This window comes from Nicotiana tomentosiformis, chromosome 10 (assembly GCF_000390325.3).
Source record: "Nicotiana tomentosiformis chromosome 10, ASM39032v3, whole genome shotgun sequence".
Classification (NCBI taxonomy): domain Eukaryota; kingdom Viridiplantae; phylum Streptophyta; class Magnoliopsida; order Solanales; family Solanaceae; genus Nicotiana; species Nicotiana tomentosiformis.
In genome coordinates this window covers 49499135-49571223 of record NC_090821.1, presented here as the reverse complement: position 1 = coordinate 49571223, position 72089 = coordinate 49499135, and the positions used below count along the sequence as shown (strand labels likewise).

Below are 72089 nucleotides of genomic sequence, written 5' to 3'. Positions count from 1 at the left end.
ACCCGAGTCAAGACAGAGCTCGAATCAATATCGAGCTCGATTCAGTATCGAGCTTAAGTCAATATCGAGCCTATAGATAAGAGTCGTTACAGCCGCACTAAAGGGAGAATCTCGGCAGGAAAAAGGAAAAAGTTGATTTATCATGGTTCCTCACTATGTATTTTTAATTATATCTAAAGTAAGATCCTTCACTATAAGAGGGATGGCTATTATCTCTGTGAGGGGGCATTGAGACATTAAGACACCATAACTCAGATACTGTGTATATGCTCCATATTGAGAGATTATCATTTTGAGCTTTATACATTATTTTCATCTTGCTTACTCATAAATCATCCTCCCTTCAACCTTGTTTGTATTTTCATTCTTGATAGTCAATATTCGATATTTTCGCTTATACGATTTACGTCAAGTTATACCGCGTACCCTTTGAACTACGTATAAATTCAACTCTATCCGTTTTTCGGGTAAACAACTACATCTGGATAAAATATGTTAAAATGACAAAATTACTTTTTTGTCAAAGCCATTTTCAGCCTTTGGAAGTTAATTGAGTTCATGGTAGATACTAGATATTACCAATTCGTCTTTAACTCCTTATGATTTTTCTTTTATCATTTATGTATTTTTTTCTAGATATCCAAATTTAATTTCATTTAACAAAAAACCAAAATAGCTATGTTCAATTTCACATTAAAATCAGGTACTTTGATTACTAGGAATCATATTAACTCTGACGTAGTTAATTTTTTATAGTAAAAAGTTGATACTTCATAGTTACAGTAACATTTATGTGGACCTGACTCCATTTTAATCTGGCTAACATGTTCGACAGTTTTAATTGGATGAAATGCAGCGTGAAAGTGACTTTACTAAGTTATTGCTACGTTTTCTATTTTTGGGTGATTAATGGAGTCAACTTTGGTTTTAGTTTATTCCAAAAAACAAGATCGAGACGAGGTAAAAAAGTAGATTGGATATATCTGTGTACCTTTAAAGTAAGTTTAAAAATATAGATGGACGTACTTGATCTAGACTTAACTCTTTGCCCACGGATCCCCCCAAATTAAAGGTAAAGACCAAAATTAAGATGAGGAAGAAGAAAAAACATAACAAATATTTTGGGAGTATTTGTTTTAGTAAATTGAAGTATTACACCAGTTACTTAGTTTTTTTAGCAGATAAACAACAATTATATTATCCATTAAGAATTTATGTGATGAGATGTATAAGATCTCTCCATCTTTAACCAAAGATCTTGAATTCTAATTTTGAAAATATAAAAAATTCTGGTAAGGATGAGAGCATTTCCTGTTTTTTAATGAGTCGTACGCGACGCAAATCCAGATAATATTTTGTACGCAAATTTGGCACAAACTGTTTAACTAGAATTAGATTAAAATCTTACACCTGTTTTGACTCACTTCCGAAGTATTGTCAACAATTATAGGTCTCACAATTTTTTTACTAATAATTCTACCAACCTTTCGAGAAAAGATCAGACTTATTAGACTCGTGTTAATTGGACTGCATTAGTAATAAACGAATTCGATCACTTTGTTTTAGGTGTCAAAATTCATTCATAGTTTATATACTAAAAAGAAAATTTTCTGTGGAATTACTTGTAGATTACAGATCGTTAATGATATCACTTTTATGATTTACGAATTGACATCAACCACACATTGTCAAAAGAGACATTAAAAAAAAGAGAGGAGAATTTGGGAGGAAAAAAGATTTTATGAAAATAGGCAGAGCACGTGTACTTCGGATATTTGATATTAGTATTCCATGTAGGGCGAACTGGTAGGAACTATACAAACAAAATGTGATCTTCTTTTAAGTACTCCTTTAACATGATTATTCTCAATATTATAATTATTACTATCTTTTCGGCAAGAAAGATTGATCACACGCGGTAATCAAGTATGATTGAATAAGTTAAATTAGCCAACAAGATCTACTTTTATAAATTAGCCTACTAGCATTAAAATTTTAAGTTTTCATAAATTAAATTAATTTTAACGAGTTTTATGCAATAATAACATAAAAAATATTTATACAATTATATTTTTTATAAAATAAATGTAGGTAAATTTTTATAATAAACATAACAACCTGATAAAAAAAATATAAGTAGTACGTTATAATAATTAGTTCAATTATACATTTTAATATAACTTAAATCTGTAATTAATACCATACAACAACAACAACTACATCTTAGTTCAAAGTAAGTTAGGGGCAGCTATATGAATTCTCGCTGATTATGTTTTATATTGAAAATCATCTCAAGTCAATATTATACAAAATAAAAATAAAAATAGAAAACACACATATTTTTATACATTTTCTACTTAGATAACAATCTCTAATATGACTAAAAGACTCTTGGAAAGTATATGGATTGAACTAAACTCAAACTAACATTGTGAAGAAGACAAATACAGTCAAACCTCTCTACAACAATATCGTTTGTTCAGAAATTTTTTGACTTTTATAGTGAATGGGTGTTATACACCTATAACAGCATTGGCGTTTGAATATATTTTGGATGTTACAGACAAAAATTATCCAAAAATTAATTTTCTTTTCTTTTTTAATATTACATATAAAGGTAAAAAAATATTTAAATTCAAAATCTCGAAAGATATGGATATTTCACGAATTAAATGCTAAAAAAATCTAATACATTATTAAAAAAATTCATAACTAAACGTACAAATATTTAAATTCTAAGGCACACAATTAAATCTTTTAAGATTGATGGAAGAACTTCATAATTGTAGCTTGTTTCGTAGATTCCAGTCTCTTACTAGCGGTATAACGCTTGAATCGACGAAGATTTACATCCAAACTTTCAGCAAAAGAGTATCACGTGCAAATCTCTTCAAATAAAAAATTATGATGTGCATATCTTTAAAAAAATTGAATATATTACGTTTACATATTATTGGCATTTGTTCAATATAAAATATATCATGTGTAGATCTTCAAATAAAAAAGAATAATATGCATATCTTCAAAAAGTATAAATAAATCTTTTAAGTATATTTTGGCATTTTTCTAATGAAAAATATTTCATTAGAAAATTTTCAAAAAAACATAATAATAATGTTCATATTTTCATGGAACGTATTGTTATCTTTAAGATATATATTTCTATTATAAGTTTCATATTAAAGTTATAAAATATTTGATTAAAATATTTAGAATTATTATTAATAATAATCTTAGAAAATCTACATGGTTGTTATAGAGGGGTAATTTTAGAAAGAGCGTACTGTCATAAAGATAGTTGTTGTTATAGGCAGAAAGATGTTATAGAGAGGTAAAATATAACATAAAAAATCGGTTCTGAGAAAAATTAGACTTTTATAGTGAATGACTGTTATATATGGATGATGTTATAAAGAGATCTGACTATACATTACTCTTTTGAAAAGGCTACGTATGTTATTTAACACTCACCGATCAGGGTTGAGGTAGAGTAATAAGTACTCAATTATTTTTAATTAAAAATTTCGGGTTCGAGCCATGAGTATATTTTATTCCTTAATATAAAACTTTCTTATGCATATCTAGATTTAATCGAACCCCAATACGAATACAAGAACGAATTAAAAACATTTAACACTCTGGAATAAGAATATTATGTTTGGAATTTGAGTAACAAAGAAAATTTATAGTAGCCCTAAAGTCGAGGATGCTCAGAGTTCTGTAGGACCCGCTTTGAACATGGCACAGTTATTAATATTATGATTGATTAATATTTGTGATATTGGAAGTACTCTAAGGGACCTTTTAGCTTTTGGAGGAGCGTCGACATGATTTAACATTTTGAACTCTTCTACCATAGAAAAGTTGTTAAACAGTTTAGTGGAATGACAGTAGAATAAAATACTATACTATATATTGCCAAGGCTTTTTGGAATATTTGTGTTACTATAAATTAAAGTGACTTTTATCTCCTCAACCTTTGGACTTATCCTCTATACGATCATATAAAGATTATTCGTGAAATCGCTATTGTTTGCTCCTTCCTTTTTCATTTATATTGTAGGTTCATGATTTATGACTCGACTTGTCTCCATTTATTCATTTAGGCCTTGCACAAATTACATCAAGTTCAATTATTTTACACCGAAAGATTAAAAGTTATTTACATTTTGAGCGTACGTGTTTGTTCTAATTTTTTTACTATATTTGATTTTTTTATTTTTTTTGAAGGAAGGGCAAAATATTTACCATAATCGATTTTTCTTTTATGAAAATAAAAATATAATTCTTTCATATTTAACTAGTTCTTTTTCTTGGAGAAAAACGTTTTTTGTCTTCTATAAATTAAGGATCATTCTTTCTCGTTTAATATCATCCACAATATAGTCCTTAAGGGGTCGTTTGGTACGCGGGATAAGATGGTATAAAACGTGATACTAAATTTATACTATATTTGTTTGAAGGTATAAATTTATCCACTGTCAACCAAACATAGTATAAACTTAGTCTCAGACTTAATCTTGGATATCCCATCTTATCACACCTTATCTATCTATATTATTATAAAAGTACGAATAAATTATGCTAAATGTTGATTGACTAAAATTTCTTTGAAATATTGATCGACTATTATGCCCTTAAATATTTGTATAATTTAAGGATCTAATATAATAGAATTCTTTTTTGATTTAAACTGCACATATACCCGACCCTACAACATTGATCCTGCTTCACTAGATGCTCATGTGCCATGAATTGTCTCCAATTAAAGATTTACATCAATTTATATATATTTAACTAAAAAGCAAAATACTTTAGAATATTATTTTTAATGTAGTATGCGTGATGGCTGGTTTAAAAATTATTTAAAGTAACTAGAACACAACGATTGGATCGGCTCTGTGACAGAAGCAAAAATATGTTCATATAGAATGTGAAAATCAACTGGAACTTTCCAAAAAGTAGGATGTTTGTATAATATAAGGTATTGATTTTACCTTTGTGTATCGTTTAAAGATATTGAGTTTATGAACTTAAATTTTTTTTTCAAACTATCTATCTTTTTCATATTTACCTTATTCTAGATAATAAATATATTTTTTTAACAAAATAAATATTTGTATTGTTTAAGGTACTGATTTGCTGAGGAGTACGAATGTTATTTTTAGAGCATTGGAGTAATATAATTCTTTTAAATGTATTTATTCTTCATGTCCACGTAATTCTTGATTATTCTCGATAATACATATTTAAATAGTGGAGATTTATCCAAAAATTTTAAAATTATTTTAACTCAAACGATGTGGAATGAATTTCAAAATTATCCTATACCTCTTCGTAATTTTTGATAATATTTTGAAGTAAAAGGTGTGAACTCAACGCAATTATGTGATTCATGTGATTACCATATATTTTATTACTCTTATTATCACGATCCAAAATCCCACCACAGGCGTCGTGATGGCACCTAGTCTCTAAGACTAGGTAAGCTGATTTCAATTACATTTTGAAGCTATTTTTTTTTTTGAAACTAACAGCGAAAATAATTACAATATACAACCTCCATAGACTGGTAGTACTGAGTCACGAACTCTAACTGAATACATAGAATGATCACGAGGACCGAATATACAATACTGTTTGATAAAAATTAACAGTACAATGAAATGAAAAGACTCCAAGGGACTGCGACGACCAAGCAGCTCTACCTTGAATCCTTACGATCCCGCTTTAACTCTTCTCAAGTCCGATGTCTTCAATACCTGGCTCTGTACAAAAATATGCAGAAGTGTAGTATGAGTACACCACGGTCGGTACCCAGTAAGTATCAAGACTAACCTCAATGGAGTAGATACGAGGTACAATCAAGACACTCACTAGTCTAATAATCTGTGCAATATAATATACAAAATAATAGGAAACAAATAATAATAAGGGCAAGATAAAATAACCAGTGATATGCACAACAGACAACAAGAATATAATTAATATCACTCAACAATTAATAAACACAATTACACCCAATTAAATCAAGTCCTTCAAATAAATGTCTTTCACATATAATTCTTCCAGATAATTCTCTTTCAAATATAATTTTCTCAAATAATTATTTTTTAAATATAACTCTTTCAATAAATCTTTTCAAATATAATTTCCTCAAATAAATATCTTTCAAATACAATTCTTTCATATAATACTTTCTAAGTAAAAATCCTTCCAAAAAATATTTTGAATATAATTCTTTCAATTAAAAAGTCACCATGTGACACCTCATTTCATAATCATAAAAATACGGGTCTCGACCCTTTTTCATATTTTCACGATACCTCGTGGCCATAATTAAATCATTATATTTCCCCTGCACCTCGTGTCCTCATTTCATATCACAACTGCAAGGATAATTTACATGCCAAATATCCTCATTATTTACTCACGGCACCTCATGCCCATATTTTATTTTATAAACCGCCTGGCAATAGCCACATGCTTTTAATTTCAACATAAATCATATTGTTATCAATTTACCAACAACAAGACAAATTGCATAAGGTATAAAAGTAAACACAAGAAAATCACAACATCACATGAAAATTATCAACACTACAACCCCACATCATCACATATCGTCCCTGACAATAGCCACCCTTATCGCTCCTATTGCCACCCTTATCACTCATATAGCCACCCTTATCGCTCCGCCTAAACAATACCAATAACTACCCTTATCATTCCTATAGCTACCCTTATCGCTCTGCCCAGACAATATTCCAATAAATACAACAGTGAAATGCCACCCTTATAACCACATAATATCAACGGTGAAATGTCACCCTTATCTCCCCAAAATAACAACTCACACAACACAACAATTTACACGTGAAATTATCACAGCAACATAACAAAATCAATTCATATTACAATTTGCCCAATGGCCATAACTAAATTCCAAAGCTACAACCAAGTCAATTAATTTCACAACAAATAGCCAAAAGCTCCACACAATGTGTACAAAATCCAAAAACAATCAATAGAAATAGAAATTACTCAATATAAAGCAAAATCTTCATTAAATTTAATTTTTTAATAATTATATAAACACCTCTTCTTAAGCTCATTTAATTAATTATTTGCAGAGGGAAAATCTATAATGAAATTAAATTCCAATAATTATCAAACCAACAAATTTACGGAATTACATAATTAATCAAGTAACAATCACATCAAATTGTCATATAACAACAGATTCAACAACAACAAGAATTTAGGCATGATAATTAGATGATTAAATATATACCAACAGTTACCTAATTTACCACACAATATGCTCAGGACTTTAACTCAATAAAATTTACACATATAAGCCGAGTACGTACTCGTCACCTCGCGTACACGACTTTTTACATTTCACAAATGGCACATAAGACTCGATGCCTAAGGGGTAATTCCCCCACTCGAGGTTAAGCAAGACACTTACCTTTTTGAAGTTAGGCCGATATTCCAAAATAACCTTCTTGCTTGAATTGACCTCCGGACAGCTCAAATCTATCCAAATTAATTGTATAACTTCATTAAAATTCATCGAAAATAATTTCGGATAATAATACGTCGACTTAAAATTTTATTCCAAAAAAGTCAATAAAAGTCAACGCGGGACCCGCCTCTCGGAACCCGACATAATTTTTATAAAATTAGAACACCCATTCCGATACGAGTTCAACCATACCAATTTTATCGAATTCCAAAAATAAATCGACCTCCAAATCTTAAATTTAAACCAAGAGGGTTTTCTAAAATTTTCAACTCAATTCACTAATTTAGTGATAAAAACAACAATAGATTCATGTAATTTAACCAAAATCAAGTTAGGAATTCTTACCCCAATATTTTCCTTGAAAAACTCTCGAAAAATCGCCTCACCCCGAGCTTCCTTGGTCCAAGAATGGAAGAATGATACGAATTTAGACTTTATTCTGTTGTAGGGATTTGTTCTTCGCGTTCGCGAGACTCCCCTCGCGTTCGCGATGAACAAATTGTTCAAAAGTTATTTTCAAACTCTTCTGAGACAGCCTTTAGTATAATGGTCATAACCTTTTGTACAAAACTCCAAATAATGAATGGTTTAACTTTCTGAAAACTAGACTCCAAGGGATATAACTTTTATTTGTTGCTCATCTCCCAATTCCTTATAGATCACGAGATATAAGCTTCCAAAATCAGCCATATGCAACAGAGATTTCCAAACTCTTTTCGGATAGCCTATAGTATATCTACCATAACGTTTTGTACACAACTCCAAATGACAAATGGTTTACCTTTTGAAAATCTAGACACAAAAGGCTATAACTTTTATTTTTGGATTATCTCCAAATTCCTTATAGATTGTGAGATATGAGCCTCTAAAGTTAGACAACAAACAACGAAATTTCCTTTTTAGCGAACGCGAAGAACAAAGTCCTAACAGCAAAATCCTTTTTCGCAAACGCGAGAGGCTCCTCGAGAACGCGAAGAACAATACTAAAACCAGCAACATCAAAACACCCAAACTTGGTCCGGAACCATCCCGAATCAAACTCGAGGCCTCCGGGACCCCGTCCAATCGTACCAACCAGTCCCAATACATAGCACGAACCTGCTCGAGGCCTCAAATCACATCAGACAACATCAAACCCACGAATCATACCCCAATTCAAGCCTAATGAATTTTGAAATTTTAAATTCTATATCTTGTGCCGAAACACATCAAATCAATCTGGAATGACTTTAAATTTTGCACACAAGTCATAATTGATATAACGAAGCTATTCCAATTTTCATAATCGAATTTCGACCCCGATATCAAAAAGTCAACCCCCCGTCAAACTTTTCAAAAATTCATCTTTCGCCATTTCAAGTCAAATTCCTCTACAGACCTCCAAATAATTTTTCGGATACGCTCCCAAGTCCATAATCACCATACAGAGCTATTGACATCATCAAAATTCTATTCCGGAGTCGTCTTCACACAGTTTCGACTACGGTAAAAATTCTAAGACTTAAGCTTCCGTTTTGGGGACCAAGTATCCCAAATCACTCAGAATCATCCGGTAACTGAATTCAACCACGCACGCAAGTCAATACACATAATAAGAAGCTGCTCTGAGCCTTATGCCGCCAGACGGGGCTTAAATTTTTAAAAGGACAAGTCGGGTCGTTACACTTATATATATATTGAAAGAATTATGAAAAACTTCTCAACAATGTTATGCTATATGTTAAAAAAATCATCTTAATAGGTACCACATGTAATTATTTTTCTTGCATGGTTGTGACTATTATTTTTGTTATATTTGAGGAGCGGGATGATCATTTTGAGTGAAAAATATCTTTGCAATTTATTAAATAACCATGGAATATATAATGAATCCACGGCAAAATACAAAATTAATCACTTTTCCAAAAATAATTATATTAACTAGCCAAAAAGTATATAAATAGGTATACTATATATATAATATACATATATACAAAAAAATATTTATCTGCTATTATTTTTTAGAGTGGTTAAAATAAATATTTTTCTAAAATCTTTAATCATGTACCTGATTATCAAAACATGTGTATGATTAATAATTTACTGCTTTGAATACGATAAAGCGATAATAATTTTATTCGGGTTATATATGACATAATTTAAATTCGACATAACTTATAAATAATTTAGACAACCCTCACAAATATGTCAAAGTACAATAGTGAAAACGTAATACTTTTTGGAGGTGATTCAAAGAGGGACAACTATATATTACACTTTAAGCCAAAGTTATAGAAGGAAACATATACCAAAAACGACATCTATAAAGAAGTATTAGATATGATTCTACCTCATCGAATATTTATATACTATAAATAAGATACTTTCTAACTTAACTAAATTGATCATCTTTGTAGGTTAAGCCGATATCATTTTGAATTCAAGTATTCTGTTAATGTTATAACATTAATTTTTAGCATTTAAATGATTGTTGTATTTTTATCATGTTAATTACTTTATAATGATCATTTCATCTTGTAAGTAATTTGTTACTAAATTTAGTTAGTTGTTCTTTCACATAAAAGTTCTGACTAAAGATTTACGTGCAACGCACGCACATAATAACTAGTATTATATTAAAAACACGAAAGCTTTTAGCAAAATGTTGTTTTCCTTTTTACCCTTAAAAATATATTTTACATTGGACAAAATTATAATTCATACTAATTTTCTACTATTTAGAATTTTAAAATCAACTAAAATCTTATTTAGTAAGTATTCCCTTATTTGAACTAGAAAAAAGGTACTAATATTAGGATATTAAATCAATTAATTAATAACATAACTATAATACCTTATATAAATTATTTAATTACTTGAATTTATAAGACTAAATTATAATACATTCCATAAATGAAGGAAATTTAGATTTTCTTATAAAATATGAAATTCCATTACCATAAAACCTACTTGGACTATAGCACCGCACAAACGAAGCCAAACCTAGGAAGCGAGATTTATTTCCAGATAGTGAAATTCAATTAGTTCTTGTTCTATCTTTTGTTTCTTTTTTGCATGTGTTGGGTTTATTTATTCTAATTTTCAAGGTAATTGTGGGAGTATATGAACTTATATATATGACTATTTATTGCTTTGGTGAATGTCAATCACTTTAATGATATACCTAAAGAAAACAACTAGATTAATTTTACTGCAAGAGATACGGAAGCCTCAGTTATACCAAGGTAACTTTGATATTTATTTATTTATTTATTCATTCATTCTTTTAGAGTTTTTTCTGCGAAGATTCATGTACTATTTTAATCGTCTATTTCGTCTTGTGATTATAATTAATTTATTAAACTATTGTATTTGTGCTCTAAACTACTCATTGTTTGGTCCTTACTCTGTCATGATTTGAAATTATGTAGAGCATGAGCATATAAAAAAAAAAATAGGATTATTTCAGGAACTGAGATTGTTTATTCAAATATTTTTTAATTTTTTTACCATCTTGAAATACAATTAGATTTAGAATTTGATTTGAACTCTTGGGTATTTGGTCTTAGATGTGTTAAAATCTCAAGTATATATGCACTTTGTGATTATTGATGAGTAGGTTCTTTCCTCTACTTATTGTAGAGACTTATATATATATATATATATATATATATATATATATATATATATAGTTTTCATCAGTATAGTTCTTTTTCATGTAAATATATTTACAATTGTTACATTAGAAATACGGCATAAATTCAATGGATGATTCTAGCAATAGTTGCATAAGATGGTATTAGAAAGTAGCTAATTAACAGTGAGCTTTGTGAATTGGCTATTTATTTTGAGCGATGCCCATTTTTAATTAATTTGTTCAAATCCGACGATCCAAAATTAGATGATTTAAATCTACGATTAATTTATGTATAAAAATAATAGTATAATATACTATTTACAAATAGTATTTATTTGTTGTAATAATATAGATGAAACAAAGCTATTAAATTTTTATAATATACAAAAGAATTATTTTATTTTTAATGGTAATGAATTGTAAAACTGAAATGAATTTCAAGTCGAATAGACTGAGCGAGATGAATGAGAACTACTATGACAAAATTTTTACATTTATTAAGTTAGTTAAATAGGATCAACAATATCATTTTCGAAAACTTGTACTTTTTCTTTAATTTTTATTTTATAACTCAAACACATTTCTCATATAATTTTTATGTGATTTTTATAAGTTTATACTCATCGAGATGGGTACACACGCAATGCGCGTACTTTAAGACTAGTCTTATTAAAATAGTTTAGGGATTATAATTCTAGGACTATAATCCCGAGATAATTTAGTCATCGTACAAAACGACTCCTAAGGGCTTTAAGAGTCTTGTTTAGGGGGAGAAAATGTGAGACAAGTATTATGCTGTCACTTGTGTGTGCCTCTTTGTGAGATTATTTTCTCGATATTTTGTATTCTTCTTTATATAGTGTATTGCTTATATCCGTTTGTGGACATATGTCAATTGACCGAATCACGTTAAATATTTGTGTCACTTTTGATTTATTTCTTATTTGTTGTCTGATTTATCGTCGTTCCAGATTGTTGTGTATTAGATTTTGTATGACATGTGATAATTTTGATCTTAACATTGAGTAGATATAGCTAAACTTCAATGAAAATAACCATAACCATATTATTGCTAGACAAACATTTTTCTTACTTTTATTTCTCTTGAATCTTTTACATATTGTCTTTCTTTGTCTGAATCAATTTTCGTTGAGAATTCTACTTGGCATCTTTTTACATCATAGCTACAATAATCTTGATGGCGCATAACCTAAACTAACCTAGCTAGGCTTCTTTCAATATCATTTTTTAACTTTGTGAAAGAGCTAATAAATACATATCAGAGCATTTTTTTTTGTTTCTTATCCGGTGTTAGATACTCATATTGGGGTCCGACTAAATTCGGATTCGCGTCGGAATGTCACACATTGAGGGTAAAGCGCTCCCTAACAAAGACGACTTCATATTCAGGAACTCGAACTCGAGACATCTGATTAAGAATGAAGGAGTACTTACCACCCCACCACAACCCATGTCGGTGATCAGGTGCCCTTTCTTACTGGCAAATCCAAGTTGAGTTAAACCAAAAAGAAATATGTTGATGGCAAAGCCACAACAGGAAAATGCTTCCATATGTAGGGACAAAACTAAGATAGTACTACTTTGCTATATCTTTTCATGAATATATGAATATTGCTGTCTTCCAATACCTATACAGTTCAAGCATTTAATTAAGTTTCCAGCTTTTAACCTATGGTCTTTAGTCAACTGTTGTTAACCTACCAGCTAAATTTTTGTCATTTCAATTTATTGCACCTACACACTCTTACAATATTTCAGGGAGTATTAAAGGAGAAAAATCTTGGGGACATATTCCTTGAAAGAGCTTTAATGATTACTCCTATTTTGTATTCATTGCTCCATTTCCCAATACTTTTGGTAGAAATCATAATCAATGGCCTTAGATTTTCTTGTAGAAACTATAATCAATGGCCTTATGTGAAGTATATATTACTTGTGAATTTAATTTATATATACTATTAATGTAAAATTTACGTTATCATGTTATCTTATAGGTAATTGAAGGTAACTAGCCATAATCTCATTAAAACTGATAGCCTAGAAAATAAAGCTTGCAATCTCCCTAAAAAAAGGTTAAATTACATTAATTATGTAAAAATCTATTTACATTATCTGTGAATATAAGATTAAGAGGGCGTTTGGATTGACTTATTTCAAGTGTTTATTGGCTTTTAAGCACTTTTCTAATTTTTATGGTATTCGGCAATGATAAAAAGTGCTTAAAAGTACTACTTTTAGGCACGAAGGAAAAGCTTTTTCGTTTAAAGGAAGTTAAAGAAAGGTTGAAGAACAATAAAGAGAGTTTTAGAGAGTTTGACGAGTTATGGAGTATGAGTGAAGAAGGTTGATGCGTATAAGTAAATATTTAGGCGGCTAAATTCGTGGCCATGATTATCTCGATAACCGGCAAAAGCTATGCCGAATCGTGAGATGACACGTGTTCGGGGCATTAAATGCGGAGAGACGTGCGTCTAATCAACCGTCAGAAGCTTTTCAGAAGGAATCATAGTAGTTCTAGCCAAAAAGAGTGTTTCTACCAATTTTCTGATGATATAAAGTTATGTCATTGGAAAGCAGAGGGACTATCTATATACGGTAAAATACGTTATGATACGTGGCCGCTTAAGAGAATGACACGTGGAACTTAAGGCGGGGGATAGTTAGAACCGAAGGCAGTTATCCCGTTTGTCACCGGAAAGAACGACACTCATAAAGATGCAACAAATACTCTCTGACCGGTAGCATTTAATGGAGGATATTCCATTTCATTTAGTGCGCTGCCCATTACAAAGAATTTGTCATTTATGCTCACTATTACACCTTCATCAATGACCCTCATAATTGACATTAAAGAAGGGCATGATCCTAGGACCTTGTTCCCTAGGCGTAGCTATAAATAGTGAGCTCTGTTATCATTATAGAGGATACGACTTTTCTGGAAAATTTACGCTATAATCGATCAAAAGCTATACATAATTTTACTTTCTTGTTCTTTGTTTTCATCACTGTTGTGCCCGGAAGCTCTGCCCCCAGAATTACTGTTTTTCGTGATTTTACCTTCATTTTAAGGCTAAATATTGCGCATTATTTTAATTATTTTATTATTTCAGGATTAAATTAATTCAATTATCTAGAAATCACGTATAAATTCAACTGTAACGTTTTATGGGTAAACAGTTTGGCGTCCATCGTGGGGCCTAGACAACCGTGTAATTAAGTTGATCCTTGCCTCTTTTACTAACATGTTTTGATTATTTGTCTTAGAAAAAAATTATAAGAAATGACAGATAATGGTGTTAACAACACACATAATCATGAGGTTCAAGGAAACCAACCTCATCTCGAGGATTCAACCAGTGACACCCACAATGAGGGAAACGATGCTACGCCGGTCCACGACAGGCGGTACGCACGACATGTTCGGGAGGCAACTCCCAATGACGCTAAAGAGGAGCATGTTGTTGATGCGGTAAGAGTCCTACAAGAGTAACAAGCATTCATTCTAGGTCACCTCACACAGCACAATAAGGTTATGATGGAGCTGAAGCAGGCGTTATTGGAGGCTTCCAATAACGCGAATAGACGAGGTCCAGTTTCTCTTGGTGCTCCCGCAAATCAAACAATGCATAGGATTGACAACAACACCTCGAGGGGCGAGGTTGGTTCCGATGGGGCTGGGGGGAATGGATTTGGCCCCAGTAACGAAAACGATCCCTTCAAGAATGAACTCTTACGGTTTATGAGAGAAGTGAATGCCCGCATGGACCAAATCCTGGGCGCACCACCGGTGCTGAAATGTCCGGACTCAAAGAAGTATACTTAGTTACCGTACAAACCAAGCGCGGCAGCAGAATTAATCTCGAAGCGATTTAAAATGCCCGACGTGCCAAAGTATGATGGAACTTCAAACCCTTAAGAGCATATTACCACCTATACAACGATGGTGAAGGGGAATGATTTAGCTCTTCACGAGATTGAATCTATTTTACTGAAAAGTTTTGGAGAGACTCTCACGAGGGGAGCCTTGACGTGGTATTCACTGTTACCCAAGCATTCCATAGATTTCTTTGAGATGCTCGCAAATTCTTTTATTAAAGCTTATACCGGGGATAGAAAAGTGCAGGCCCGAAAGGCAGACATATTCAGAATTGCACAAGGAGAATTCGAGTTGCTGCGAGAGTTCGTTACCCGATTCCGAAAGGAGAGGATGTTGCTCCCGGCTGTTCCGGTTGAATGGGCGGCTGAAGCATTCACCAAGGGTCTGAATGCGAGAATTTTAGACGCTCATCGGCAAACAGATGGGAGAAAAGTAAAGAAAAATCAAAAGACAATTTCGACACGGACATACGGTCTTTGAGGGGCCAGTTTTTGCCCTACGAACCGACTGAAGGCTGTGATATCGGCTATGAGAAACATCAAAGAAGCACGGTTCTCGAAACCAATGATATCCGATACTAGCCATAGGGATCCCAACTTGTGGTGTGAATACCACGGGACGAATGGCCACTGGACTGGGGACTGCCGACATATCCGGGAAGAAGTGGCGACACTATTGAAGAATGGGCATCTCCGAGAATTCTTAAGTGACCGGGCCAAGAATAACTATGGTCGTAACCGAGATAACGCGAAACCCTAGAAAGCAGGAGAAGATCCCCCGCTCCAGACGATAAACATGATCTTCGGGGGAAACGAGATTAATGGGGTCACCTTCTTAGCAGTAAAAAAAATGAAAGTATCAATAACCCATAGCAAGAGACTTCGGGAAGTTGCTGAAGACGACATCACTTTCGCGGAGGAGGACGCAGACGGATTGTTGCTACCGCACAACGATGCATTGGTAATTTCTTTAAATGTGCTAGACATTAAAATCAAACGTGTATTAGTGGATCCAGGATGTTCGGCCAATATCATACAATAGAGAGTATTGGAGCAAGTTAAACTCACCGGAAGCATCATTCCGGCCACGAAACTCCTCGCCGGATTCAACATCGCGAGTGTGACAACCCGATGAGAGATTTTATTGCCCACGAACGCTGAATGAGTGATGAAAGCGACTCTTTTTGAAGTGGTGGATGGTGATGTGGAATATAATATTATTCTGGGAAGACCATGGTTGCACTAGATGAGAGCTGTACCATCAACATATCATCAGTTGCTGAAAATTCCAACGCCCAAAGGAATTAAACAGATAAGGGGCGACCAACCGGCGACAGGGGAGATGAATGCGATTTTGGTCTCCAGTAGCAAAGGGAAGGAGCACGCGGCATAGTAACTACAGGAAACAACGCCAGTTCCTGAATCGAATGAAGTTGGTCCGGGGGTAGAGGCGTCAGAATCTTATCAGGTGCCAAGGTATTTCCAGGTACCAGAAGAGACAGATGCAACAAAATCCACGACATAAGAGCTCAAGCAATTTGAATTATTTTAAAAGCTCTTAGAAAGGAAATTCCACTTGGGGACAGGACTGCTCCCCGAGCTCAGGTCTGGCTTTCTTAAATTTCTTAAATTTAATTCTGATTGTTTTACGTGGTCCCATGCGGACATGAACGGTATCCCTACGGAGGTAGCCGTACACAAGATAAGTTTGGATCCCAACATCCCTCCGGTAAGACAAAAGAAGCGCCCTATTACGGAGGCTAGGAATAAATTCGTCAAAGAAGAGGTAACTCGCTTACTTGATATCGGTTCGATGCGAGAGGTAAAGTATCCAGATTGGCTAGCTAATGTAGTAGTAGTTCCTAAGAAAAACAATAAATTTTGCATGTGTGTAGATTATAAGGACTTGAATAAGGTGTGCCAGAAAGACTCGTTCCCACTGCCAAACATCGATCAAATGATTGATGCGACGGCCGGGCACGAGTTAATGAGTTTCCTTGATGCTTATTATGGGTACAACCAACTTAAGATGAACCAGGAGGATCAGGAAAAGACTTCGTTTATAACAAATTTCAGCACATATTGCTATAATGTGATGCCATTCGGGTTGAAGAACGCCGGAGCCAGTTATCAGCGGCTCGTAAACAAGATGTTTGAAAAACAAATAGGGAAAACTATGGAAGTTTATATAGACGATATGCTCGTTAAGTCTTTGAATGCAGGTGACCACCTTAAGCATCTGCAAGAAACGTTTGACATCCTAAGGAAGCATAACATGAAGCTTAACTCCGAGAAGTGCACGTTCGAGGTCAGCTCCAGCAAGTTCCTCTGATTTCTGGTATCGCAAAGAGGGATTAAGGTAAACCCTGATAAGATCAAAGCCATCAAAGATGTTACACCCTATATTTTCGTATGTAAAAATGCGTCGTAAGCAAACTAATGTAGGACAAAAAATGAGATAATATTTAAAAGTATATAAAGTAAGTTAATCATGTTACCTCTGAGGTTACAAATATTGAAGATCATGAACAACAAGTACAAAGAGGGTTGGACAGTTCAGAAGCTAAAGCAATTAAATAAAACAATGTTTCATCGAAAGTCGACAAGTTGGGAATGTTATAACATGTACCTTTGGGGTGAGACTAGGGTGATTAACATGATAAAGAGATTATGTTATGATTTATATTAGTCGTATTACATCCGTGTGTTATGTTTTTAAGTCAAGCGAGTTGTGGAACAAAAGTCGATGAAAGTCATCACAAGTTACATTCATAAGTTTTACTGAAACTTTGGGTCAAATATAACTGCAATTTTCTCCCAATATACTTAGAGTTATGGTGTGTTCCACCCATCAAATTAAAGATCTATGAGTCTATTTTCCAACGCATTAAACCATTTGTCAATACGACATTGGAGTAGAGAGATATGTGCATTTTTGCGATACTGCGCAAGCTGCTAGGTGACAAGTAGGTGTGTCACCTACTTGCTTAAATGAAAGCCCAAAAATGGGCCATTTCGGGTCGTCCAAAGAGGCCTTTTAAGGGCCTATTTTCTTCATATATTAGACTTAAAATAGAGCATAATAACCAGACATAAGCTCTGCAAAGAATCCTCCCAAAAATTTCCCACAAACCCTAATTGATTTTCTCTCCCTTTCAAGTTCCAATTGGAGGTAAAACTTAGAGTTTGAAGAACCAAGATAGGAGCTGAGTTATCCAACAAATAAGGTGAGTTTACTGCTCTCTTTCATCCATTTTTTCTTCTATAAATTCATGGTAAGTCGTTCTATACTTGTAAGAACTCACGGGATGGTGATCGGAAGCCGTGAGTTCGAGTTATTCACTTGTAGCGGACTGTTTTGTGGACTGTTTTGTGTTGCTGTTGGGCTGCGTGTTTTATTACTATTTTGTGGAGTTTTGGAGGAGGAAGGGGGTTTATAAACACCATATAAATGTAGGGTGGTTGGCTGGTCGTTCGTCATAATATTTTCGGGTCGTTTGACACTACTACGGTGGTCGTTTTGTGTACGAAGAGATTGGGGTGTGTTGGGCTGTTTTGTAGTATTTGATGGTGTATATAGGGCTGGAAAATGATGTATATATGTTGTTATTGTTCTGTCCTTGTATTGTTGGTGTTATCTTGAAGTTGGAGGAAGGGCATATTATAGGGGAGATGCTGCCCGTTTTAATACAAAATAGGTTTGTCGTTCGTTGTGCGATAGTTGTACCTTTCGTAACTTAACGATAGTATTATTATCATTCTTGTAGATTAAGGTGCGAAGAGGTGAGTTCAACTTGGTGATTGAAAAGATTGTGATAAGGTATGTTAAGGCTAAGCCTTCCTTCATTTTGGCATGATCTCGTAGCTACATGTGTTAGTAATGAGACAAAAAGAGAAGTTCATATTCATGAATTTATTCACACTATTCTAGTCTCATAAGTTACAATATTATTCCTTATCGAGACTCTATATTCAATTTTAGTATTGTCTTCTTCCAGTCAAGAGAGCAGCAAGCCTATATATACAGTATTACAGTATTTTCATTACCATCGAGCTATAATCAATGGGCAGGCCCCTATTGGGCAACCTCTGATCAGATGGAAAGTTATATACCGAGCCTACTGTGGCCGAGCGCCTATGAGCGAGCCCAGCATGGTCGAGATACATAGCCTAGTATGGCCGAGCGCCTATAAGCAAGCCTACTATGGCAGAGCAGTTATATATACCGAGCCTTATAAGGCCGTACAATTATTTTACTTACTATATTGAAGGAGTTGAGTCAGTATCAGCAGGTAAGTATATCTCCAGATCATCTTTGACTCCCAGTTAATTTCAGTTATCATATTATCAGTTCAGTTTCAGATTTCAGTTATTTTATTGCCTTACATACTCGGTACATTATTTCGTACTGACGTCCCTTTTTTGGGGGCGCTGCATTTCATGCGTGCAGGTTCAGACAGACAGACGGGTAGACCTCCTCAGTAGGTGTTTTCCGAGTTCCGCCTGATCGGTAAGCTCCACGTCTTTCGGAGTTGCCAGGACTAGAGTTTTGTGTACATCTTATGTATATCTGTATATATGTTATGGGTAGGTCGGGGCCCTGTTCCGATCACAGTACATCTATCAGTAGAGGCTTGTAGGCATATCCTGTTGGTTAGTGCATTATGTTGGGTTTGTATAAATTGGTGGTTTGTCAGCTGTAGTAGCTATGACGGCCTTGTCGGCCTAGCTTTATATTGATATTTAGTTAGTGCTAGTTTCCATTCAGTTTTATATTTTGCTTTGCAAATTGTCTTGCAAGGTGGCCCCATGGCCAAAGTATGACATTATGTGTTCAGAGTCCCTTAGTCGCAATTTGGTACGCCAGGTTAGGTGAGGCACGGGGTGCTTGTCTCGCTCCTAGGTTCGGGGCGTGACAAACTTGGTATCAGAGCAGTTCTGTCCTAGGGAGTCTACAAGCCGTGTCTAGTAGGGTCTTGTTTATAGATGTGTTGTGCACCACATTATATAAGCAAGGAACTACAGGGCATTTAGGAGTTGGTTACACTTCTTTGAAATCTAAATCGTGCTATAGAACTGAGTTATAGGAAATTTGAATTAAACTTATGTGTTGGTGTTTGCATGCACAGATGACGGTGACTAGGAAGACTACGGCTAGCCAGAGGAGAGATACAGTAGTAGGTGAGGGGACCAACAGGGTACCCCCAGTAGATGGGGCCCAGTCTGAGGCTCAAGGGGAGACCCCTACTCAGCCATTACCGGCTCCTCCACCAACTACGGAGATTCCTAGGGAAACCGCACATCCAGTTCCCCCTCCACTTCCATCAGATCAGGACTTAAGGAGTGCGGTGCATTTGTTGACACAGTTGGTAGCTACCCAGCAACATGCTAGGGCATCAGCTAGTGCAGGAACTTCTGAGGGGTCTGGGAGTTCAAGGGTCCGAGAGTTTATTGCTTTGAGTCCCCCAGAGTTCACGGGGACAGATCAGAGGGAGGACCCGCAGGATTTCATAGATCAGCTTCACAGGATCTTTCGTGTTATGCATGCCACGGAGAAAGAGGCAGTTGAGCTAGCAGCTTTTCGACTCCGAGATATAGCCATCCTTTGGTATGAGGGATGGGAGAGGTCCAGGGGACGTGATACACCTCCAGCTATTTGGGAGAATTTTTCAGATGCTTTCCTTGACCAGTACTTACCGCGGGAGATCCGACAGGCTCGAGTCGATCAGTTTCTAGCCCTCAAGCAGGGTAATATGAGTGTTCGAGAGTATAGTCTCCGTTTTGACTCATTGGCCAGATATGCACCATCCATAGTTTCTACTATGCGGGACAGGATTCACAGGTTTATAGCAGGGTTAGCCCCAGAGTTAACCGAGGCATGTGCCACCGCTGCATTGCAGGATAGTATGGATATCTCCCGGATTCAGGCATTCGCCCAGAATATAGAAAGGGGTAGGCATCGGCAGCAGGGTACAGAGAGGGCTGAGCAAGGGCAACGTAAGAGGATGAGATTTCCCAGGTCTCAGGAGCAATCTCAGGGTAGTTATAGGACCCAGTACTTCGGACGGCCACCTAGGCCTCCGCCACCTCAGTTACAGGGTTACGGGTATGACCGCTATACTCAGTCAGGACCAGGTGAGAGCTCACGGGCGTCGGGTTTGCAGCGACAACGAGGTTCTGCGCAGACATGGTCATTTCCTCCGCGGTGTGACATCTGTGGTAGAGGACACTTGGGTCAATGCCGAGCAGGTTCTGATGCTTGTTATACATGTGGGCGTCCGGGGCATATGATGCGAGATTGCCCAAATAGAGATTCTGGGGGAATGGCACAACCAGCGAGTTCAGCAACAGGATCGTCTATGTCCGTGCATCCTTCAAGGCGTGAGTCTCAGTCTTCGGTTGGTAGAGGTCGAGGCAGAGGTAGAGGTTCCAGTTCAAGTGGTAATCAGAACCGTATCTATGCTTTAGCGGGTCGACAGGACCAGGAGTCTTCACCAGACGTTGTGACAGGTATATTAACCATTTGCTCTCACGATGCTTATGCTTTGATAGACCCAGGATCTACTTTATCGTATATTACCCCATTTGTCGCGAGGAAGTTTGGTATAGTGCCTGAAATACTAAGTGATCCTTTTGCAGGTATCTACACCGGTCGGAGAATCGATTATTGCTAGACGGGTTTACCGAGGTTGTACGGTGACAATTTGTAGTCGTCAGACCTCAGCTGACCTAGTTGAGCTAGAGATGATGGACTTTGATGCTATCATGGGCATGGACTGGTTGGCAGCTTGCTATGCCACAGTTGATTGCCGAGCAAAGGTAGCCAAATTTCATTTTCCGGGTGAGCCAGTCCTTGAATGGGTAGGTAATACACCAACACCCAGAGGTAGGTTTATTTCCTATCTGAAGGCGAGGAAAATGATCGCAAAAGGGTGCATTTATCATATTGTGCGAGTTAGAGATGCAGATGCTGAGATACCTACACTTCAGTCTATTCCCATAGTCAAAGAGTATGCAGATGTGTTTCCAGATGAGCTTCCAGGTATTCCTCCAGAGCGAGAGATTGATTTTAGCATCGATTTGCTTCCAGGAACTCAACCAATATCCGTCCCTCCGTATAGAATGGCACCTGCCGAATTGAAGGAGTTGAAGGAGCAGTTAAAAGATTTGCTGGAGAAAGGTTACATTAGGCCCAGTACCTCACCTTGGGGTGCACCGGTACTATTTGTGCGGAAGAAAGACGGCTCGCTGAGGATGTGTATCGATTATAGGCAGTTGAACAAGGTAACTATTAAGAATAAGTATCCACTTCCAAGGATCGATGACTTGTTTGATCAGTTGCAGGGAGCTAGATGCTTTTCCAAGATTGATTTGAGGTCGGGGTACCACCAGGTCAGAGTTCGGGAAAAAGATATTCCGAAGACAGCCTTCAGGACCCGATATGGCCACTTCGAGTTCCTTGTCATGTCCTTCGGGTTGACTAATGCACCCGCTGTATTTATGGACTTGATGAATAGCCTATTCCGGCCATTTTTAGATCTGTTCGTGATAGTATTTATTGATGATATTCTGGTTTATTCCCGTTCAGAGGATGAGCATGCGGACCACCTGCGAGCGGTACTCCAAACCCTCCGTGATCGTAAGTTGTATGCTAAGTTTTCTAAATGTGAGTTCTGGTTGAAGTCTGTAGCATTCTTGAGGCATATTGTATCAGATGAAGGGATAAAGGTGGACACTCAGAAGATTGAGGCCGTGAAATCTTGGCCTAGACCTACCACTCCGACAGAGGTTCGTAGCTTTCTAGGCTTAGCAGGATACTATCGGAGGTTCGTAGAGGGTTTTTCTTCCCTTTCGGCACCATTGACGAAGTTGACACAGAAAGAAACTAAGTTTCAATGGACAGAGGCTTGTGAGCGGAGTTTCCAAGAGCTTAAGAACAAGTTGACCTCAGCTCCAGTTCTAACACTTCCAGAGGGTCTAGAGGGTTATGCCGTGTATTGTGATGCATCAGGTGTCGGGTTAGGATGTGTCCTGATGCAACATGGGAAGGTAATTGCATATGCTTCAAGGCAGTTGAGGAAGCACGAGAGGAATTATCCGACCCACGACCTCGAGTTAGCTGCGGTTGTCCATGCACTTAAGATATGGCGGCATTATTTATATGGTGTTCATGTTGATATATTTACTGATCATAAAAGCCTACAATATATTTTCAAGCAGAAAGAGTTGAATTTGCGACAGAGGCGATGGCTTGAGTTATTGAAAGATTATGATGTTAACATTCTCTACCATCCAGGGAAAGCTAATGTTGTAGCAGATGCCTTAAGTCGCCGATCTATGGGTAGCTTAGCACATGTAGAGCCCGAGAAAAGACAATTAGCTAGAGATATTCATCAATTGGCTTCGTTGGGGGTTCGGTTAGTAGATTCTGAGGATGGTGGAGTTGTAATCCAAAACACTGCAAAATCATCCCTCATAGCTGAAGTCAAGGAAAGGCAGTACGAGGACCCAGAGTTGGTCGAGTTGAGAGAGCGAGTTCCGCAGCAGAAGAAGCCATTGTTAGAGCTCAAGGGAGATGGGGTTCTCAGATACAAGGGTCGTTTGTGTGTTCCAGATGTAGCAGGGCTACGAGACAGGATTATGTCAGAGGCACATTATTCATGGTATTCCATCCACCCTGGATCGACGAAGATGTATCATGACATTAAGGATATGTACTGGTGGAATGATATGAAGAAGAACATTGCTGAGTTTGTCGCCCAATGTACTAGTTGCCAGCAAGTGAAGGTAGAACACCAGAAGCCCGGAGGGCTAATGCAGACTATAGAGATCCCGACATGGAAATGGGAGGCGATAAACATGGACTTTATCATGGGTTTACCTCGTTCTAATCGTAAGTTCGATTCCATATGGGTGATAGTCGATAGGCTCACAAAATCAGCTCACTTCCTATCGGTCAGATCTACATATACAGCAGAAGATTATGCAAAGTTATATATTAAGGAGATAGTGTGGCTACACGGAGTACCAGTTTCTATTATATCTGACCGTGGGGCTCAGTTTACAGCACATTTTTGGAGGTCATTTCAGAGAGGTCTAGGGACTCAGGTGAATCTCAGCACATCTTTTCATCCACAGACTGATGGACAAGCCGAGCGCACAATTCAGACGCTCGAGGATATGTTACGAGTATGTGTGTTGGATTTTAAAAGAAGTTGGGATGAACATCTACCTCTTATCGAGTTTGCATATAATAACAGTTACCACTCCAGTATCCAGATGGCTCCGTACGAGGCTTTGTATGGGCGTAAGTGCAGATCTCCTATAGGGTGGTTTGATGTTGGAGAATCTGGGTTACATGGGCCAGACCTGGTTCAGCAGGCCATAGAGAAAGTAAAGGTTATCCGGGAGCGACTGTTGACAGCTCAGAGTCGTCAGAAGTCATATTTTGACGTGCGGCGACGAGACTTAGAGTTCAGGATTAATGACTGGGTATTCTTAAAGGTATCACCTATGAAGGGCGTGATGAGGTTTGGCAAGAAAGGAAAGCTTAGCCCACGGTATATTGGGCCTTATAGGATCATTCGGAGAGTGGGCCAACTAGCTTATGAGTTAGAGTTGCCCTCAGAATTGGAGTCTGTCCATCCGGTTTTTCACGTATCTATGCTACGGAAGTGCATTGGCGATCCTACCCGAGTGGTGCCCACGGATGATGTACAGATTACAGAGGACTTGTCATATGAGGAAATTCCAGTTGCCATCCTAGACCGACAAATCCGCAATCTACGAAATAAGGAGGTAGCTTCCGTAAAGGTTTTATGGAGGAGCAAGAATGTAGAAGAGATGACGTGGGAATCGGAGGAAGAAATGAAGTCTAAATACCCCCACCTATTTCAAAATGAAGATATGGTTCGAGATGGGACGCTACAACATAGCTCTATGTAGGCTAGCAGGTCATCAGGTAAGCTTTTATTTTTCACTTTCAATATTTATGATTTACGGTCGGTGAGGCAAATTGCTGCTATTTATAAAGATTGGCCATGTGTGGCATGCATAGTATGTTTCTGGCTACGTGCAGGTTGGTTTTAACCTAGTGTACGAAGGATACTCTGGAAAAAGTTTCCAAAGTCTCCAAGAGTAAACATTCGAGGACGAATGTTCCCAAGGGGGAGTGATGTTACACCCTATATTTTCGTATGTAAAAATGCGTCGTAAGCAAACTAATGTAGGACAAAAAAAATGAGATAATATTTAAAAGTATATAAAGTAAGTTAATCATGTTACCTCTGAGGTTACAAATATTGAAGATCATGAACAACAAGTACAAAGAGGGTTGGACAGTTCAGAAGCTAAAGCAATTAAATAAAACAATGTTTCATCGAAAGTCGACAAGTTGGGAATGTTATAACATGTACCTTTGGGGTGAGACTAGGGTGATTAACATGATAAAGAGATTATGTTATGATTTATATTAGTCATATTACATCCGTGTGTTATGTTTTTAAGTCAAGCGAGTTGTGGAACAAAAGTCGATGAAAGTCATCACAAGTTACATTCATAAGTTTTACTGAAACTTTGGGTCAAATGTAACTGCAATTTTCTCCCAATATACTTAGAGTTATGGTGTGTTCCACCCATCAAATTAAATATCTATGAGTCTATTTTCCAACGCATTAAACCATTTGTCAATACGACATCGTAGTAGAGAGATATGTGCATTTTTGCGATACTGCGCAAGCTGCTAGGTGACAAGTAGGTGTGTCACCTACTTGCTTAAATGAAAGCCCAAAAATGGGCCATTTCGGGTCGTCCAAAGAGGCCTTTTAAGGGCCTATTTTCTTCATATATTAGACTTAAAATAGAGCATAATAACCAGACATAAGCTCTGCAAAGAATCCTCCCAAATATTTCCCACAAACCCTAATTGATTTTCTCTCCCTTTCAAGTTCCAATTGGAGGTAAAACTTAGAGTTTGAAGAACCAAGATAGGAGCTGAGTTATCCAACAAATAAGGTGAGTTTACTGCTCTCTTTCATCCATTTTTTCTTCTGTAAATTCATGGTAAGTCGTTCTATACTTGTAAGAACTCACGGGATGGTGATCGGAAGCCGTGAGTTCGAGTTATTCACTTGTAGCGGACTGTTTTGTGGACTGTTTTGTGTTGCTGTTGGGCTGCGTGTTTTATTACTATTTTGTGGAGTTTTGGAGGAGGAAGGGGGTTTATAAACACCATATAAATGTAGGGTGGTTGGCTGATCGTTCGTCATAACATTTTCGGGTCGTTTGACACTACTACGGTGGTCGTTTTGTGTACGAAGAGATTGGGGTGTGTTGGGCTGTTTTGTAGTATTTGATGGTGTATATAGGGCTGGAAAATGATGTATATATGTTGTTATTGTTCTGTCCTTGTATTGTTGGTGTTATCTTGAAGTTGGAGGAAGGGCATATTATAGGGGAGATGCTGCCCGTTTTAATACAAAATAGGTTTGTCGTTCGTTGTGCGATAGTTGTACCTTTCGTAACTTAACGATAGTATTATTATCATTCTTGTAGATTAAGGTGCGAAGAGGTGAGTTCAACTTGGTGATTGAAAAGATTGTGATAAGGTATGTTAAGGCTAAGCCTTCCTTCATTTTGGCATGATCTCGTAGCTACATGTGTTAGTAATGAGACAAAAAGAGAAGTTCATATTCATGAATTTATTCACACTATTCTAGTCTCATAAGTTACAATATTATTCCTTATCGAGACTCTATATTCAATTTTAGTATTGTCTTCTTCCAGTCAAGAGAGCAGCAAGCCTATATATACAGTATTACAGTATTTTCATTACCATCGAGCTATAATCGATGGGCAGGCCCCTATTGGGCAACCTCTGATCAGATGGAAAGTTATATACCGAGCCTACTGTGGCCGAGCGCCTATGAGCGAGCCCAGCATGGTCGAGATACATAGCCTAGTATGGCCGAGCGCCTATAAGCGAGCCTACTATGGCAGAGCAGTTATATATACCGAGCCTTATAAGGCCGTACAATTATTTTACTTACTATATTGAAGGAGTTGAGTCAGTATCAGCAGGTAAGTATATCTCCAGATCATCTTTGACTCCCAGTTAATTTCAGTTATCATATTATCAGTTCAATTTCAGATTTCAGTTATTTTATTGCCTTACATACTCGGTACATTATTTCGTACTGACGTCCCTTTTTGGGGGCGCTGCATTTCATGCGTGCAGGTTCAGACAGACAGACAGGTAGACCTCCTCAGTAGGTGTTTTCCGAGTTCCGCCTGATCGGTAAGCTCCACGTCTTTCGGAGTTGCCAGGACTAGAGTTTTGTGTACATCTTATGTATATCTGTATATATGTTATGGGTAGGTCGGGGCCCTGTTCCGATCACAGTACATCTATCAGTAGAGGCTTGTAGGCATATCCTGTTGGTTAGTGCATTATGTTGGGTTTGTATAAATTGGTGGTTTGTCAGCTGTAGTAGCTATGACGGCCTTGTCGGCCTAGCTTTATATTGATATTTAGTTAGTGCTAGTTTCCATTCAGTTTTATATTTTGCTTCGCAAATTGTCTTGCAAGGTGGCCCCATGGCCAAAGTATGACATTATGTGTTCAGAGTCCCTTAGTCGCAATTTGGTACGCCAGGTTAGGTGAGGCACGGGGTGCTTGTCTCGCTCCTAGGTTCGGGGCGTGACAAAAGACATCCCGGACCAGCTGTCAAGCGTGAAAGAAGTCCAAAGGCTCACGGGGAGATTGGCCGCTTTGAGCAGGTTCATTTCCCGGTCATCAAAGAAATGCCACCGATTCTTCGCACTGCTAAAAATGAAAAACAACTTCGAATGGACCCCGGAGTGCCAGCATACTGTGAGAGATTTTAAAAGGTACTTATCAAGCCCTCTGTTACTTTTGAAACCAAAGGAAGGTAAAACACTGTTGGTCTACCTCGCAGTCTCGGAAGTAGCGGTAAGTGCAGTTTTTATCTTGAGGAATAAGGTACACAATTTCTGATTTATTACATTAGTAAAATTTTAATGGGAGCATAAAATCGCTACCCGCATTTGGAGAAGCTGGCCTTAGCTCTCATAATCGCCGCTCGAAAGCTGAGGCCCTACTTCCAATGTCACTCGATAGTTGTGGTGACCATATTTCCCCTACGGAACATCCTTCACAAACCCGAACTCTCGGATAGGTTGTCCAAATGGGCCGTCGAAATGAGTAAATTCTACATAGAATATAAACCAGGACTTTGATTAAGTCACAAGTCTTGGTTTACTTTGTGGCCGATTTCAGTCCGGGATTGCTGCCTATAGCAACCAAGGAGGCAGTAATGGTGTCAGAATCGATATCGGGAGTTTGGAACTTATTCACGGATGAAGCCTCCAACGTAAAAGAGTTCGGCCTTGGCATAATATTAACCACGCCTCCGGGAGAAACCCTAAGGCAAGCCATCAGAACGGTCCCTTTAACTAACAATGAAGCAGAGTATGAGGCTTTGATTGCAGAACTGGAACTGGAACGGGGACTAGATTTCGAGGTCATAGAAATCAAGTGGGACTCACAGCTGGTGGTAAATCAGGTCTACGGGATCTTCGAAACCAAAGAAGAGCGCATGCAATGATATATGGTGAAGGTCCAGGCTCTATTGGCTCAATTTTGGGAGTGGTCGATTACTCATATCCCGAGGGAAGAAAATGCAGAAGCGAATGCTCTGGCTAACCTCGGTTCATCAACAGAAATGAAAGGAGCAGAGTTCGGAATGGTAGTACAACTGATGCACTCGGTCCTAGATACAAATATCTACTAAGAGGTAAATACTACTAATTTGGTCTGGGATTGGAGGAATGAGATCATCGATTATCTCGAGCACGAAAAATTGCCCCAAGATTCCAAGGCATCCTAGGCACTGTGTGTCAAAGCAACATGGTATAACTTCAAAGAAGGCCAATTGTACAGAAAATCTTTCCAAGGCCCGCTGCCCGATGTTTGGGAGCATCCGAAGCCAATTACGTTATGCGAGAAGTCCACGAAGGGATATGCGAAAACCATTCGGGCGCGGATTTGTTAGTGCTAAAACTAGTAAGGGCGGGATATTATTGGCGTCACATGGAACAATATGCCAAAACTTTCGTATAAAAATGCGATAAGTGATAATGGTATGCACCGTTGGTACATTAACTGGTAGAACCACTACATTCAGTGCTATCTCCGTGGCTGTTCATGAAATGGGGGATGTACATCGTCGAACCACTGTCGCCGGCTCCCGGTAAGGTAAGATTTCTTTTGATTTTAACTGACTATTTTTTTAAGTGGGTGGAAGCAGGTCCTTATCAGAAGAATGGTTAACGCGAAGTGGTGGATTTCTTATGGGAAAACATAAACTGCAAGTTCGGAATACCAAAAGAAACAGCATGCGATAATGGGCTGCAATTTATCGACCCAAAGATCACAAAGTTCCTTGAAGATTTGAAATTAAAGAGAATCACATCTTTACCCTATCATCCGAGCGCAAATGGTCAAGTGGAGTCAACGAACAAAGTGATTATACAAAACATCAAGAAAAAGTTGGAAGTGACCAAAGATAAATGGCCTGAGGAACTACTCGAAGTTTTATGGGAATACCGAACGATGGCCAAATCAAGCATGGGGGAAACTCCTTTTTCCCTTGTGTATGTTGCAGAAGCCTTAATTCCGGTGGAAGTAGGGGAGCCTACCTTAAGGTATTTACAGTTAAGCAAAGAAGCGAACAACGAAGCAATGTTGTTCAACTTGGAGTTACTCGATGATCCCATGGACTTGGCACATATAAGGATGGCGGCACATACGCAGAGAATGGAAAGATATTACAATCGAAGAGCCAATCTTTGTTACTTTAAAGTAGGAGATTTGGTTCTTAGGAAAGTAACTCAGAACACCCAGGAACTCAGTGCAGGGAAGCTAGGTCCAACCTGGGAAGGCCTCTATCGGGTTTTAGCTGTCACCGGGAAAAGTTCATACGAGTTAGAGAATCAGAGTGGGGAAAAGTTGCTAAGAAACTGGGATGTGGCACACCTCAAGAGATATTATTGCTGACAAATATCGCCTGTACTGAAAGTATGTGCTGCACTCTTTTTCCCTTCGTCCAATTTTTTTCCCAATTGGATTTTTTGGCAAGGTTTTTAACAAGGCAACAACAGAAAGCATACTACGAAGAAAGTTTCAACGGCAGCAATAAGACCCTTAATAGCAAGGCACACAAGCGAAGAACCACTCCGGGGCGGTTAGATAATCTTTGGCTGGATAGCAAAGTTCCCACCAGGAAAATGAGTTTGCTATCCAGCAAAGGTTATTCGACCATTCACAAGTGCAAATCACTAGAGGATTGTTAGATAGTTTTTTGCTCGATAGCATAAATTCCTATGGGGAAGCAAAGTTTGTTACCGAGTAGAAGATTGTCTAGCAATTCATTAGTGGGATCCTCGAAGGTGCAAGATTCCTAATGTTCCAATTCGCATTCTTCATATTAGAACACTGGGGGGGGGGGGGGTATGATATGAGAATGCAGTAATAATGACTGCCACGTCAACCGGAGCACGAAAACTCGAAACATAATTGTGTCATCGAGACCGGGGACTGCGCGGCCAGCCCCGTACAAACAAGTTGTACTAATTAGCCACAAGAAATGGCAATTTTTCTTTAACATAATGAATGCTTATGTACTTTTTGAAAACGGTGTTTGACCAAAAAGTGTGGTTCTTGGCTCAAATAATTAAATCTATGTATTAAGAGGTTAAACCTAATTAACAATAATATTTCTAGATGCGAGTTATGAAAGCGTGATTAATATTGAACAGATATGGCAGAAAACTAATAATAGTGTATGACAATCATTCCAAATAACGTGAGTAATAAATGAGCATTAAATAGCAATGAACATTAACAAATGACATCTGGGTAAATAAAGAAATAATTCACCCAATCAAGGAGAAACTAGATATTATTCTTCCTGACAATGATGAATGGCAGACAAATCCTTGAATGTTCGAATTATTCTCGGATTTGGTGGGAAGTATGGAATAATGTAGACAAGAATCTTGATAAAAAGGTGTTATTTGTATCTTGGTAAGAGAGAGAAAATATTTTTATCAAAGTGTGTTCTTACAAATGAATATCACATGCCCTACATCATTGTCTCTTTTCCTATATATATGAGACATATCCCTAACAAACCATAATAGTACAAGTGCAGAGAATATCCACTAGAATATTCTCTTTAATATCCTATTTTGAAAACTAGTCGTTACAGCTCTTTTAACGGTACTCAACCTCGACCATTGTTGACATCTGACATCTCGACCACGAATCTTGCTGCTTCCTGGTCGACCTCGACTATCCCTTTCCTTAGTGCTATCTTTCTCTAAATATTCTAGGGCAGATTTTGACCTATACATTTAGTCCCTCCGCTTATTGACGCCGGTCTCAGACGACCTTAATAAGCAGATTTTGTTTGTCGTGGTCGAGAAGATTGGACGAGTGGGTTGGGTCGTGATGTTTGAGACTAGATGGCAACGTGAGAGCCACAACTCTTGGGGTTACATTGTTTCTGGATCAAAGTGACTTCATGACGTCATGCGTCATTATGGTGCATTTTCCCGATGCTTTGCATCGGTTGGCGTGTGTCTGTTGATTTGATCTACAGCTTCGATACCTATTCTAGGTAATGATGGTATAATTTCTTTGTTTCGGTGCCTGAATTCTTATAAATAGGGATGTGAGGGCATACACTCACGTTTTATAGATTTCCCATATCGAAACCTTGTGCCTTCTTCTTCTTCTTCTTCTTCTTATTCCATTGTTGTGTATCTTCTTTTCCTGCTCTAGCGATCCATGTTGCTTTTAACTTTTCGTTACTTGAATACCCTCTCTTTCTTCAGAACTATGGTTAACGTATCTTCTGGTCCAAGCGAGGGAAATAACCCGGTTTCCTTGGCGATGATTTTGCCTCCTCACGCGGAGGGCATCTCTATTGCCGTTGAGGATGAGAACTTCCCCACGGTGGAGGAGATAATTTCTCGTGGTGAGAAAGTCAGGTCTGATTTTACAAAGGCGCCTGAAGCTGAGCTCGAGTTCTCCTAGTCGGCGATGAAGGAGGCCGATTTATTAGAGATTAAGGCTAAATTTAACATCCCCCCTCACATCGAGTTGGTCCCTGCAGGACAGGATGTGGTGCAAGTCCACCGCCCTGGGTATTGTGCGTTCTACGCCTACCTCTTTTATGTTGGCTACATTCTTCCCCTTCTCCCCTTGGTGGAGGAGTTTTCACGTTTCTATGGCGTTTTCCCGGCTCAGCTCACACTGTATATCTACAAGCTCATTAGGATGCTTACTAAGTTTTCGGAATTGGCCAGGTTCGAGATCACGCTCCGGCATTTGATGCATCTCTTCGCCCCTACTTTCTATAGGGGGACAATGTTAGACCTTCTCCATCAATGGGGCAAGTGCCTGGTGGTAAAGATGGATGATAAGGTGAGCCAACAGTTCTGGCACAATGTTTTCTTCATCAGAACCGAGGACGTTGTGGCCAACACAGACGACTTCCCCGAAACTTGGAATTATACTCGTAAGTGTCTAACTTCTCTTCGTTGAGGCATTTGATTTACTTGCTTAGTCGTGATTTTTGATATCTTACTTATCTCTTATGCAGCCAAGACTACTCCCCCTCCTTTGGTCGGGGATATTTCTGATTCGGTCGATCGGCTCCTCCCTCATATTGCGGGAATTTGTGAGTGGCCAGGCTTTTTAAAGAAGTTTGGGCTTGCTCCCTCCTTAACCGGTGAGTCTTTTCATTTTGGCCTCTTAGTCGCTTACCATTTTATTGTTTGCTCTGGCTGGCCCTCTTTTCTTTTGCACTTTTTTTAATTCCAGCCCGAGGGCCTCGGAGAAGGCCGAGAGCTCCCCCACGTGCATTATGTAAGAGGAAACATGCTTCCTCTTTGTCGTCTGCACCCTCTACGACTGCGGCAAAGTCTGCTCGCTCTTTAGCTTCTGCCCCATCTACGACTACGGCTAGGTCTGCTCACTCTTCGATCCCACCTACTGCTACTTCGACATCAATCTCTTCTCCACCTGCGGATATTTCGATGGCGGAGCCTCCAGCTTCCCCTTTATACCATATTGTAGAAGAGGAGGAGGAATGATCACCAAGTGACGGGGTTTTTGTGTGCCCCATAAGAGGAGGTCAGTTGACGTTGGCGACGGGGCTGCCCGGGCCATAGATTCTGTGATGGATGATTTTACTCTCCGTGAGAAGGCGACCATAATTCTTGTAGGCGATGTCGAGCTGGCGTCTGTGGTTTCGAGATCAGTGGAAGCCGTAGAGAGTGTATCTCTTCCTACTACGACAATGGAAGTCGAAGGGCCGACCGCTAGGGTTTCTGATATATCGCTACAAGAGGGGCCATCGACCTCGCGGCTGACTGACGGTGCTTCTTCGCCAGCCGATGGGAGAGACAAAGGCGTTACCGAGGACGGCTATGAGATGAGCTCAGACCTCGACGCTGCAGAGCTGAGGATGATGGAAGAAGGATTTACTCAGCTCGAGGTGAGGTTGGAGGGGTCTATGCAGACCATTGCGATCCCTATGGATCGTGATCTGTTGAAGAACATAGAGAACATGGTCCCTGCCTTTGTTCCCCTTTGCTCCGACTTGGAGGGTGAAACCCTCAAGGTGCTGGATGATGTTACCTTATCGAGGAGCATAGCCGACCTCGTTATCAGGGTAAAGTTTTCAAGGCTTCTATTTCCATGTCTGTTATATTCAAAGTTTTGGGCTTCATTTTAGTGCATTGCCCTTGTCAGTGGAGGCGTTCTTATTTCTGTTTCTCTTTCTTTTTGTGACCGCTGACCATGATGTTGGAAATTGAAAGCACCTGAAGGAAGGAGAGGCGCAAGGCTATATTCACGAAGCTGCAATGCAAATACTTCGATTATCGTGGCAAATACCGGGAGATCCGCAGGCGGTTTGGTGAGGGTGACAATTTGCAGGCCCTTCGGGATGAGTTGAAGCAAAAGGATGACGAGCTGGTGAAGCTCATCGAGAAGTGCAGTTTCCTTGAGGGGACGTTGAGAAGCAAAGAAGAAGAGCTCGAGGTCAGCAGGGCCGTGGAGGTCCAATGCGGCGACCTCCAGACGCATGTGGTCGAGTTGCGCAGGCAATTGGAGGAGTGTCGCCTGCAGACGGAGGTTCTTCATGGCGAGATCACTGAGAAATAGAACGAGCTAGATATGGCATAGTTCGCTCAGTCGTAGGCTTCGAGGAAGACGGAGGCCCTTGAGGTGGTGATCCGGACTCTCCGTTCTGAGTGGGAGAATGACTTGGAAATGACAAGGCTAAAAGAAGAGCGGCTTGATCAGAGGATCGAAGAGTTGGAGAAAGATACTTCTGACCTCTATGACCGAGTTGTTGCTCTTGAGGTAGAGAAGGCCCAATTACTGGCGCAACCATCCTCTTCCCATACCTCAGACTTTCTAGTGTTCCTCTAGAGTGGTACGAGGAGTGGATTCATGTCGAGGCCTAGCTAGACGTGTTTTTAGATTTGCATACGGCGGGATCTGTGTCTGGGGCCGCCCTTAAAGATGCTCGTGTTAAGGCTCGTGAAGCTCGAGTCACTTGCGGGTATGACACTGCTACGCCAGAGGCTGGCGAGGACAAGGGGGACGAAGGTGTAGATCGGCTTAAGAAGAATGCCTGGTATGACGCTGCATATCCTGAGGGCGAAGGCGAGGGTGTTGAAGGTCAAGATGGCGACTTGTTGAGGGCCAAGTCTACGAGGATGTTGCAGACCGTGATGGAGGTGGCCAGTAGTTTTCTTTTTTTACTCTTTGTTTATTTTTGTGTATAGCTGGTGGCGTCTTCATGAGCCTTTGTGAAAAATATTCTAAGTATGAAATGCCAACTTCGATATTTGCATCTGATTCTCTTCTTGTGGTTTGTATTTGTATGTTTTTTAATTCTGTCTTAGTTGCCTTGATTTTCTAGCCGTAATCACTTAGTTCGAACAAGGTCGAATATATCCTAAGTTTAATTATGGCTGAGGGCCAGTAGGTGTTAGTTCGAACAAGGTCGAACGTAACCTTCGTTTAATTATGGCCGAGGGCCGGTAGGTGTTAATTCGAACAAGGTCGAATTAAAACCTAAGTTTGATTATGGCCGAGGGCCAGTAGGTGTTAGTTCATTCAAGGTCGAACACAACCTTAGTTTAGTTATGGCCGAGGGCCGGTAGGTGTTAACTCGAAAGAGGTCAAACATAACCTGTGTTTAACTATGGTCAAGGGCCGGTAGGTGTTAGTTCGAACAAGGTCGAACATAACCTATATTTAATTATGGTTGAGGGACGGTAGGTGTTAGTTCGAACAAGGTCAAACATAACCTATGATTAATTATGGCCGAGGGCCGATAGGCATTAGTTATAATAAGGTCGAACATAACCTATATTTAATTATGGCCGAGGGCCGGTAGGTGTTGATTCGAACAAGGTCGAACATAACCTACGCTTAATTATGGCCGAAGGCCGGTAGGTGTTAGTTAGAACAAGTTCGAACATAACCTATGTTTAGAAAGATATGCCTCTGGGTGCGGAGTTTGTCGACATCGTAAACTTTAAGCATTGTTACCTTGGTTGTACACTTGGAGAAATAGAAACAAACTTCATCCATTGCTGCTTTGTTCATACACTTAGAGAAATTTACAAATTTTCGGGAATTGGCTGGCGTTCCATTCCCAGTCCCAGTTTATCTAGTCCCTTCATTGGTCAACCTGGAGAGTGCTTGAGAGGTCGAGCAATGAACTAGCCGTCCCGTGCCTCCGTCTTTACATGCTTCGACTTGAAGTGTTCCTTTCGTCGCCTCGTTAAAAACCTTCTTGAGAAAACCCAATTGGGACAAAACTCAAGTGAGGAAAAAACGAGTACGACTTGGGGGGCGCTTTATCTCTTAAAAGCTGAAGTACTTGAGGTGGGTAATATTCCAGTTGTTTGGTAGTAGATTTCCTTCCATTATTTCTAGTTGGAATGACGCTTTGTTTTTTGTTGCCATGATTTTGTATGGGCCGTCCCAATTTGTTCCTAGTTTGCCTTCCCATGGGTCTTTGCTTGCTTGTGTTTTAGCTTTAAGCACGTTATCCCCGACTTTGAGCGGCCTGACCTTTGCCTTCTTATTGTAATAACGTTCTGCTTGTTGTTTTTGGGCGCTTATCCTTATGTAGGCCATGTCTCTTCGCTCTTCAGCTTTGTCGAGCTCCTGCCTTCTACTTTCATCGTTCCTTGGTCCGCTTTAGTGGGAGTATCTTAGGCTGGGCTCCCCGACCTCGACTGGTATTACTGCATCTGTCCCATAGACTAAAGAGTAGGGCGTCTCTCCTGTGCTTATCTTCAGCGTTATTCGGTAAGCCCACAATACTTCTGGTAATATTTTCAACCACAGCCCCTTGGCGTCATCACGTTTTTTCTTCATGATGTTCAACATAGATTTGTTGGAGGATTCTGCTTGCCCATTGCCCGCGGGGTGTTATGGCGTCGAAAGTATTCTTTTGATATGCCACTTCTCAAAACATTCAGCGACCTTGTTTCTCGCGAATTGGGCTCCGTTATCACAGCTGATCTCTTTGAGGAGGCCGAACCGGCATACGATATTTTTCCATATAAAGGCGATTACTTCCTGTTCACGTATTTGGGCGAATGCTCCTGCTTCTTCCCACTTAGAGAAATAGTGAGTTAAAACCAGAAGGAATCGTACATTACCTCGCCCTGTCTAGAGGGGCCCCATGATGTCCATTCCTCATTTGATGAAAATCCAAGGTGAGGTGACCGAGTGGAGGTGTTCACCTGCTTGGTGAATCATTGGGGCGTACTTTTGGCATTGCTCGCATTTTTTCAAGAAGTCCGTGACCTCTTTTTTACATGGTGGGCCAATAATACCCTGCCCATATGAGGCATCTGACCAAAGCCCGATTGCCAGAATGAGCTCCACAATGGCCTTTGTGGACCTCTTCAAGGACGCACTACGTCAGATTTGGGCTCAAGCATTTCGCTAAAGGGCCACCGTACGTTCTCTTATACAGATCGTTGTGGATGATGCTGTACCTAGCCGCTTACATTCTCAATTTCTTGGCCTCTTTTTTATTATCTGGGAGTACATCGTCCTGCAAGTATGTAACAATACGGTTGCGCCAGTCCCAAGTCAAGCTTATGATTCTTACCTCGATTTGGTCTAGCGACGAGTTGAGAAGGTGGACCACACTTCTGTCTCCGGTTGTAATATTTTTGGTGGCTGCGGCTAGTTTGGCGAGACTGTCCACCTCGACGTTCTGTGCTCGTGGGATCTGGTCGAGTTGACATTCGTCGAACTCGGTCAGCAATTTGCAGATTTTGGTCTGATATTTCTGTAACCTTTGTTCCTTGATTTGGGAAGTCCCTGTGACTTGGTTGACTACGAGTTGAGAATCGAAGCGTAGTCTTAACAGTTTCGCCCCATACTTGAGTGCTAGCCTGAACCCTACAATTACGGCCTCATACTCGACCTCGTTGTTAGTCATATCTGGTCACCTTATGGACTGGCGAATTACTTCGCCGATTGGGACTTCGAGTATGAGTCCCATTCCAGATCCTAACGCGTTAGACGTGCCGTCAATATACAGGACCCAGAGGTCCTGTGTTTGGGGAGAAGTGTGGGCATCTTCTCTTTCAACTTCGGGCATTACCTTTGCGCTGAATTCGACGACGAAGTCAGCGAGGACTTGTGATTTTATCGCTGTTCATGGCTGATATGTGATATCGTGCTCGCTTAGTTCGATGGCCCATTTGGACAACCTTCTCGACAACTCGGGTTTATGCAAAATGCTCCTTAGGGGGAAAGTCATGACAACCGAGATGGGGTGGCACTGGAAATACGATCTAAGGTTTCGCGAAGTTTTGATTAAGGCCAGGGCCAGTTTTTCGAGGTGAGGGTACCTCGTCTAGGCGTCGACTAATGTTTTGCTAATGTAATAGATGGGAGACTGCGTACCTTTATTTTCTCGAACCATGACTGCACTCACAGCTACTTCGGATACAGCGAGATAAACGAGGAGACGTTCCCCTAGTTCCAGCTTTGAAAGCAGTGGTGGTGATGACAGATATGCTTTAAACTCTTTCAGGGCCTGAACGCACTCAGAAGTCCATTGGAGGGCATTATCTTTCTTGAGTACACCGAAGAATCTATGACACCTATCCGATGATCGTGAAATGAATCTTGATAGGGCGCTAATACGGCCAGTCAACCTCTGAACCTGTTTTTTGGTGGTAAATTGTTTTGGTATGCCCTCGATGGCTTTGATTTAATCAGGTTTGACATCGATTCCTCGCTGTGATACCAGGAAACCCAAAACTTTTCCTGAGGCCACGTCGAACGCACACTTTTTGGGGTTTCAGTTTCATTCAATATCGTCTGAGTATGTCGAAGGTCTCTCTCAAATGGTCGATGTGATCTTCTTTGCTTTTAGACTTGACTAGCATGTTGTCTCTGTCACGCCCCAATCTCGGGGAGCGCGACCGGTGCTCAACCGAGTGAACCCGGTCGAGCAAGCCTATTAAACCTTTCCTACCCGACTCATTCATAATCCAAAAAGGGATCGCATCACCATTTGTAAAATAGGGGAGAGATCAGTTATATAAATATATAAACGTTGCTAGTTCATTTATCATTATATACATTATGCCATAGTTGAGTTTTCAAAATACAACTCAATCCAACGACCACCCCAACATACATACATGACCCACATAAACGTCTACAGAGCCTCTAAGAGTACAAAAGAGCAACATGACAATGCCGACAACAAGGCCTCGGCTATACCTCAAAATATGAAAACTTATACAAAAGAAGGACAACATGACCCCTGGGAGAAATGGGGCTCACCAAGACTGCTGTGGGGAGAGAAAGAGAGCACTACCTATCTACGATCGGCACTATCTGCGATAGAACCACCTACATCCATTCAAAGATGTAGCACCCCCGGCAAAACGGATGTTAGTACTGTCGAATAGTACTAGTATGTAAGGCAAACACAAATCTTAGTAGAATGAACATTGAAACCAAGAGAAGACAGTCATAATAATCAATAAGAGTTTCATAGAAATACAAAGAAAACACCAAGTAAGGGTCGCATAGTTTCCAATTCAATCTTTCCATTTTTTTAGATTAATAATCTTAAGTGCCATGTCCATAACTCACAATGCCACCGTATTTTTTTTTTACACGGAGTCCAGTCTTGGCCCGACCGGCTAAGCCATCTCAAGTGAGACATATCCATATCTATAATGTAAATCAATAATTCCTACACAAATGCCACCATGTCTACAGCATGACGTCCGATCTCGGCCCGATCGGCTAAGCCATTTCACTTGAGACATAACCTCTTTCAATTGTTCACTCAATTCACATTTCTTTCCCATCTTTCGTTATATGGCACAAACAACCTCATTTATTAAGTAGTTCTTGGCACTTGGGAATATTTTACAATTCAAGTCTTTTTTCCTTTTTATCCTTTCAAATAGCATCATCATTCATGTCGATAAGTACCATCACATAAGGCATTGCACACATAAGGGAAGGAGCTTGGAAACAACGTAATTACGTTCTCAAATAGCATGATGACATGGTAACCATCTAAAACAATTAGGGAAAATGAATCTTTCAATCCAATACACTAAGGCAAACAATTCTAGTATGATCAAGTTAGAACTTACACCCATTATTCGGACACCAGGAGTTCGATTTTAGGAAGAAGAGAGTTAGCCATACATACCTCAATTGCGCTTCTTTAGACTCTACAATTATCCGGAACCCTTAGCAACCACAATCTATTTTAGCAATATACGAATTGAACCCAAAATTAGGAAAACGTTCATGGTTCTAGCTCACTTCCCCCCCCCATTCTTTATCATACATGCATGCAAGATAAACCACCCTTATACCCATGAAGTATCACACTAGTACCCCATTATAGCTATGTTTGAAATTAAGAGCTGGGGTGATGAAGTCTTACCCTTTTGGATGAAGAATTGGTGCTCTACTTGAATATTTCCAAAGCTTCAAGTGATGATTGAAGATCAATTTGATAAAAACTTAGGCCCTCCCTTTTGAACCCTCTCTCTCTCACTCTAGAAATATCAGAAAATGAGCTCAAAATAGACCTAAGGGTTTTTTAATATAATGGGGGTCGGGTTTTAAATTAAGAGAAATGGTGCCCCGACACAGGTCTGCGGTTGCATATGCGACCGCATAATGGTTATGCGGTCCGCAAAGTGACCGCAGAAATGGTCCTCAGGGGCCTAAACGTTCGGCTCAGGTATGCGACCAGTATTCGATTCGCATACTTGTTCTGCGGTCGCATAATGCACCGCAGAACTCCCTCCGTAGAAACCCAAGAGAAATTACGCGACCGATATGCGGTCCGCATATCGATTATGCGGTCCGTAGGGTAGGCTATATTTTCCTCTAAGTCTGTAGGGTACTGTTCAGTCCAAAAAGTCCAAACCGCAGCGAGCTTGCTCGCCGCGAAGAATTTCTAATATAATAACACAGGAATCTAACATGGCACCACGAAACCCCGAGTTTTTGATTAAAATTTTTACGGTTCTTTACATCCTCCCCCACTTAAGATCATTCGTTCTCGAATGAGGACCAAGGTTCACTTAACGCAGTTTCAATCATGCCACATACCATCAGCACCAAATTTGCCTAACTTCCTAACTTTCTGAAAATTTCGCCAGCGTTTCCATTGTAATTAGGCCTATCCACCAACCGAAGCCTCATGGGGGACATATAGCTAAAAGAAGTGTCTTTATATTAGCCGAACAAGTGATACAAACTTTAGGGGAAACAACTTTATAGAACTATTACATGGCTATTCAAACAAATGAGGGTATTTTCTTTCATTTCATTCTCGGCTTCCCAAGTAGCTTATTCGACTTGTTGGTTTCGCCATAACACCTTCACAGATGCAATTTCTTTGTTTCTCAATTTTTGGACCCGCCTATCAAGAATAGCAACCGGAATTTCTTCATATGACAATTCTTCACTAACCTCGATGGTCTCAACCGGTACAATAACGGACGGATCTCCAACTAATTTCTTCAACATGGACACATGGAATACCGGGTGTACTAATGACATCTTAGGTGGTAGTTCAAGCTTGTACGCCACCTGACCTATCCTTTGAATGATTCTATACGGTCCGACATATCTTGGGCTTAATTTCCCTTTCTTTCCAAACTGTATGATCCCCTTCATGGGAGATACCTTCAAGAACATCCAATCATCTTCTTTGAACTCTAAGTCTCTGCGACGAACATCCGAGTAGGATTTTTGATGACTCTGAGCAGTTTCCAACCGCTCGTTTATGATCTTAACCTTTTCCATAGCCTGATGCACAAGGTCTGGTCCTATTAGTTCATCTTCTCCAACCTCTTACCACCCAATCGGTGACCTACATCTTCTACTATACAAGGTCTCAAACGGCGCCATCTGAATACTAGCATGGAAGTTGTTGTTATAAGCAAATTCTATGAACGGTAAATGATCATCCCAGCTACCCTTGAAGTCAAGTACACACGCACGCAACATGTCCTCAAGTGTCTGAATAGTCCGCTCTGCTTGTCCGTCAGTCTGTGGATGGAAAGCCATGCTAAAATTAGCTGTGAATTGGGCCCCTCGATCGGAAATGATGGAAACTGGAGTGCTATGAAGCCTGACTATTTCCTTGATATACAATTGAGCATATTGTTCCACAGTGTTGGTGGATTTAACTGGTAACAAGTGTGCTGATTTCATGAGTCGATCCACGATCACCCAAATTGAGTCAAACTTACGCGGAGTGCGCGACAACCCTAACACAAAATCCATATTGATCATTTCCCATTTCCACATTGGAATTTCTATACTATGTGCTAACCCAACGGGCCTTTGATGCTCGGCCATCACTTGTTGACAGTTTGAATATTTTGCCACAAAGTCCAGCACACCCCTCTTCATGTCATTCCACCAGTAAGCTTCCTTGAGATCATGATCATCTTTGTAGAACCTAGGTGCACGAAATATCTAGAAGTATGAGCTTCTTCCATGATTCTTTCCCGAAGACCATCTATATTTGGAACACATTGTCGTCCTCGGTACCGTAATGTACCGTCATCCATGCCAAGAGAAAAAGTCATAGTCTTATGTTTATGAATCCCTTCCTTCAGCTGCACCAACACTGGATCACTATATTGTTTCTCCTTGACCTCCATCACAAGCGATAATTCTGCCCCATTCTGCACAATCATTCCCCCTTCACTAGAGTCCGTAAGACGAACTCCCAAACCGGCCAACTGGTGAACCTCCCGGGCCAAGGGCCTTTGACATGCCTCAAAGTGAGCCAAACTACCCATATATTTCCGACTAAGAGCATCCGCCACCACATTAGCTTTCCCCGGATGATACAAAATCTCGATGTCATAATCTTTGAGCAACTCAAGTCACCTTCTCTGCCTTAAGTTCAATTCCTTCTTCTTGAAAATGTATTGAAGACTTTTGTGGTCCGTGAATACATCTACATGGACTCCATACAAATAATGACTCCAAACTTTTAATGCAAAAACCACCGCCGTAAACTCTAAGTCATGAGCTGGATAGTTCTTTTCATGATTCTTAAGTTGCCTTGAAGCATATTCTATAACTTTACCATGTTGCATTAATACACACCCAAGACCGATCCTTAAAGCATTTCAATACACAACAAACCCCTCGGTACCCTCTGGCAGGGTCAATATCGGTGCTGGGGTCAATCTTGATTTCAATTCCTGGAAGCTCCTTTCATAAGTATCGGACCACTGCAACTTAACCGCCTTCTGTGTCAATTTAGTCAATGGTAAGGCAAGTGTGGGGAACCCCTCCACGGATCTCCTATAATGCCAGGCCAAACCCAAGAAACTATGAATCTCTGTTGGAGTAGTAGATCTAGGCCAATCCTTCACCGCTGCAATCTTTTGAGGATAAACCTTAATTCCTTCTCCGGAGACGACATGACCTAGGAATGTAACAGATTCAAGCCAAAATTCACATTTCGAGAACTTTGCATACAATTGATGTTGATGAAGAGTTTGCAGAACTGCCCTGAGGTGGTCAGCGTGATCCTCTCGACTTCATGAATATACAAGGATGTCGTCAATGAATACTATCACAAAATAGTCAAGCAACGGCATGAAGACTCGATTCATAAGTTCCATGAAAGCTGCCAGGGCATTTGTTAGCCCGAAAGACATTATCAAAAATTCAAAGTGCCCATACCGGGTTCTGAAAGCCGTTTTCAGAATATCCTGCTCCCTTACCTTCAATTGATGGTACCCGAACCGCAAATCAATTTTAGAGAAGAACTTAGCACCTTGCAATTGATCAAACAAATCATCTATCCTTAGCAATGGGTATTTATTTTTGATTGTGACCTTGTTGAGCTGCCGGTAGTCAATACACATCCGCAGCAATCCATCTTTATTTAGAACCGGTGTGCCCCAAGGAGACACACTCGGTCGGATGAAACCTTTCTCTAGCAAATCACTTAGTTGTTCATTTAGCTCTTTTAACTCTGTTGGCACCATTCTATAATGTGGAATGGATATAGGCTACATGGCTGGCATCACATCAATCCCAAAATCAATCTCCCTATCTGGAGGAATTCCAGGGAGCTCATCCGAAAAGACATCGGGGAATTCATTCACAATTGGTAGGGATTCAAGGGTAGGCACCTCAGCAGTGATGTTCGTCACTCGAACCAAATGATAAATATACCCCTTCCTGATCATCTTTGTGGCCTTAAGGTAAGAAATAAACCTACCTTTTGGCGTAACATTATTCCCCTCCCACTCAACAGTTGGCTCGTTAGGAAACTCAAGCCTCATAATTCTGGTCCAACAGTCAAGTTTGGCAAAACATGAATAGAGCCAATCTATTCCCATTATTACATCAAAATCAATCATCCCTAGTTCAATAAGATCGGCCATGGTATCCCGACCATGCACCGTGACAACATAATCCCTATAAGTCCGTGCGGCCATAATAGACTCGCCAATTGGGGTAGATACAGAGAACGACTCATGAAGCTGTTCCGGTTCTATCCCGAAGCTCGTAGCAACATAAGGAGTAACATAGGACAAAGAAGATCCGGGATCAATAAGGGCATACACATCATGAGATTGAACGGTCAATATACATGTGACGACATCTGGGGAAGCCTCTGCACTCTGTAGACTACTCATAGCATAGAATTGGCTGGGTCCTTCCGAACTCTGTGCACCACCCCTAGTTGTACCACGCCCTGCAGGTTCTGAAGAGCCTCGAGCTGGAGGGTGTACTAAAGATGTGGCAGCTGTAGGACTGGATGACTGAGCTGTGTCCCTGCCTTCACCCTGATGGGATGCACGACACTCCCTCTGAATATGGCCTCTCATTCCACATCCGTAACATACTGGCATGTCCAGGTAGCAGACTCCCGAATGTATCCTCCCACACTTAGTTCATGGGGCCCTCTGCTGCTCCTGGAATCTCCCTCCTGATCGGCCCTGATGGTGGGACCCCCTGCTGCCCTGACCGGGCCTAAAGTGAGTCCCCTACTACTAACCGTGCCCTGATGGCGGGGTACTAGCTGAAGACTTAGCATAAGACTGGGATGGCCCCGATGATCCCCCCTGAAAAGCTGATCTCCCACCTCCGGATGAATCCCCAAGGTTGCCCGCTGATCGGGCTCTACTACTACTTTCCCGTTCCATCCTGAGCTTTAACTTTCGAGCATCCGTAGCTTGGGCAAATGCCACCATCCTTCCATAGTTTATGTTAGAATTTAGAGCAGCTGTGGCAGCCTCATTAATAACTAAAGGGCTAAGGCCCTGCACAAATCGACGCACTCTTGCCTCCATAGTCGGCATCATATGAACAACATACTTCGACATGCACACGAACTCCATGTGATACTCCTTCACATTCCTACTACCTTTTTTAAGGGTCTCAAACTCTACAGCACAGTCTGCCTTAGTCTCAGCAGGCAAGAAATGGTCTATGAAGGAATCCACGAACTCACTCCATCTCGCCGGAGGGCTCCCCTCCGCACGGGAGTCCTCCCACATCTCAAACCAGGAATATGCCACCCCTTTCAAATTATAGGAGGCCAACTCTACTCCCTCCGTCTTAGTAGCACATATAACTCGGAGAGTCTTATGCATCTCATCAATGAAATCCTGAGGATCTGCCCTAGATCAGTACCTATGAACACTAGAGGGTCTAACTGAAGGAACCTGTTTACCCTGGAACCGGAAGAATCTCCTTGCAAGCTAAATGAGGTGGGTACAACATTTGACCTTTGAGCCTAGGAAGCTACTAACTGAGTCAGCATCTGAATAGCTCCTCTAAGATCCCCATCAGAATTACTGGGTCCTGGAGCTGGGGCTGGAGGTGGAACATGTATAGCGGCGGGAGGGATTGTGGCACCCTCCGTAGGTATAGGAACTGGGGTAGTCTGTTCTGGAGTAGACGCATCAGGTAGTGTGATAGTAGGGGGACTATCCTCACCCGCATTATCAAGTAGGGGATCAACAACCACTCCGGGTGTGGCATTGGCTTCTTGGCCAATTCTCGCTCTCTTCTTAGGTGCCATTTACTGAAAGTTAGAACAATGCACGAGTTAGAGGGGATCAACCTCACATCCCGCTCTATCGCACGATATAGAACAACAATGAAGGGTATTATTCCTAAATGTCCAAGTAGCCCCCTAATTATAGATGTGGTCGACAACACACCGATAAGAAGGGCTCTACTAGACACGGCTCCGGGACATCCTAGGACACTTTAAAACCTTAGGCTCTGATACCAAGTTTGTCACGCCCCAACCTCGGGGAGCGCGGCCGGCGCTCAACCGAGTGAACCCGGTCGAGCAAGCCTATTAAACCTTTCCTACCCGACTCATTCATAATTCAAAAAGGGATCGCATCATCTTTTGTAAAATAGGGGAGAGATCAGTTATATAAATATATAAACTTTGCTAGTTCATTTATCATTATATACATTATGCCATAGTTGAGTTTCCAAAATACAACTCGATCCAACGACCACCCCAACATACATACATGACCCACATAAACGTCTACGTAGCCTCTAAGATTACAAAAGAGCAACATGACAATGCCGGCAACAAGGCCCCGGCTATACCTCAAAATATGAAAACTTATACAAAAGAAGGACTACATGACCCCTGGGAGAAATGGGGCTCACCAGGACTGCTGTGGGAGAGAGAAAGAGAGCACCACCTATCTGCGATCGGCACTATCTGCGATGGAACCACCTATATCCATTCAAATATGTAGCGCCCCCGGCAAAAGGGACGTTAGTACTGTCGAATAGTACTAGTATGTAAGGCAAACACCAATCTTAGTAGAATGAACAGTGAAACCAAGAGAAGACATTCATAATAATCAATAAGAGATTCATAGAAATACAAAGAAAACACCAAGTAAGGGTCACATAGTTCAATCAGTCCAAAAAGTCCGAACCGCGGTGATCAAGCTCGCCGCGAAGAATTTCTACTATAATAACGCAGGAATCTAACTTGGTACCACGAAACCCCTAGTTTTTGGTTAAAAGTTTTACGGGTCCTTACAGTCTATATAGACTTCTATTGTTTTGCCGGGCTGGTCTTTGAATAGCCTCGTCACCAACCTTTGGTAAGTTGCCCCTGCGTTTTTCAGCCTGAAGGGCATGACCCTGTAGTAGTATGTCCTATGATGGGTGATGAATGTGGTACTTTCCTGATCTTCTTCTTCCATGAGGATTTGATTATAGCTTGAATAGGCATCCAAGAAGCTCAGTAATTCGTGCACGGCCATTGCGTCGATGCGTTGGTAGATATGGGGTAATGGAAACAAATCCTTGGGGCAAGCTTTGTTCAAATTTTTGCCATTCTTCTTTTTCGCCATTACTATGTTGGCGACCCACTTGGGGGGGGGGGGTACTTCGACCCCCATATTGTAGCCATTTTCCAATAGTCTTTCCACCTCTTCACGTACCGCGTCATTAATCGCGGAGTTGAACTACGCCCGACCTGCCTCAATGGGGGGTGGAATGGGTCGACATTCAGCTTGTGCGTGGCGATTTCCTTCGGGATACCCATCATATTCGCATGGACGAAAGCAAAGAAATCTGCATTAGTAGTTAAGAATTGACGAAATTTACCTAGTTCCTGAAGTTTGCAGCCGATATAAGCTTTTTTGTTGTGATTATATTGTCTAATTGAATGGGGTCGAGGTCTTCTATGGTCGATTTCGCAGCTTCGTCCATATCAGGGTCTCTGATGATGTGTTCGCTATCGTCATATATCGACCTCGCACAGTTGATTGCTATGCCTCTTTTTCTTTGTCTTTCATTTATTGAATGACCGTGCAGTCTAGGGCGATTCCTCTTGTATGCTGAATATTCCCCATGGAGTCGGAAATTTGACGACCCGGTATAAGCTGGAGGGGATGGCCCTCATGGTGTGTATCCATGGTCGCCTTATTATAGCGTTGTATGTTGTATCTTGGTCCATGATCTGGAACATGGTTTCCAGAGTGATGCCACCGGCCAGAACATGGAGTGTGATTTCGCCAGATGTTTACTCGACTGCATTGTTAAAACAAGTTAGCGTGATGTAACGCGACACTATCTTATCTTCGAGTTTTATTTGTGCAAGTACTCGAGGGTGGATAATGCATGCGCTGCTCCCATCGTCTACCATAATGAGTCTCACATCGGTATCTAAAATTCGTAAAGTAATAACAATGGCATCATAGTGAGGTAAAACAAAACCGTTGGTATCTGACTTATTGAAGATGATACTTTCTTCGAGTTCGTCATAGCATTCACAGGTGATTGACCATTTGAGCTTGTGGGTAGTAGTGAACTTTACGCTGTTGATGGAAGCTTTGTCGCCGCCACCGATGATCATGTGGACGGTGGGGGTTGGTAATGGCGGTTTTGATGGTCCTTGATGTTGTTCACGTCCTCTGTCAATGTTGGTCCTTCCTCGGTCGCTCAACAACTCTTTGAGGTGTCCCTATCGTAACATGTTTATGAACTCCTACCTTAAGGCGATGCAATCTTTGTTTTTGTGCCCTCGTTCTTGATGGAACTCGCAAGGGGCGTCCAATTTTCTGGTACTTGGGTCTGATCTCATCTTTTGTGGCCACTTCACCTTTTGTCCGAGCTTCTCCAACACATAGACTATTTCTATAGGTGACACACAAAAGTTGTGAGCGGATAATAAAGGAGGCGTACCTCTTTTGTTCTGGTGAGTACCTATCCTTGATCTGGGTGGGCCTTCTTCATGGCGGGAAGAGGGCGCAACAGCCGCTCTGAGGTCAGTCGATGAGTTGGTACATTGAAGTCGTCCTCGTCTGCTCGGACCTCGGCACAATATGCGTTGTGTATTTCATCCTAAATGGTTGGGGGATACTTCATCAGTCGACTCAATAGCTTTCTAGTCACCCCTTGAACCGTCCCTACTCAGCCCCCGTTCTGGAAGGCTGCGACTACCATCCCTTCTGACACATTCGACAATGTCATCCTTACTCGGTTGAAACGGGCGAGGAAGTCCCTCAGTCCCTCTCCCGGAGACTGCTTAGTAGAAAATATATCGTTCATTATTGCCTCGGTTTTCTTGGCCCTAACATGGGCCGTTTCGAACTTGTCGGCCATCTCTTTGAAAGTTTCAATGAAGCGCGTAGGTAGTTGGGAATACCATGTCAATGCTCCTCCTGTGAGGGTTTCACCAAATTTCTTCAACAAAATGGAGGGTACTTGTTCTTTGGCGTGATCATTTCCTTTCACGGCGGTGACGTAGTGAGTCACATGATCTTCAGGGTCAGTCGTGCCATCATATATTCTTAGGTAGGGGTCATTTTGAAGGTTTTTGATATGACATGTGGGGCTGCATCATCACTGTATGGCTGCTCGACGAACTGGCCGACGTCTCTCTTCGGCAACAGTTTGGGTCCTATATTTTATCGACGCTTTCCTAGTGTTCTTTCATTTGATCTCGTAGCACCTTGTTCTCGTTATCCATTTCCTCCATCCTTTTCGAAATGGCTGCAAGAGCTTTGTCACCTGCATTATCATTGATGTTGTGAGTAATACATGTCGTTGGAGGCGGAGGGAGTTGGTTACACTGCTCGTCCACCTGCTTTTCAGTGCAAATCCTTGCATTTTCTACAGTCACATCCCTGACGGGCTTGTTGAGGATGCCAGTTAGCACGTCAGTTAGCCATGCTTAGTGGAGCTTTTTTACAGCTGGGGGCGTCTCTTCCCCCACAGATGAGGAGGCTCCCTTACCCAGGGATTTTGTGATGTTCCAATGAGGGGGTGGTGACCCATCTCGCCTAGGGGAGGCATTGGGCATTGCGCCTTTGTCTTCTGTTTCACAACTTTCGTTGATGACATTCATGAGGTTAGTTGGGAGGTCATTGATTATCCTCGCCCTTTCTTCCCAGTTACCAGCTATGTTGGGATTTGTGCAAACAAAGAAAGGAGATCTTGTTCTTGCTTCCCCTTTTTTTTTTACGTTTGTGATCCGTGTCAGTGATAGATCAAGAAGAAAAACATTTAACTAGGAAATCCCCATAGACGACGCCAAATTATTTGACCAAAAAGTGTGGTTCTTGGCTCAAATAATTAAATCTATGTATTAAGGGGTTAAACCTAATTAATAATAATATTTCTAGATGCGATTTATGAAAGCGTGATTAATGTTGAACAGATCTGGCAGAAAAATAATAATGGTGTGTGACAATCATTCCAAATAACGTGAGTAATAAATGAGCATTAAATAGCAATGAACATTTATAAATGACATTTGGGTAAATAAAAAAATAATTCACCCAATAAAGGAGAAGCTAGATATTATTTTTCCTGACAATGATGAGTGGCATACCAATCCTTGAATATTCGAATTATCCTCGAATCTGGCGGGAAGTATGGAATAACGTGAACAAGAATCTAGATAAAAAGGTGTTGTTTGTATCTTGGTAAGAGAGAGAGAATCTTTTTATCAAAGTGTGTTCTTACAAATAAATATCACACGCCCTACATCATTGTCTCTTTTCCTATATATATATATATATATATATATATATATATATATATATGAGACATATCCCTAAAAAATCCTAATAGTGTAAGTGCAGAGAATATCCACTAGAATATTCTCTTTAATATCCTATTTTGAAAACTAGCCGTTACAGCTCTGTTAACGGTACTCGATCTCGGTCATTGATGACATCTCGACCACGAATCTCGTTGCTTCCTAGTTGTCCTCGACTATCCCTTTCCTTAGTGCAATCTTGCCCTAAATATTCTATGGCAGATTTTGACCTATACAAACGGAAGAAATAAAATAAAGTCCTTTTATTTTTCATCTTGTTTCTTGTCTAATCGATGAATTAATTTTATCATTTGAAAGTTAAATAAGTACTTCAAATGCTCGTACCGTAATGAACATGAGACATACTCTTCAAGAGCACAGTAAACATAAGAGGGCCCTCTCTTATAAAAACCTTCACGTTAAAGGGTTGATTTCAGAAGAACTTATGCCCGGAATCAAAATACTTTCGGGGAAAAATACACCCAAGGCTTTACGTAATAAGACACAAATAGTAAAACTTGCGATAAATACTTAGTCAAAAAAAGAGAGAGAGTGCAAAACTTGCATAAACTTTCAAACGAAAGAAGACTTAAACAATACTTGAACAAAAAGATGTCTTTATTTACAATAACGTGCCAACGTGGCACGAATACAAAAATTGGAGAAAAAGAAAAGCTAAACTGCTGCATCTCCGGAACTCGGAGGAAGAGAAGTGTTTGCACCCTAGGGGAAGTGGGTAGATCCGCCGATGGCTCAACATTTTGGCCTTCAACATCTTTACCTTCCATTTCCTCTCCAGTTCCTGAAGTTTCAGAACCGGAACCAGAAGAACCGGAAGCATCAGGCTCTGTCAGGAGACCATTTTTAGTAGCTAACTCAAGCTCATGGGCCTTAGCAATTTCAACATCAATGTCAATGATACCAGCTTTGGCCTCTTCCTCAGGCTGTACATAACGTAAGTTTTCTCAACAATGAGGGAAGCTGCTCGGTGCTTAAGTTCTTCTTTGAGTTGGGTTACCTCGGTAGAAAGGTTTTCTCGGGTGGATCTAACAGATCCGAGGCTAATATCTGGGTCACAGACAGTTGAACTAAAGCGCCTATTATGCTCAATAGTCTTCTTATACCTCTCTTCCAGCTGAGCATGTTTCACCCCCGGAGCAACAAGCTCTTCAGTTTTGGAGTTCAAGCCTGCCTCTAAGTTGGTCAATCTTTAAGCGGAGGCAGCCTCGCAGTCGGTTGTAGCAAGAACGACATTATGTACTTCAGCTCTAGCTTCGTCAAATTTAACCCTCAGCGGGCCAATCTCTTAGCTAAGTGTTACCACTTCTTGCTCGCTTTACTGCAAACGAGTCTCCAATACAACGGCCTCAACAACTTTGGCTTCCAATTGTGAGAGGCGAATGTCAGTTTGGTCCCGCTCGGCCAGAAGCTGATCCCGTGCGGAGGTAAGTTCTTCCTCTCCCCGAATCAACTTTAGGAGGCCTTTGGAAGCAAGAAAGTTGACTTACAAATCAAGAAAGGCCAACTCAGGATATGTTTAGGCAAAATAGAAGAAATAACAAAGGAAGTAAAGAATGTACCGCTGCAGCGTTGTGCATGGCGTTGTTCAACAAGTATTCTCCCTAGAGAGCCTGTATCTTTTTCCAATCTTTATCTAAAGCCAAAGGCTTCAGATAATTAGCAAGTTCCACCGGCCGGGATAGCAAGTTGCATCCGGTGGAGACTGAGAGAGTAACGTTCCTCCTCCTTTGCGGATCTTTAGAGGGGGTAACATAATTTGTCCCAAATTCCCATGAACAGGGGACTGGGGAAGAGTAACATCCTCTTCTCAGACAGATGCGGCCGGTGAGGATGATGTAGCAGTTGTTGATGGAAGAGCTGGTGAAGAAGGAGATGAAGCTGATGGCGATGAAGGGTGAGAAGAAGCTGTGACAAACACAGTGCTAGCTATTGGTTGCTCGCCAACCGAAGAAAGCAGGGACCCAGTACTCAGCCCCATAATAACGAGCACAACAAGTGCCGAGATATCATCCTCAGTTGGTGTATCTAACTCAACAGGTTGAGCATTCTGTTGAGTTGGTGAGGATCATCGCCTTATATGTAGAGAAGCTTCCCCATCACTAGCTTCTCCATCATTGTCGATCATCACGGTGTCTATGACCGAGCCGGGAGGAATGCTAGTCACCACAACTTCCGGAGATGACTTGGGGGAAACAATCTTTGCCCTCTTATTCTTTTCCTTGACCGCGGAGGAGCATCTTCTTTTTGGTTGCTTGTCCTTCGGCCGGGGACACCGTGAAGAAACACTTGTACCCGAAGCAGGCTCGGAGACACCTATTCGAGTAAGCACCTCCTGAAGCAGCCTCACCACGTCAGCAGGATTAGCCAAAACATCCCCATCGGAGATGACAACCGAGCCCGCAGGTAGACCTAATTTTAGAAAAAAAGAGGAGAAAGGATCAATCAATTTCCTCGCGTTTAAAACGAGACGAGTTTAAGTTACCATGATTTTTGGCCTTCCACCCGTATTTGAGGGTCAGTTCTTTCCATGTGCGAGTTTCGGGCATAGTAATGTCCAATATTTTCTGGACCCACTGGGCCAAGCCTTCAACCCTAGGTGGAACCCATCGAGTTGCTGAAATAGGCGAAAGGAAGAGGATCAGTATGGATATGAAGGAATTCCTGATAAAAGAAATATTGAACAAGGAGCTTACGAGTGCGGTTCCATGAATCTAGAAAGGATGAAGTCGTTGCCGGAGTGATATCACTGGTGGCAACTGCAATGAACCATTTCATCCACCCACGGTCGTAGTCGTCATCCATGCTAGATCATAGAGCATAGTGGTTGCATTTGCTGAAATTTATCATTTCCCCGCGGAAGACTTTGGGGGAATAAGGATTCATCACATGAGCTAAGGATAGATCCTCTTCCGTCTCTAGGCACAAACGCCGAAGGCAAGCAATCGTCCTCCACACAGAAGGACTTACTTGTGTCAAACACACTTGGTAGCGGAGGCAAAACTCCGTAATAACGGAGTCAAGCTCTCCACTCAAAGAAAATGCACCCAAAGTAAAGGGATACGTGTAAAAATATGTAAAACCCTCCCTGGGTAGGGTTACTCGCTCTGTTAGATCAGGATAAACAATGTCCAAATCTTGGCAGCGACAATCTTCCTTCACAACAGAAGTACTAGAAGGACGGATAGAAGAAGGGTATCTGCCAACGGCCCACGTGCGAGGGTTAGCTGAAGAAAATTTCTCTTCAAAGTCTTTTGTTGTAACAAGACTTCTAAGGATGATGGTGCCCACTGTTGGAGGAGCAGCGTCCTCGGCTTTGCTTTTGCCCTTTGAAGAGCTGGTGTTCTTTGAAGAAGAAGCCATTATATGTTATGGATGAAGGAAAAGCTTTTTCGTCTGAAGGAAGTTAAATAAAGGTTGAAGAACAATAAAGAGAGTTTTAGAGAGTTTGACGAGTTGTGGAGTATGAATGAAGAAGGTTGATGCGTATAAGTAAAGGTTTAGGCGGCTAAATTCATGGCCATGATTACCTCGATAACCGGCAAAAACTATGCTGAATCGTGGGATGACGCGTGTTCGGGGCATTTAATACGGAGGGACGTGCGTTTAATCAACCGTCAGAAGCTTTTCAGAAGGAATCTAGTAGTTCCCACAAAAAAAAGTATTTCTACCAACTTCCCGATGATACAAAGTTATGTCACCGAAAAGCAGGGGGGCTATCTGTATACGGTAAAATACGTTATGATACGTGGCCGCTTAAGAGAATGACACATGGAACTTAAGGCGGGGGATAGTTAGAACCGAAAAAAGTTATCTCGTTTGTCACCGGAAAGAACGACATTCGTAAAGATGCAACAAATACCCTCCGACTGGTAGCATTTAATGAAGGATATTTCATAACATTTAGTGCGCTGCCCGTTATAGAGAATTTGTCATTTATGCTCACCGTTATACCTTCATCAATGTCCCTCATAATTGACATTAAAGAAGGACATGATCCTAGGACCTTGTTCCTTACGCTTAGATATAAATAGTGAGCTCTGTTATCATTGTAGAGGACACGACTTTTCTGGAAAATTTACGCTATAATCGGTCAAAAGCTTTATATAATTTTACTTTTTTGTTTCTTGTTTTCATTACTGTTATGCCCGGAAGCTCTGCCCCCAAAATTACTGTTTTTTCGTGATTTTACCTTCATTTCAAGGCTAAGTATTGTGCATTTCTTTAATTATTTTATTATTTCAGGATCAAATTAATTTACTTGTCTAGAAATTACATATAAATTTAACTATACCGTTTTACGGGTAAACAACTATCAAGTTTAACAGTACATTTCTAGAGAGGCCATCATTTGCCTCCCAGTCCTGAAATTGGTGATTAATTTTGAGTTCCTGTCTCAAGCAAGTTCATCTCATACCAAATAGAATACTTAAAGTAGAAAGAAATTGAATATTTACATTATACTCCAAATAGAATTACAAATTAGATATCTAAATTTTGGAATGTTATTTAGGTAGTCGGCCAATCTATCTATTGTTGTCCATTTTATTGTAAACGCCTTGTAACAATAACAACAACAACAACAACAACAACAACAACAACAACAACAACAATTCAGTATAATCCCACTAGTGGGGTTTGAGAAGTGTAGTTTGTACGCAGACCTTACCCCTACCCTAGGGTAGAGAGGCTGTTTTCGATAGACCCTCGGCTCCCTCCCTCCAAAACTCCCCACCTTGCTCTTGGGGTGACTCGTACTCACAACCTCTTGGTTGGAAGTAGAAGGTGCTCACCACTAGAGTAACCCGCTCTAGTAGTTTTGCTTTTTATTTTTTTAATTACTGGGTGTGTTTGGAAGGAACGGTTTTCCATAAAAAATAAGTGATTTTTTTTACTTATTTTCTAGTTTTCTAGTATTTGATCACTAAGTAAATAATTACCTCAATTATATTTATATATAATCTAAACAAACACTATGAGGGACGAGGGGTTGGGATGGCGGTCAGGATCTGAGTGTTTGGGTCGAGGGCAGGGGGTGGGTAGGGGGTCGTGGGTCGGGGAGGGCAGAGGTTTGGGTTGTAGTAATGGGCTTGGGGTGCGGGTGGGCTGGTGCAGGAAGGGGTAGGTGCAGGGGGCATGTAGGGTAGGGGCGGGGAAAGATTAAATAGAACAATAGATTTATGTATACATCAAACAATGAAAGAAGACATGACAATATATGCCCAAAGGAAACATAGTTGATATATATGCCCCTCTTGCTGGAAACACAGTAGGAGTAATATATAGAGGACAACCTGGACTCCATAATTAACACATCCTTATATTTATGGGTTTTTTTATATGCTTGATCCTTTTTTTATCTATTATTTTAAAAAATAGGATCATTTATTGTTTATTCCATAAAGAGCACTTTTTTTTTAATTATTAGCATATTATAAAAATTAAACTTAATATTTAATAAGTTAACTGACTCACTAATCATATGAAGTACTTTTTTTGTCCATCTCCATTCTCTTTTTCCAATATTCATCTTCTTCACTCTATTTTTGAAAATCTGATGCATATGTGAATGCAACCTAAATTCAAGATATATTGATTTATACGTCTTTTATACTTTGTATATTAAGTATTACTTTAATTTAAAATATATTTTTATGTATATAATTATTGTATATTTATTTGTGAAGTGCCATCTTATTTTAAGATGTATTTTTAATGTATATTTCAAATATATTTTATATGTCAAATGCCATTTTAATTCAAGATGTATTTATTTATGTATATTTTCTTGTATATTTATATGGCATCTTAATTAAATTTAAGATATATTTTTTATGTATATTTCACATGTCTAAGTGTCATTTTAATTGAACATGTATTGTTTATGTATATTGTTTGTATATTTTATATGTTTTAATTCAACGTATATTTTTTATATATACGTTTTGTATATATTAACATATATTATTATCGAAGTAAGATCTTTATGTTAAGAAAGGAAGAAAGAAGGAAGACAAAAACTTAATAAAGATAATTAAAAAGAAAACGAATGGAACAAATTTAGAAAATATATTGGCTTCGGCAGAAAACAAAATTAAGAATATGAAGAAAAAGAAGGAAAGTTAATAAATAAAGAGAAAAAAGGGCATGATTTTTGTACAAAGAATTATTGACTTTCCATTCAAATTGCTTATGTTTAGGGATTAATAATTAATATTCCTATTTTAATGAAACTGTGTGCAATAAATATAAATATTTTCCTGCCACAGCTGTAGTATTGAGTTTCCTGCTAAGAATTTATTATATTTCTTTTAAACCGTGACAGTTATGTAAAGTTCCCTACATTTATATACATAGTCCTGTGCATTTCAGACTTGGAGACACACTCCCCATCTACTCCGGGACAGATGCAGCATTTGTGGCATCGAATTCATCTGAATTAGGTACTTCGTTACGTAATATAAATTTATATGGAAAATTTATTAAAATTGTAATATATAATAAATTTAAATTTATATTTTTAAAAATACAATATGTTCAATTTTAAAAATCATAAAAGTTTTAACTAATAAAGTTTAAATCTCGTTTTGTCTTTGCATCTATTTAGCCATTTCTACTTTCTGACAAGTCACAAGAGTTGTAATCCAGTGCGAGTCCCAACCCCACACCCTCCTTCTCTTCTTGTTGTTCATTTAATTTGTTTAGACTTTTCAACTTTTGATACTGAAGTTATTATCTGGAGTTCAGACAAAGGTTTGAAAAATAACCTAGTAGGTGTTTGGCCATAAATTTCAAATATTTTTTACTTAGTTTGGAATTTATAAAGTTGGAGTTGAAGATGAAATTATCTTTGGTTATTTTTTTTTTTTTTGCAAAAGAGAGAAGAGAGCACCTTATTTGGAAATTATTAAGATGAAGCAAGGTTCTTTATCATAAGTGCTGTGATTTTACTTTATTGAACCGAAAGTATTTTGGAAACAACATCTCTATATTCATAAAATAAGGGCAAACACTACATATAAACTACCATTTCTAAATCCCACTTATGGAAACAAGTTTGGAGCATTTCCAATTTTGGAATCCAACTCCAAGTTGGATTTAAAATTTTATAACCAAACATTAATTTTGAAATAAAGTGAAATTTTATTCCAGAAAAAAAAGTGAATAAAATTCACGGCCAAACGGATCGTTGATCTCTTGTCAAAGGTCAAGAGTTCAGTCCTATGTGAAATTTGAAATTTTAAAGAAAAAGTATATTTTCGAAATATTTAGCAAAACAATTGTACGAATATTTTGATTGATTTTAATTAAATTATTAAATCGTGTGTACCGAGTCAGTAGTATTCACTGTCATCGGTGTTTGACTATGTGATATTCGGCTTAAAGTATGCATATTTTTATGTATATTGCCTCACATTGTGCTCATGTCTCGTAGATTTCAGATGTTTAATATAATGATTTGTGCTAATTTATGGTATTTCTATGTGTAAGAATTATTCGGATGCAATTTGGGACGAAAGTGTGCGAATTTGAGCGAAAATGAGAAGAAAATGCACAAGTGCACATTTGAGCGCCACATGTAGCGTGGGGCACTACATGTGGCCCAGTTTCCAGAAGTGCAGAATTTCCAGCGCCAGGGCTAGCACCCCACGCTACCCTGGACGCTGGTGACGGGGACTTGTCCTATTTTGTCCGGGACTTGTTTATTTCGGCCCTACACACCCTCCTCCCCCCCCCCCAACTTGTATAAAAGGAGTCCTAAATATATTTTTGAGTGGGAGAACGTTTTTGAGAATAACTTTTGACAAAGGGAGGACGTTTTTGAGAGAAAAATACAAGCACAGAGCCGCCGAGGAGGCCGAAATTCATCGGATTTCATCTTTTCTTCCACCAAACTTAGTAATTTTTATGTTTCTTCGTATGATTTGTTGTTTGGCTACCATGTCGATGTGGAGCTAAACTTCATGTTCTAGGGTTGTGGTTCTTTCATGACTATTGTTATTCGGATATTGATTTTGCCTTTTTGATTTATCATATTGGTTTATCTATTCAATCTCGCGCTTAATTGATTTATCATCAGTTGAATACTATCTACGAATCTAGAATTAAACTCGAAAGTAGGAATTCTAGATTGCACATAGGATTGAGTAGAGTAAGTTCTTGAACCTGGGTATCAGAAAACGAATTCGCAGTTAGGATAGACATATACCTAATTGCCTTGCTTGGTTGATTTACAGGAATTATAAATGCGTTCTTGTTAGTTCTAATTCCATAGACATATAGGTGTTAGGTTAGCTTGAATAGGCGAGTAAGAACTCGACAGATTCTTATGAGCAATATTAACACTATTAACTAATAAACTAGATAAATTAGTTAGTCAATTCAATTGAAGAATACAATAGGAATGTTTGATAGCCCACAACCCTACATGGTTTTCATCACATTGATAATATAAAACTCCTCTCTTCCTCTTTTTAAAGTTCATTAGTTATTTTCTTTTTATTTTAATTAGTTTAGAATCAATTACTTCTAGGTTTAATTCTTGTTTAGATAATTAGGATAGTCTAATTTAGTTAATAGTTAGTCACAAGTCTTTATGAGGTCGACATCCGATTTTTAGTTACTTTATTACTTGACGACCGCGTATACTTGCGTGTGCGTTTGACCGCAACACTATAAACCTAAAATTAAAATAAAATACTCTAGAGAACATGCGATGGGAGAGAGCATTGTTGCCCATTCTCAGGATTATATATCGGAATGTGCTTTCTGATGGACTACGTATTTGTGTTGATATATATAAGAAATAATTACATTTTAAATTAATAGATGTAACTGATTTTCTTATTTATACATTTATAAAATAATTGATTCTTGTGCAGGGGCCAGGATATAGCAGGGACCATGCAAATGCTACAATTTTGTCACATAGCAATGACCGCTAATTACTTATAAAATGGAAAATGGAAAAAAATATATGTCATTTTCAATATTGTTATGTTTTGCTTAACTTCACTTTTCTTTTCTTTTTTAATTTCCAATAATTTCCCTATTTTAGTTGTCGAGATTATTTTTTTCTGGTTTCAAGTTCCTCAGTAATTTCCTTTTAAATTAAGAAGACGAGACTTCAGTTCGAGCAAGTGAGGCTATCAATTTTATGATTTATTAAAAATATAATATTAATTTAGTTATATGATTCTTTTCACGAAACATCAGTGTAATCCGAAAATAATTGAATAAAAATTATTTCTTAATTTAAATTATAACTAATAATAAAAGATCATTTTCTCGTTGGAGTGAGACTTATTTTGAAAGAAGAGCAATCTTAACTTTTAATTTTGGAGTTGAGGATTCTGGTATATGTTGTTATCTACCCCTTTGATTTATGAAATTACTTTTCCAATATAACAAAGGGACCCAATATATATTTATTAACTAACTTTTTTGAATTTGGTCGGTGGAGTGGATTGGGAGAGGGACACATGCAATTTTATTCACTTTCTCATTGCCATTACACCAAACTCTAACCCCATAGCTTAGACTATTTTAAAAAACAATTAATGGTATACTCTAATTCTTATAACAAGGCTTTCTAAATTCAAGCTTTCAAGATTCTTTTTAGTTTATTCAATTTTTATTTGTCAAATGTAAAGTTAGGTATTCAATCCACTAGCTTTTCGAATAGTGTTTAATTAACCTAGTTAGACTTGTTATTATAATTCATATATAATGATAAAAACATATTATAATAAATAATCATCAGATAAAATTAATTTACAAGGTTTAAACTACAGGATTTGACCTAATTTTGTTTTTAGAACGTGAAAATTAAATGTGTGTTAAAACTTATTACCATTTATTAATATATGAACCTTTAAATTGTGAAGGGAGAAATATTAAACAAATATAAAAGAATTTTGGTGCTTTTTACCTGCCAATAAGTCTAATTGAGCTATAATTCGAGATATACACGTAAGAGTAATAATTTTTGGCTTACATTTTTTGAAATAAAAAATGACCATCATAGATATAGAGAAAAGAAAGAAAAAAGAAAACAAAAATAAATAAATAACGAGAAGTACAATCCACTTGTGTCAATATCCTATTGATGCATCAGATCACTCCTCGCAATCATTCACTGAAATATCCAACTTTCTCATCACTAATAATTATACACTGACTCTCAAAAAAAAATATATGAAGAGAGTAAATTGTTGAACTCGAAGGACAAAAAAGGTTTCTTACTATTTTCTTTACAAAGTGGCTAATCGAATTGATAGTCTAAAACCTAGAGCTATACATGACATATAATATTGTGTTAGAAATCATTGCATAATAAGGAAAATCTCTGTCCCACTTCAAAGATACAAAGAATCATCACATGCCATCCAATTTATATTGTTTTACTATTTCAATATTATCTATTAGGTTGGAGATATTCACGAAACAAAATGACGTAAATAATGTGTCTTTCTTACGAATATCCTGCGCTCTCTTAAGAGCAACATGGTGAAATAATGAAATAAAATTTGGTGTGGCACAATTGATTAAGCTCCCATTTGGCCATAATTTTGTTTTTCAAAGATATTTTGTAAATATTGTTTATTTATAAAAAGTGAACTGTTTTTGGGCAGTTTTTAAAGATAAAATTTTCAAGTTCCAAAAAGTGATTTAGATTCGCTTATCAAGTTTTTTATTCACAAAAATTCAACTTCTTTTCAAGTAAAATATATGTCAAAACACAATTTCAACTTTTAATAATTATTTTCCATCTCAACTTTAATTTTTTTTTTTTCAAGTTTCAAGCAAATATATATTCAAACGATAGCTAAAACTTTAGAAAAACGACATGAGGAATTTATACATCTAAATCTTAATTGTGTCACGTAAAGTTAAAGCGACCAAAGTCAATGCGATCCGCACAAGGTTAGCTCACCTAGTGAGCTCCCTCTATTTATCTTCTACGGTTGATGTAAACAATTCAAAATTTTGGTATTTGGTTTTCGATATTTTAATATTTGGTATGTTATTTGGTTTAAGTTTTTTAAAAAATTAGGTATTAGGTATGGTTTTTGGTATTTAAAAATATAATACTGAAATATTGATACCGTATCGAAATATATACTAAGTTACATAAACATATATTATTGATTATAACGTACTAAGTTACATAATATTTTTCTTTGGCATTCATGATGCGGTTGATGCTAAAACCCACAAACTTCTTTAGAAAAATAAAGAAACAAGTTAGTCTGCAGATTCTGACTCTTATTCTTCCGGTTGCCAAGCAGGATAACATAATATTTTTATGATTTTAGAGGTCGTTTTCTAGCTGGTTAGGACAAAAGTTATCTATGTATTGGGGCAACATAATTTATACAATGTTTGGTAGCCATTAATTATTTTGTACAAAATTCAGCATAACTAATACCATGTTTGGTTGTCATTTTACAATTCTACATAAATAATACATGTATAAGTTATGAGTCAATCTGTGTATTATTTTATGCAGGGTAGAAGATGAAATAACTAATACATGTATTAATAATACATGGATAAAATATTGAAATGACAGATTTACCTTTATCACTTTACACATAAAGGCTTCCTTTGATAGATTGATCTGTATCAAACCTTTTGGAGAGCAAGCATAGAGATACTGATGCCTAAGTAATTATCTCTAATACAACAAATCAAATATTCAAAAAAATAACCATGTGTAACTAATTCATGTATAACTAATACTTGCATAACTAATCATTGCATTACTTATTCCTGCATAACTAATACATGTATAACTAATACCTGCATAACTCTAACCGGCAACCAAATGAGCCCTTAGGTGTTTCTTACTAGTGTATTGATGTTGCATCTATTGGATTAGCTGTATTCTCTAAATTTAATAATTATCTCTAAGCAAGTAATAAGACATTTTCAATAATCAAATTTATTCCTTTATGAACCTTCTCTCTCTCTCTCTCTCTCTCTCTCTCTCTCTCTCTCTCTCTCTCTCTCTCTCTCTCTCTATGGATTAATACTTGTTAATTTTGGACAAAGATTTTATCAATGTTAATATTCAAACCGAACAAATAAAATTTACCGTACCAAATAAACCGAAACTGAAACCGAAAGGAGAAAAGGCGAACCATAAAGATTTGAATTAGTTACGGTATTAATATTGCATTTTAAGAAATCGAATATGAAAAATACCGAACCGAAATATCTAATTACCGTACCGTACCGACCGACAAACATCCCTGCCCCAAAGTAACATAGCATTTCTTTCCTCTTCCCCTGATATAATAAAACATTCCCCCACAATATTTCATTTAGGCTGCACGACATGTCTTTCCCTTTTTTTTCAAAATCTTTTTCATTCTTTATCTTTTTAAAGAGCGAATAAATCAACGAATATATATATATATATATATATATATATATATATATCATTAGTTATACAAATGTTGGGTTTTTTCTAAAGAGTGTGAATGGGAAATGAAAGAGGCACCTCTTAGATTGCACCTCTTCATCTTACTCTTTCATTGTCTATAAATTTAGAGACTTGGCTTCATTTTTACACATAGAAAATCCGAAAATTTCTCCCCTCTTTTCTACATTGTTGCATTATTTTTCAAATAAATATAAGTGTCAAGTATGATTTGCTCCATATGTTAAGTTCGCTGAAGTTCTGTGATTTATAGTACCGCTATCACAGAATAGTTATTCCGTTCTATCCTGGGAATAATTAATCCATAACCTTGGGCAACAGTGAGGGGATTAAATTTCTTAAGGACACACAATCAACTTATGGGCTCAAAATTATTTTATGTTTTGTTTATTGAACTAACGTTCTTCTTTCTCTGATTTTCTGATTTTGAACACAGATTACCAAGTTGGTTGGAAGTAGAAGGTGCTCACCACTAGAGCAGCCCGCTCTAGTAGTTTTGCTTTTTATTTTTTTAATTACTTGGTGTGTTTGGAAGGAACGGTTTTTCATAAAAAATAAGTGATTTTTTTTACTTATTTTCTAGTATTTGATCAATAAGTAAATAATTACCTCAATTATATTTATATATAATCTAAACAAACACTATGAGGGACGAGGGGTGTGTGGGCGAGGGGTTGGGATGGCGGTCGGGATCTGAGTGTTTGGGTCGAGGGCAGGGGGTGGGTAGGGCGTCGTGGGTCGGGGAGGGCAGAGGTTTGGGTTGTAGTAATGGGCTTGGGGTGCGGGTGGGCTGGCGCAGGAGGGGGGTAGGTGCAGGGGGCGTGCAGCATAGGGGCGGGGAAAGATTAAATAGAACAATAGATTTATGTATACATCAAACAATGAAAGAAGACATGACAATATATCCCCAATGCCCAAATGAAAGAGGCACCTCTTGGATTGCACCTTTTCATCTCACCCTTTTATTGTCTATAAATTTAGAGATTTGGCTTCATTTTACACATAGAAACTCCGAAAATTTCTCCCCTCCTTTTTACATTGTTGTATTATTTTCCAAATAAATATAAGTGTCAAGTGTGATTTGCTCCATTTGTTGAGTTTGCTGAAGTTCTATGATTTGTAGTGCCGCTATCACAGAATAGTTATTCCGTTCTATCCTGGGAATAATTAATCCATAACCTTGGGCAACAGTGAGGGGATTAAATTTCTTAAGGACACACAATCAACTTATGGGCTCAAAATTATTTTATGTTTTGTTTATTGAACTAACGTTCTTCTTTCTCTGATTTTCTGATTTTGAACACAGATTACCAAGTTGGTTGGAAGTAGAAGGTGCTCACCACTAGAGCAACCCGCTCGAGTAGTTTTGCTTTTTTATTTTTTTAATTACTGGGTGTGTTTGGAAGGAACGGTTTTTCATAAAAAATAAGTGATTTTTTTACTTATTTTCTAGTATTTGATCAGTAAGTAAATAATTACCTCAATTATATTTATATATAATCTAAACAAACAGTATGAGGGACGAGGGGTGTGTGGGCGAGGGGTTGGGATTGCGGTCGGGATCTGAGTGTTTGGGTCGAGGGCAAGGGGTGGGTAGGGGGTCGTGGGTCGGGGAGGGCAGAGGTTTGGGTTGTAGTAATGGGCTTGGGGTGCGGGTGGGCTGGCGCAGGAGCGGGGTAGGTGCAGGGGGCGTGCAGGGTAGGGGCGGGGAAAGATTAAATAGAACAATGGATTTATGTATACATCAAACAATGAAAGAAGACATGACAATATATACCCAATGCACAAATGAAAGAGGCACCACTTGGATTGTACCTCTTCATCTCACCCTTTCATTGTCTATAAATTTAGAGACTTAGCTTCATTTTTACACATAGAAAATCCGAAAATTTCTCCCCTCTTTTCTACATTGTTGCATTATTTTTCAAATAAATATAAGCGTCAAGTGTGATTTGCTCCATTTGTTGAGTTCACTGAAGTTCTGTGATTTGTAGTACCGCTATCATAGAATAGTTATTCCGTTCTATCCTGAGAATAATTAATCCATAACCTTGGGCAACAGTGAGGGGATTAAATTTCTTAAGGACACACAATCAACTTATGGGCTCAAAATTATTTTATGTTTTGTTTATTGAACTAACATTCTTCTTTCTCTGATTTTCTGATTTTGAACACAGATTACCAAGGAATTTAATATTTTTATTATTTATTTTCTGTGTTCGTCTTTGCATCTCTTCGTTGGAGACTAAACGAAAAAGATGGTTATGTATGAAGATGTGTCATTTCTTTAATAGAGAAACATTGTTGAAGCAAAACAAAAGTTATATCAGATCAATTACGATACCGCATGGAAGGCGGCATTATACAAATTAGTATCCAAATGAAATATTGACAGAACACAAAGATGATGTGGTGTGATGCCTTCAGTAATTGATTACGTTGCATCAGATTGATAAGATATTCTTGTTTTGGACATTTGATATCCAAGAACTCTTCCAAGTTAGTCTTGGAATACTTCACGTTCATTGGATTGTATTGGACAACGTTATTTCAGACCCAACAATTGTATAAGCCATAAGCGGTGTTTTACAACGAGGGAACTGACTTGCATCGTATCATTGCTGAAAGATTAAAACGGGCTTTAACTTCTTTACTCTACTCGTTTTTAAAATAATTTACTACCCTATGTGATTTATGAAAATCCAGTTTTTATAAATGTTAGGGTAGATGTTTATTATGTGAACAAATTTAGAATTATATGCATGATTGAGAATAACACGTATTTAAAGATTAATTTTGTTATTCTTTTAATCAATTTGTTGATATAAAATTTGGTAACATACATGAAATTATTTTCAAGGTTTGTAAGATGTGAGTTAGGCATACACTAATACTTGAAGTATCTTGAGATAATGAATATAATATATGTAAAGATGAACATATATGTGTTTGATTAGAGAAAGAGATCAAACTGGTAAAAGTGTTATAATGGTTTAGTTGGAAAACCATTTGGAAAGGGAATTAAAATTCTCTTGATTTTCTACACCCGTTATAAAAAATAAAATCTTTGTGATTTTTTACTCGTTCGCTTTGTGACTTTCTACTCATTTGTTGAAAATTAAAGTCTAAGTAACTTTATACTCGTTTTGGAGATTAAAATCTTAGTGATTTTCTACTCCAATTTAATATTCGGTTTGAAGATTAGAAACTTCACCATTTATTAAATTTGATTGTGTCACATATTACTCGGTTTGAAGATTAAAAAACTTCACCGTTTATTAGATATAGTTGTATCAAATGTTACTCGGTTTGAAGATTAAAAACTTCACCGTTTATTAATTCTGAATGTGTCAAATTAGTTTGAAGATTAAAAACTTCCCGTTTATTAATTCTGGCTCTGTCGTGACACAAACAACAGTTCTTGTAGTTGGCTCTACAACGTAATAGGGGAATAAAATATGAATCTCCTTTTGAAGAAATATATTTGGAATATGAAATTATTCAACAAACGAACACCCCTTAGTCACCGCAATCTAATGGAATTGCGGAAAGAAAGAATAGAATATCAAAGGAGATGATGAATGCCTAGTTGATAAGTTCTGGTTTACCCAAAACTTGTGGGGGGAAGCTATGCTTACAGCTAACCGAATACTCAATTGAGTTCGCCATAGCAAAATGCAATTTATTCCATATGAAAAAATAGAAAGGAAGGAAACCCAACTTAAAATAGTTTAAAGTGTGGGGTGCTTAGCTAAAGTGCAAGTTCCTAAACCCAAAAGAGTAAAGATCGGACTGAAAATTATTGATTGCGTTTTCATAGGATATGCAACAAATAGTAAGGCATATCATTTTCTGGTTCATAAATCAGAAAATCCCGACATTCATATTAATACGGTAATCGAATCAGATAATACTGAATTCTTTGAGAATATTTATCCGTATAAAAAGGAATATGAGTCGTCTAGTGAAATATCTAAGCGACCTCGGGAAGAAGCAAAGGAAAGTACACTTAAAGAGGTGAATCCAAGACGTATTAAATGTCAAAGGACAACTACTTCCATTGGATCAGATTTTCTGACATTCTTGTTGAAAAATGAGCTTCAAACTTTGAAAGAAATTATGTCTTCCTCGGAAAGAAGCAGTCAATAGTGAGATAGAATCCATATTAAATAACCATACTTGGGAATTAGTTGATCTTACTCTAGGGAAGGAACCATTGGGTTCCCAATGGATTTTCAAGAGGAAAATAAAAGATGATGGCATTATCGATAAGTATAAGGCAAGACTTATTGTCAAAATATATAGACAACGAGAAGGCCTTGACTATTTTAATACATACTCGTCGGTTATGAGTATTACATACATATGGATATTAGTAGCATTGGCTGCGGGGTATGGTCTTGAAATCCATCAAATGAATGTGAAAACATCCTTCTTAAATGAAGATTTGGAGGAAGAAATTTATATGGAACAACCTAAAGGGTTTGTGGTTCATGGAAAAGAAACGAAGGTGCAGATTTGTTAGTCTCTTTTTGGACTAAAACAAACACCCAAATAATGGCATATGAAATTTGATCACACAATGGTATCAAATGGTTTTAAAGATTAATGAATAATAGAAAAGACACATGAAATATTTGAAATGTGGGGGCATTTAGCTTATGTACGATACAAGCGAATGTTAGACGTAATGTCTAAATGATATAATTTTTGAACCCCACCAATCCTTAGTGGATATTAATATGATAGTTGGTGAATTCATTACTTGTTTAGTCTTAGTGATGACTAGTGGTGAAACTACAAATTCGAAAGTTATTTACGTGCCTTTTCAGTAATAATGTTTAGCTCTTTTATGAAAGGATGTCACCTGGAAGGCTGTGACTTTTCATGAAAAGTGCGATAAACATGACCGTTCATGAATAAATATATTAATACATTGGTCTATAATGAGGTGAACCAACCGATGAACATGATCAAAATCCATTGGAAGTTGGATTTGTTTCATGAATGAAGGTGCTATAATTTACATATTAAATAGACGTATGAATAAATAGCATACAAATAATTGAAAATAGCGGAATGATTGCAAAATGTGTTATATATTAAAAGGTTGTGGTCATAATTGATGCCAAACATTCCAGCTATTGTTATAATATACTATTGATACATTATGTGTAGTCAATAATCTGATATGCAATAGAAAGTCGAGACGTATTAGTCTACGACATAAGGAAGTTCGCATTGAATTGTCATGACAATAAAATGAGTTTTCGAATATTTGAAACATATCCATGACTATGCATTGCACTATAATAAGTATCATGTAGTTATTAAGTGGTATAGTGATACAAATTGGATCACCGGATCAACCTAAATTAAATCTACAAGTGGATATATTTTTACAATTAGTGGAAGAGTAGTGTCTTGGAAATTGTCCAAACAAACGTGCATTGCCACTCTACAATGGAGGCTAAATTTATAGCCTTAGACAAGACTGGTGAAGAAGATGAATGGCTTCGAATTTTCTTGAAGAAATTCCATCTTAGTCCAAAATATTGGCACCTATATACATACATTGCGATGGTCAAGCGACAATAGGAAGGGCTGAGAGCATTATGTATAACAGAAAATCTTATCATATACGAAGAAGACATAAAAGCATTAGGCAACTGCTCTCTAGGGAAATTATCATAATTGACTATGTGAAGTCAAGCGATAATGTGTCGGATCCACTTACAAAAGGCCTAACTAGAGAGGTAGTTGAAAGAACATCGAGGGGAATGGGACTATGGCCGAGGACAAGTCATTGTGGCGGTAACTCTACCTAGAAGACTGGAAATCCCAAGATCTAGGTTCAAAGAGCTTAAACAAAGTCATTAATGACGGTTCAACATTGTCAAATACATTTTTTTTGCTTCATTCTCGTGATGAGACAATGTTTAGTACCAAGAATAAAGCGTTAAGGCTTTTTAATGATTTTTAAGTTTGATACGGGGTATATCAAATAGTGTATCTACAGGATAACACGTTTAGGAATCACCTATGTAAGTGTGAAGTGTTAGTCGCTTCAAAGAGTGTTCTGTAAGGCCAATTCTCTATGCACTTTTGAAACCAGGCGATGTTCATGGCTGAAACGAACACAACAATGAGAATAAAAAATGATATTAGGGTTGATTGTGTGACTTATGATTGTCTAGATATACACCAAAGCTCGACGGTTCAAAGATATCAAATCTACCGATTGACCGGGTATATCCGACATAAGTTCACTACGGAAAGTTCAAAGAGAAACCTACTTATCCAGATGCGATTAATCCTTACTTACAAATCACACAATTTTCATGCATGTTTTTATACATATGGCCACTCCTCATTCATGTGGGGGATTGCTGAATTTTTCTAAAGGTTTGTGAATGGGAAATGGAAGAGGTACATCTTGAATTGCACCTCTTCATATCACCCTTTCAATGTCTATAAGTTTAGAGACTTGGCCTCATTTTTACACATAAAAAATCTGAAAATTTCTCCCCTCTTTTCTACATTGTTGCATTATTTTCCAAATAAATATAAGTGTCAAGTATTATTTGCTCCGTTTGTTGAGTTCGCTGAAGTTCTGTGATTTGTAGTGCCACTATCACATAATAGTTATTCCATTCTATCCTCGGAGGAATTAATCCATATCCTTGGGTAATAGTGAGTGGATTAAATTCCTTAAGGACACACAAACAACTTATGGGCTCGGAATTATTTTATATTTTGTTTATTAAACTAACGTTCTTCCTTCTCTGATTTTCTGATTTTGAACACAAATTACCAACAACAAATACATCTTCTATTTGTTTTAAATTTCCTCAATGTGCATTCATGAGCTATCTCAACCAAATTAAATACTTATGCATCTTCTACCTGTTACATAATGTGAATCCTGACCTTAAAATAAAAAAAGAAATTTGGGGCATCAAAGAATTAAAGAAAATAACTTATGCGATTACAATTCAAGGGACTAAGGCTAATTATGGGAAAGATATGGTTGATCGAATTTCTTCTAGATGTTACATGCATAAAATGATTTAAAAAAATCCAAAAAAGAATCTAAAACCTAGAATCCTAATGTCTCAATCTTCGCATATTTTACGTATAATGTCTAATGAGATACCTTTTTCTTTCCTCTTAAATAGAGTAATAAACATTTGGTTAGTTTTGTCATGTTCATCTTCACAACTGAGGTGATGCTTCGACATAATTATACATAGCTTAGTTTTATATATGTCACTATCCAAAATCCCTCCGACAGAGTCGTGATGTCACCTAGTCTCTAGAACTAGGTAAGCCTAACACATACCAAAATAATAACATATTCTACTAAGCAGCAATTAAACATGAAACGAAAATCTCTCTATATAAGCCAATAATCTCAACATGATACAGTATCCCAAAACCGGTAGTGCCAAACATAAGCCTTTTTAAGAGTAATTATATGTAATGAATACATCACTGTTCCGGAGTAATAGGAAACAATGGAAATGAATACAACAAAAGGTGACTTCGGAGCCTGCGAACGTCCAGCAGGTATACCTTGAAGTCCCAGCCGCACAAGTATAAGTCTCAAAACCAACTCGATCCGAAGTACCTGATTCTGCACAAAAATATGCAGAAACGTAGCATGAATACACCACAGTGGTATCCAGTAAGTATCAAGCCTAACCTCGGTAGAGTAGTGATGAGGCCAGGTCAAGACACCTACCGGACATGTAAACCGGTGCATGATATGACATAAAGCTAACAAGGAAGGAATATCAATATAAGGCCAATAACAGAAGGAATTCAAATTTCAATCAACAGTAAAGATAAGGGGAACACAAATGGCAACGAGAAATAACCAAGTAATTAAGCAACAACATAGTCGGGGTACGGATGAAGTATGAATGTGTTCAAGTAGGGAAAACGATGACAGCTCAACCAATCAAATCATTCCTAATACACGAATTTTAACAATCCCACTTCTTGTAATCTCAGACCATAAATTACAACTTCCAAACCTTTAACACACATGACACCTTGTGCCCATATTTTTCATATCACTTCGCACGGTAAAATTCACGTGCTACCAGGTATATAGTATCCATGTCAAATGCTATAAATAATATTCGAGGGATCTATTCATATATAATAAAGTAAAATTGCAGTTTCTGAACAAAACAGCAAATCAATGAGAAATGAGTTTATTTTGAAAAATATTTTGGGCGAAGAGATTAACATTTTCAAATAAAATAAGGCATCGGATAAGCTGCTGATTTGAATATAGAGTTTAAATAAATTAAAACATAATAGCAATTCCTTTTTAAGTAAAGTAGAAACATCAGATAGGGTAAGGAGATTAAGTTGAGAAATCGATTAAAGTGAAATATGACGACTATTAAAAATAGTTAGGTACTGATTGAAACGATGAGTTTTAACTTAAGAGTCACATAAGGTAAGCATGTTATTAATTACTTTATTTAAAATCATTGTGTTACTAACAACTCAATACGGTATGAGATAATGACTCAGCGTAGCAAATTCATCTTGAAAATCAATTCACCAAAATAATAGTAATAGGAAAGTAAAACAGGAAATGATGGAAAAGCAGTAAACTAATGAAAATAACTCAATCCTCGAAAACCAGTAAAAAACCAGAAATACCGATCCTCAAAGTCTCGTACAAAAGATTCGAAGCTAACATAATATGTAATAATCCGGCCGGTCATTTTGAGAGTTGTAGCCCTGTTCCCCCATTTACTACTCATTTTTATGCTTTACAGTTATTATGTGACTTTCCAGGGTAGTTGTTTCGGGACCGGATAGGTTTCGGAATGAATTGAGACACTTAGTCTTAAGGATGAAATCTTAAGTTGAAAAACTTGACTAGATGTGGACTTATATGTAGACGACTCCGTAATGGAGTTTTGATAGTTGCTCTAGCTCTGTTGGGTGATTTTGGACTTAGGAGCGTGTCCGGATTGTGATTTGGAGGTCCGTAGTGGAATTAGGCTTGAAATGACAAAATTTGAAAATTTGGAAGTTTGACCGAGAATGGACTTTATGGATACTTAGCTCGGATTGGGATTTCGAAAGTTGGAGTAGGCCCGTGGTATTATTTGTTACTTGTGTGCAAAATTTGAGGTCAATCGAACGTGATTTGATAGGTTTCGGCCTCGTTTGTAGAAGTTGAAATTTCTTAGTTTTCATTAGGCTTGAATTAGGGTGCGATTCATGTTTTTGATGTGATTTGAGGGCTCGACTAAGTTTATATCGTGTTTTAGGACTTGTTGGTGTGCTCGGTTGAGGTCCCGGGGAGCCTCGAGTTGATTTCGGATGGTTAACGGA

At 38.5% G+C, this 72089-nt stretch overlaps 1 protein-coding gene across 1 annotated transcript; it reads left to right on the top strand.

Annotated features, from left to right (window-relative positions):
- The first annotated feature begins 29676 nt into the window (after nt 1–29676).
- Nucleotides 29677–30120, top strand: LOC138900143 (uncharacterized). Its single transcript, XM_070186852.1, has one exon. The coding sequence runs from the start codon at nt 29677–29679 to the stop codon at nt 30118–30120; it is 444 nt and encodes a 147-aa protein (XP_070042953.1).
- Nucleotides 30121–72089: the final 41969 nt, after the last annotated feature.

Excerpts from the sequence above, each read along its gene's own strand:
- LOC138900143 (XM_070186852.1), top strand. The coding sequence starts at position 29,677 with ATGGCCAAATCAAGCATGGGGGAAACTCCTTTTTCCCTTGTGTATGTT.